At 43.4% G+C, this 72,089-nt stretch overlaps 1 protein-coding gene across 1 annotated transcript; it reads right to left on the reverse strand.

Moving 5' to 3' along the window:
* Positions 1-20,049: 20,049 nt before the first annotated feature.
* LOC125461778 (tumor necrosis factor receptor superfamily member 6-like) lies at positions 20,050-56,231 on the reverse strand. Its single transcript, XM_059652936.1, has 12 exons — positions 55,721-56,231; positions 51,261-51,432; positions 45,505-45,621; positions 39,565-39,670; positions 36,140-36,210; positions 35,413-35,514; positions 33,072-33,094; positions 32,477-32,495; positions 29,910-29,935; positions 28,755-28,973; positions 26,482-26,497; positions 20,050-23,960 (listed from the first exon to the last, which is right to left on the reverse strand). The coding sequence occupies exons 1-12, from the start codon at positions 55,760-55,762 to the stop codon at positions 23,611-23,613; spliced, it is 1,263 nt and encodes a 420-aa protein (XP_059508919.1). The 5' UTR covers positions 55,763-56,231; the 3' UTR covers positions 20,050-23,610.
* Positions 56,232-72,089: the final 15,858 nt, after the last annotated feature.

Consider the following 72,089-nt stretch of genomic DNA (forward strand, 5'->3'; position numbering starts at 1 on the left):
CTACTGCGAACTTCAGTAAGCAGGTTAACTCATGCAAGTTGAGGGTAAATTAATTTTGTAGTGTGATTAGCATCACAGTCACCAGACTACATTGATTTGAATGTTGAAAAACCAGCAGTGGATCCACCCCATTCTGAAGATAATTACTATAAGGGGGACATTGGGGTGGGTGATCTAGAGTGGGGCACATTCCTATGAACTACAGCTTGAGGATTACAACGACACTTCTGGTCTCTATGCCAGAGCAGCTGGAGTGGAAACAGTGCAAAGGGAACAATTAGCTCCAATCCAGAGAATGTCAGCTAATGTTGACCAGATACATCAAGTTAAAGTATCTACTCTATACCTGCAAACAACACCAAGATCAGTGGCATAGTGAACAACAAAGAAGGCTATCTAAGATTACAATGAGATCTTGATCAATTGGGTCAATGAGTTGAAGAGTAGCAGATGGAGTTTAATTTGGATAAATGCGAGGTATTGCATTTTGGCAAAGCAAACAAAGACAGGACTTCTACAACTAAGTAGGGCCTTGGGCAATGTTGTAGAACAGAGAGACCCAGGTGGTTCAGGTACATAATTCTTTGAAGTTTGCATGGCACATAGATAGGGTGGTTAAGAAGGCATTTAGCATGCTTGTCTTCATTGCTCAGGGAGCATAGGGAATATATTTTGAGATTGTGCACGATCTTGGTGAGGCCACTTCTGGAGTACTTTTTCCAGTTCTGGTAGCCATGTTATTGGAAGGATATTATTAAGCTGGGGAGTGTTCAAAAGAGTTTACCAGGATCTTGCTGGGAATGGATAGTTTGAGTTATAAGGAGAGGCTAGATAGGCTAGGATTTTTTTCACTGTAACATAGGAAGTTGAGAGATGACCTTATAGAGGTTTACAAAATAATGACGGGTGAACAGATAAGGTGAATGCACAGATGTCTTTTCCCTACGGTGGGGATTTCAAGGCTAAGGGGCATCTTTTTAAGCTGGGAGGAGAAAGATTTTAAAAAGACATCATGGGCATTTTTTAAAACAAATAGTGGAACGTATGGAATGAATTTCCAGAGGAAGCCGTGGATTGGGTATAGTTACTATGTTTAAAAGATATTTAGATGAGTACATGAATCAGAAGTGTTTTGACAGATATGGGTCAAGTAAAGGCAGACGAGACTAGTTTAGTTTGGGTTTACAGTCGGCATTGCTGGATGGGCCGAAGGGTCTGTTTCCATGCTGTATGAATCTATGACAGGATTATGTGAGGCAATTCCTTCAACTGTCTGTACCATCGGGGATGCAGTATGCTTTTAGCACTGGTTTCTGTTTGTATTTTTTTTCTTGTTTTCTTTCCTCTCTCCGCGAAAAGGTAGGAGAGAGAATGCACCCTTAGGTGCAGAATGGCAAAGTGCAAGAAGGAGATGAGGATAGAACTGGCACTGCCAACCCAAAGCTGCATGTTAGCCTCCTTGCTGCAGATGGCACAACTCTGCATTTGCTGTTCCAAATCTTACAGAGGTGGGGCAATTCCCATCAGGTAGTTGCATGAATTGGTAAGGGGGCACTAGGTGGGCACAGTCTTGCCTGACATATCCCAATCAGTTCACTACCTTCTCTTGCCCTTGTCTTTGTCCAAGAATAAACATAATGGCAGGTTTTCCATCAGGAAACCCATTATCCAGAAATGCATCAGTAGCACTGCTGGTGCCAGGACAGGAAAGCACCCTTCCTGACAAAAATTTATCTCTGCAATATTCTTGGACCTTCCAGCATTCTGAGTGTCTTGGATCACAACATGTATCCAAGCAGTTCTTTTCAGACTTGGATAAATGTAATTAAGAGAAGGCTTGACAACAGCAATTTGCTTAAATATGAATGTTTACTAAGTAATAATAAATGTTTCCAGTGGTAATAATAAATGGGAGATAAAAGAGAAAAAGCAACAAGTCTCACATCTTTCTGCCTGTTGCAGACCCCTCGATCGATGGCAAGTCGGGAGGTTTAGGTTCGTTCCTGGCACCATTCACGATTCTGATCTGAGGAGAAGTCCAACGACTTGGAACAAAACTCTCTCTCTCTCTCTCTCAGAAAATGTAACAAATAGCAAAGCACAGGAAAACATGTTGATTATACTGACTGCGTCACATAGAGGATTGTTCACAGGACCCATTCAAGGTCATGCAGTTGTCAAATTTCATCAACAATTTTAGGACTTCAGCCCATCCTACAAACTGAGATATAGGCCTTCATTCAAATCTGGCCTCTTGGATGTTCCCAATCTTTCTTGCTCTATCTCAGCGGCCATGTTTTCAGCCATTAATGTTCCGAGCCCTAGAATTCTTCCCTTAATCCTAATACCCTCACCATCTCTCTCTCTCTCACTTAAAACATATCTCTTTGGTCAGGTTTTTGGTCACACTGCCTAATTTCTCCTCGATGTGGCCCACATTTACCTTCATAACACCCTTATGAAGGAGCTTAGAGTGTTCTACATTAATTCCGCTGCAAAAGTGGTTGGTGTTGTTAAATGCAAAGACTCAAAATGTTTTGGAAATACAGCAGTTTCGAAATGCTGCTGAAATTCTCACGATCAGGTTCTTTAACTTCAATTCCAGAGACTGTTCAGATTCTAGTGCTCTGCAATCAGACAACAACTGCATTTCATAGAGGAAAGAGTTTTGAAACTGTGCAATACGCAGCTCCCTATATTCACTTGGAACAATTGGGCATATGCCTAATTGCAGTGTCAGCTTTTGAGCACTGGGGGAAGGTGGGAGCCTTCCAAAGGCATTTGCGCAAAATGGTATGTGAATAACATGTGGATGCCATCAAATGGCATTCTGCCTCCTTAACTGAGATACCACTTGGCAGACTGTACACGCTGCTGAGAAGTTTCCAAATTGAGGGGGAGTATAGAAAAATAAAATCTTTGCAGAAAATACAAATGGTAGCCAGAACAGACACTCAATAATGCATAAGAGCTACAATCCACTTTTGAGATGGCTGTGAATTTGTATTTTTATTATTCTTCCTTCTGGGGCTGCAAGCTTCGCTGAGCTAGATCAGCACTTATTGCCCATGCCTAGTTATCCTGAGAAGGTGCTGGTGAGCTTGGACTTCCTGGAGACATTTCCCAGAAGATAGCAGCAGGAGGCAGCAGACAGAGGCCATGCAGTCTGTGCTACCCATGAGTAGGATTGCGTTAGTTGTTGCAAAGTGAGGAGAAAAAGATGCTGTCAAGGGGAGGGCAGCCCAGCAACCGCAGGCATGCACGGTACCATAATGGGCTCTGCCTTTTTTATTTTGTTTGCCTCTAGCCCCGTTCTCGTGCAACTTTACTTCTCTTCCACTAGCGACCATTGGCAGACTTGAACAGTGGTTAGGCTAAGTGTCATTAGCATCGGGTCTCTCTCTCCATGAGGCCAAATGAATTTATTAGTGCCTCATTAACTACCTACCCTGCTCCTTTGGCTCATCTACTGCTAGCCTGTTTCTACCAGTCATCATAGCTGGAAGAATTTGCCATTGTTTGGATACCCCAGATTAAGAACGTCATCCCTGGACCCAACCCTTTAAAAGGCCGTTGTGAACGCAGATGGGTGCTGTCAGTCCTGACTACCTTGCTTGGTTGCAGATATTTGCCCCGGCCATGTGTCTAAGCGAAGGCCTAGTGGTGTGATCGCTCGACTGTTGATCCAGAGCCTCAGCTAATGTTCTAGGGACCTGAGTTTGAATCCCTTCGCGGCAAATGGTGGAATTTGAAATTTAAGAAAATCTGAAATTAAGTGTCCTATGATGACCGTGAAACTATTGCTGATTGTTGGAAAAACCCATCTGGTTCACTAATGTCCTTTAGGGAAGAAAGCTGCCAGCCTTACCCAGTCTGGTCTACACGTGACTCCAGTCTCACAGCAATGTTGTTGACTCATAATCGCCCTCAGGGATGGGCAATAAATGCTGGCCTAGCCAGCGATGCCCTCATCCTGTGAATGAATAAATAAATGCAGAAGAGGGGATATTGGAGGCCCACTTTACAGATTTTGGGGCCTGAATGTCCTGTGAAAAGGGACAGTGCAGAAGGAGATCTATCACTTCCCTAGGACTGGCAGAGGAGATCCTGCCAGCCTGCTGTGAAGTCACCTCCCAGGGCATTGCGGTTTTAGCCAGCTGGAGGAATGACCTGCAGTGTAGGAGAAGGTCAATAACCTACTCTGCAGGGTCGGTGTCTCCCCCTTCTTTCTGGAATTGCACCCACCTCCCACCAAGGCTCATACTCTACCATTTTCACGAGTCCATGCAACCTATTCCCCCTTCATTCCATCCACTCAATTCACCCACATGTCCAGCCCTGCACAGCCTCTACACTGCCTACTCAATCATGCAAGGCACCGCACCATCGTTCCTCTGTCAGCCACTTTCATTCCCCCAACCCCTTCTTTTCTTTACTCCAGCTGAAATAATAGTAAATAATAATAAATGAGACAAGATGGATGCCCAACCAATACTGAGTTCCTCAGCTCTTGGGAGGAGAATGTCCTGACCTAACCACCCCAAGTTGTCTGACCTTTCCCAAACCTATACACCAACGTCAGAGTCAACACAGTGTGGAGCTGGAGGAGCACAGCAGGTCAGGCAGCAATAGAAGAGCAGGAAAGTTGACGTTTTAGGTTGGTACCCTTCTTCAGAACTGGAGAGGGGGAAAGGAGCTGGGAAGTAAATAGAGGAAGGAGCGGTGGGGTGGTAACAGGTGAGTACACGTCAGGGATTGGTCAGTGGGAAGGGAGGGGCGGGTAGGTGGGAAAGATGATGGACAGGTTGTGTCAGGTCAAGGTGACAGGGATGAGAGGGAAGGGTTTTTTTTTAAGATTAGATTAGATTCCCTACAGTGTGGAAACAGGCCTTTGGCCCAACAAGTCCACACCGCCCCTTGAAGCATCCGACCCAGACCCATCCCCCTATAACCCACACACCCGTGAACACTACGGGCAATTTAGCATGGCCGATCCACCGAGACTGCACAAATTTGGACTGTGGGAGGAAGCTGGGGCACCCAGAGGAAACCCACACAGACATGGGGAGAATGTGTAAACTCCACACAGACAGTTACCCCAGGCTGGAATTGAAGCCGGGTCCCTAGCGCTGAGAGGCTGCAGTGCTAACCACTGAGGCACCGTGCTGCCCGGTTGCGTGTAGATGAGGCCAAGGGTGGGGAAATTTTAAAACTGGTGGATTCTACATTTAGACCATCAGGCTGTAGGCTCCCATGGCGGAATATGAAGTGTTTTCATCCAGTTTGCAGGTAGTGTCATTGTGGTACTGGAAGGAGGCCCAGGATGGACATGTCGTCAAGGGAGTAGGAGGGAGATTTAGAATGGTTCATAGCCAAAAGGTGTTGTCAATAATTATGGAGGCCAGGCACCAACTGTCAGACATCTCCTCCTACCACCCTCGATCCGGACCCCACCCCTGACCACAAAACCATCATCTCGCAGACCATCCATAACCTTATCACCTCGGGAGACCTCCCACCCACAGCCTCTAACCTCATTGTTCCCCAACCCCCCACCGCCTGTTTCTATCTCCTTCCAAAATTACACAAACCTGACACTCCCCACCTACATTTGGGGCACCACCTGCACCTTCCACCTCCTCCAAGATTCCAAATTCCTGGCCCCAAAATTTCATCTTCATGATGGATATCCAATCTTGCATTCCCCACGCAGATAGCCTAAATGCCCTACACTTCTCCCTATACTGCAGGCCCAACCAGTCCCTCTCCACCAACACCGTCGTCTGCTAAACCGAACGTGCCCTTACACTAAACAACTTCTCCTTTAACTCTGCCCATTTCCTACAGACTAAGTGGGTGGCCATGGGCATCCACATGGATCCCAGCTATGCCTGCCTCTTTGTAGGATGCATGGAACAGTCCATTTTCCACTACTACACTGGAACTATCCCCCACTTCTTCCTCTGCTACAAGTACATCAACTTTACTAACACCTTTTACCCCAACCTCAAATTCACCTGGACCATCTCCAATACCTCCCTCTCCTTCATGTACCTCTCTGTCTGTAACTGCCTCAATACCGACATCTATTTCAAACCCACCGACTCCCATCATTAACTGGACTACACCTCCTCTCACCCAGACTCCTGCAAAATGTGATCTATTACTCCCAATTCCTGCGCCTCCTCTGCATCTGCTCCCAAGATGGAGCATTCCACTCCCGCACATCTCAGATGTCTTCCTAATTCAAGGACTGTAACTTCTTCTCTTCGGTGATCAAAAATGCCCTCAACCACATCTCTTGCATTTCCCACACTTCTGCCCTCAAACCACCTCCCCCCATCAAAATAAAGTCAGAATCCCCCCTGTCCTCACATACAACTCCCCCCAACCTCCACATCCAGTGCGTCATACTCCACCACGTCGTCCACCTAAAATCCCTGCCTATCCCTTTCTGCCTTTCCTAGGAACCGCCAACTGTGTGACTCCCTCATCTGCTCCACGCTTCTGGCACCTTACCCTGCCCCTACACCTCTCTGCTCACCTCCGTCTGAGGCCCCAAACTTTCCATATCCAACAGGGGTTCACCTGAACATTCTCCAACCTGGTCTACTGTATCCATTGCTCCCGATGTAGCCTCCTCTACATGGTTAAGAACAAACACAGACTCAGGAATCGTTTTGTAAAGCATCTGTGCTCTCTACGCAACAAACAACAACACCTTCCGGTCGCTAAACATTTTAACTTCCCCTCCCACACACTGGGTGACACGTCCACCCTGGGCCTCCTCCAGTGCCACAATGACACCGCCTGCAAACTGGAGGAACAACACCTCATATTCCACCTCACGAGCCTACAGACTGATGGCCTAACTGTGGAATTCATCCGTTTTTAAATCTCCCCTCCACTGGCCTCATCCCATGTCCAACCCTCCATCTCAACCCTGCCTCCTTGACCTGACACAACCTGTCCATAATCCTCTCTGATGAAGGGTCTAGGCCCGAAACGTCAGCTTTTGTGCTCCTGAGATGCTGCTTGGCCTGCTGTGTTCATCCAGCCTCACATTTTATTATCTTGGAATTCTCCAGCATCTGCAGTTCCCATTATCTCTGTCCATAATCTTCCCCACTTATCTGCCCTAACCTTCCCACTGACCAATCCCCACCACCTATCTTCATCAACCTATCACCATCCCACCTACCCTCCCCCAGCCCCATCCCTTCTCCCTCTATTTATTTCCCAACTCCCTTCCCTCTCCCTATTTCTGAAGAAGGATCCCAACCTAAAATGTTAGATTTCTTGCTCCTCTGATGCTGCCTGGCCTGCTGCGCTCCTCCAGTTCCACACCGTGTCCTCTCAGACTCCAGCATTTGCAGTTCTTGGTATCTTCCACCCACATCAGACACTGTCTTTGACTCACTGTGCTGGGAGTGCCCTGTGCCATGAGCTCATTGCGACTGAACATGACTCCCCTCTGGCTTCAACTCATGGTCGCTTAGTTCTACCAGCTGCAATGTGTTTGCCATGTCTGGGACATGCACAGGTGTAACAGCATGGCAATGTATGGCAACATGCCCTGCCCCTGTTTGACGACTCCTACCAATCAATATGGGGATTTACTTTAATCTTATATGTCTAACAGAAACAGGCTGGTTGGGGGAAAGGTTAAAAATATGCAGTTACTTACTTGCCTGGACTGTGTTCTTTTCTGCTGTTTCCAACTTTAACATATAGGAACAAACTCCACTGAGTCTATATCACCTTTCAAAGAAGTCAAGGCTGATTATAGAATCCCTACAGTATGGATGCAGGCCATTTAGCCCATTAAGTTCACATTGACCCTCTGAAGATCATCACACCCCGACCAACCCAATAACCATGCATTTCTCAAGGTTAATCAACCTAGTGTGCACATCCCTGGGCATTATGGGTAATCTAGCATGACCAATCCACCTAGCCTGCACATCTTTGGACAGCCAGAGGAAACCAGAGCACCCGGAGGAAACCCACACAAACCCGGGGAAAATGTCCAAACTGCACACAGACAGTTGCCCGAGGTAGAATCAAACCCAGTTCCCTGGCACTGTGAGGTAGCAGTGTTAACCACTGAGCCACTGTGTGATTCCTACAATCCTCAACTCCACTTTCTTGCCTTTTCCATTAACCCTTGGTTCCCTTCCTGATTAAAAATCTCAGCTTTGAGTATATTTAATGACCCAGCCTCAACACCTTCCAGTAAATAGCCCCACAGATTCACTAACCTCTGAGAAAAGAGATGCCTCCTCATCTCTGTTTTAAGTGGGTGACTCCTTACTGTAAGATCACACTCTCTTGTATTAGATTCACCCACAAGAAGAAACAACCTCTGTGTATCTACCACGTCAAGTCCTTTAAGAATTTTGCACACTTCAATTAAGTTGCCTTTCATTCTTCTGTATTCCAAAGAGTACAGGGCTAATCTACTCCAGCTGTCCTCATACAGCAATCCCTTCATATCTAGGATCTGTTTAGTTAACCATCTCTGGACGTTAGGCCCCTGTTTAAAATAGACAGGAAAGCCTGAACTGAAATTGACTTACAGTTGCAAATCTTTTGATGTAAGTTTAAAGCATTTGTTCATCCACCACTTGTCCTACAAATGTGTTATAACACATTTGAAAAAACTGATAAAAATGATTTGTGAAGGTTCTTACAGTAGTTTGGTACAGTTCTGCCTCTAGGCTGGGTGGTCTGTTCATAAGATCCACCTGCTGTGCAGGTGTGCCGTAATATCCAAACAAGTCAATTAAAAATAATTTTATAAGTTATATAAAGCAACAGACTTTTAAAAAAAGGTTGATCTTTCCCAGCAAGAATATTAACTCAAAAAAACTAAACAATTCCTTTTGGGCTAGAGTCGATGCCACCTGACCCATAGCATGGCCAAACAGGGTTCAGAAGATATTTACAAGGATGTTGCTGATGATGGAAGTTTGAGATATAAGGAAAGGGTGGGATTTATTTCAGTGGAGCATAGGAGGTTGAGAAATGACCTTATAGAAATTTATAAAATAATGAGGAGTATAGATAGGGTTAATGGTAATTGCCTTTGCACTAGGATGAGGGTTTTCAAGCTAGGGGTACATTTTTAGAGGTGAGAGGAGAGACATTTAAAAAAAAAGACATGGGGACAATTATTTTATAGACAGTGGTTTGAGTATGGAATGGACTCCTTGAGGAAGCGGTAGATGCAGGTGCAGTTATAATATTAGAAAGACATTTGGATAAACACATGAATATGAAAAGTTTGGAGGGATATGGGACAGAAGGAGGCAGTTGGGACTAGTTTAGTTTGGGTTTTTGATCGGCATGGATTGGTTGGACCGAAGGGTCTGTTTTTAAGCTGTATGACTATGACTTTAATTCCCCGAGGCTGAGCAAAGAGACCAATGTTTCTTCATTTTTATTTCTCTGTTGACATACAACCTGCAATATGTTCCTGGACTAACTATGTTAAACAGGTCTATTGGGAGCACGTGGGTTATTTCAGTCTCTCCTTACCAGTTTCTGTTGATGCCACTTCAGGGTTAAAATTAATCGCTGCTTCAAGTATAGACTCCAAACTTTTCTCTATGTTGTTACAAAGTAGACATTCCCATCAATTCCCTTTGATCAGAATGATTTTTTTTTATAGATGCTTTATTTTTCCTCAGTTTGGTCAAAATAACATGAGGCCATCTTGTGACTTTGAAATCGCAAACAATAAGCTGGAAATTTCAGCGGAATGACCAAGGGGGTAGGTTTTAAATTAAGGAAAAGAGCGCCACACCCTGTCAGCAGCAAGCATTTTTATTTGAGTTGGCAACAACAGCCACCTGCATTTATATAGTGCCTCATACGGAGGAAACTGTTCCAAAGCATTACAAAAGGACGTCCTCTAACCCTATATAAAAACCCCATATATAAAGTTTAGTCAAAAAAGTTAAGTTTCACAGGGAGAGATGACCATATTTAGGAAGAATATTGTAGAGGCTAAGACTTCAGTACCTGAAATCAAGGCCACTATTGAGGATGCACAGAACCCATGAAGCGTGGGTGATCTGTTAGTTAACCTGGTTAAACTGAATTGGAATGAAAGCAAACTGGTGACATTTTGGATCACGCTAACATCATTGGTGCCCCAAAGGACAATGTGGAATAGACCACTGGGAAGGTTGCAGTGTCATAAATGAGTGCTCTGACAAATTAGTCAGGAGGACCCTACTGCTGAGTGACCTGGTCTGCAGAGTGCATAAAGGTCAGCTGCATAGTCCCTCTATTGTTAATCGATTTGACAGCCTGACAGTGTTAATTTCCGCAGAAAAGTCATTCTAGCTTAAATGTTCACTCATTTCTCGCTATCAAATCTCATCCCTTCAACTGTCCTCCAAAATCTATCTTCTTATAGACCTGCATGATTGAAAATGAACTACCTCTGGACATTCACTCAATATTTCCATATCCTTCTGCAGAAAATACACCAATTCTAAGTTGTCAGCACAATGAACAAGCCTTTCAAGTTACAGTTTTTGTTTTGGAATAGCTAGTAGAGAGTATTCCATCATGTTCAGGGGAAAGTCATAGCTGATTGAGAGAGAGAGACAATGCGAACTCCAGATGAGTTTGATTCAGTTTTTAAGGAGATGGCTAGGTGTGTAGATGATGGTAGTGCAGTGGGTGCAGTCTACGTGGAGTTCAGTAAGACATTTGGCAAGGTCTTGCAAGGAAACCTGGTCAAAAATGTGAGAGTCCATGAGTGCTAATGCAGCTTGGTAAGTTTGATCCAAAAATTGCTAAGTTACAGGAAGCAGAGGGTAATGGTCAAAGGTCATTTTTGTGACTGTAAGCCTGTATCCACTGATGTACCACAGAGTTCGGGGCTGTCTCCTTTGTTATTGTGTACAGTAATGATCCCGACATGAATGTAAGAGATATGAGCTACATGTTTACAGATGACAAGAAAATTGGTGGAGTGGTAAATAGCGAGAGGAATGTCTTAGACTGCAGGATGATACAGATGGGCTGATTAGATGGGCAGAATGATAGCAAGTGGAATTTAATGCCGAAAAATGAGTGATGATGCATTTTAGGAGGACGAGCAAGGCAAGGGCGTACAGGATGAATGGTAGTACCCTAGGAAGTGCTAATTATCAGAGGTATCCTTGAAGGCAACAGGACAACTGGATGAAGTGATTAAGAAGATATATGGGATACTTGCCTCTATTAGTCAAGGCATTAAGTGCAAGAGTAAGGAGATTATAATGGAGCTGCATATATCATTAGTTAAGTATTGTGCAGTTCTGGCTACCAAAATATAAGAGAGACATGATTGCATTAGAGGGGATTGACCAGGATATTGCCTGAGCTGGAGAATTACAGCTTTGAAAGGACCATGATGTGGAGATGCTAATGTTGGACTCGAGTGGACCAAGTCAGAAGTTACACTACACCACATTATAGTCCAACAGATTTATGTGATTTCACAAGCTTTCACCTGACAAAGGAGCAGCGATCCAAAAGCTTGTGATTTCAAATAAACCTGTTGGATTATAACCTGAGATAGCAAGGTGTAGAGCTGGATGAACACAGCATCAAATCACACCAAGCAGCATCAGATGATTAGGATTATAACCTGGTGTTGTGTGGCTTCGAGATTTGAAAGGAGACTAGATAAACTGGGCAGTTTTCCTTAGAGCAGAGAGGCTGTTGTGGGACCTGATTGAGTTGGAGAAAATTATGAGGGGCATAAATAGGACTGATAGGAAGAAAATTTCACTTTAGTAGAAAGATGAATAGCCAACAGATATAGATTTAAGGTAAGAGACAGGATGTCTAGAGGAGATTGAAGGAAGATGGCCAGAATGATAGTAAATGGAATTTAATGTTGAAAAATCGGTGATGAGGTGGGAACTATCAGAACATTTAGGAAGTATTTAGATGATCACTTGAAATGCCACGGCATACAACAATATTGGCCAGGCTCTGGAAAATAAAATTACAGTGGATACAACAGTGATGGGGTTAGTGTTAAGGTTAGAGATATGATTATGGTTTGGGTTGAGATTGTGCTCAGGGTTAGTATTAGAATTTGGGTTAGCGTTGGTGTCAGTGTTAAGGTTAGAGTTAGGTTTAGGGTTAGGGTTATGGTTTGTTTTGAGGTTAGATTTAGTTTTAGAATTAGGGTTGTGGTTGGGATTGGGGTTTGCGATAGTTTTGGGGTTAGGGTTGTCATCAGGGTTTGAACCAGTGCAGATACAATGGTCTGAAGGGCCTGTTTCTATGCTGCACAACTCTATGAGTCTAAATCACAGTCACAGCATTCCAATATCATAGCCAATATGCCATCCACACAATTACAGGCTATTGTTGTGTTTTCAGGGATAAAATTATGGAAGCTTTCGTGTGATTTTATCAAGAAATTTGTGTTTTGTTGCAGGAGGATCTTGGCTTATCATGATGCCAATGTCTGTAAGGAACAATCTGTCAAGTTATACATTATCTGTTCTTTTGTTGACATTCAACAAAAGGCATATTGGTTAAAATTTAATGCTGTGTAATTTAGCAGGTGGGAGAGGGCTCAGTGGGGTCCCTGCCACTCATTACTTCCATAGCAAGAAGGTTCATGGACTATCTTTCCACCCCTCCTAACTGAAGTCCTTAAGTGCATTGTTTATGTCAATTTAAAAGCCTCACCCAGCATCAGTGGTGGACAAGAGGACTCACTGTGTGGGGTTTCATGTAGCTCCTGCATAAGTGGTTGGCTACTGCCAGTACGATCCCTGTCAGAGGCCCAAGATCCAGCTTCTAGTGTAAAGATGGTGGAGGGGATTAAATCAGAGATCACAGAATCCCCAGAGTGGAAACAGGCCATTCAACCCAACAAGTCCACTCCACCCCTCTGAAGATCTTCTCACCCAGAGCCATTCCCCTACCCCTACATTTCCCATGTTTAACCCACCTAACCTAAACACCCATGGGCAGTAGGGGCAATTTAGCATGGCCAATCCACCTAGTCTGCACATCTTTGGACTGTGGGAGGAAACCAGAGCACCTGGAGGAAACCCACGCAGACACGGGGAGAATGTGCTAACTCCACACAGACAGTCGCCCGAGGCTGGAATCGAACCGGTGTCCCTAGTGCTGTGAGGCTGCAGTGCTAACCACTGAGCCACTGTGCTGCCCTATGAAAGGGTAGGGATTACAGTCAAGGAGTTGATAGTTAAGGGCACTCCCCAGAGCTGACGGCACCTGATTGGCAGGAGGGCTCATCCAATTGGATTTTGCCCCTCAGGCTCTTTCATACCAAGTAAGGATTTTTGTTGGCCTGTTAGGTGCCCAAATAACACTTGATCAATCGGCTCAGTTAACTGGGTGGCCAGTGTGGATCGGATTGGTCCCAATAGCACAGGGTTCAATCCATGATCCTGATGAGCTGGACATAGTGTCATAATGAGTGGGACCTGCATTTAGGCAGACTGTTAAAGGAACAATGAAAATGTCAATATCTCCCCACTCTGGAGGGTGACTTTACAGGGAAGGGAAGGGAATTGCACTCGTGGAGTTAAATGTCCTAAAGGTGGTGATGGATTGGGAGCTGCAGACCACCCAACTCACAGGAGGTTTCACATCAAACAGGGGGATTTCGCATCCAGCCATTGGGAAACTCGCACCACCTGTTTCTATCTCCTTCCCAAAATCCACAAACCTGCCTGCCCTGGTCGACCCATTGTCTCAGCCTGTTCCTGCCCCACTGAACTCATCTCCATCTATCTGGACTCCATTTTCTCCCCGTTGGTCCAGGAACTCCCCACCTACGTCCGGGACACCACCAAGCCCTCCACCTCCTCCAGAACTTCCAATTGCCTGGCGCCCAACACCTCATCTTTACCATGGATGTCCAGTCCCTGTACACCTGCATTCCGCTTCTTCCTGTCTGGCAATCCCAACCAGTTCCCGTACACTGACACCCTCATCTACTGAGCTGAACTTGTCCTCACCCTTAATAACTTCTCCTTCAATTCCTCCCACTTCCTACAGACAAAGGGAGTGACCACGGGTACCCGCATGGGCCCAAGCTATGTCTGCCTCTTTGCAGGATACGTGGAACAATCCCTCTTCCAAAGCTACACTGGCCCTATACCCCACCTCTTCCTCCGTTACATCGATGACTGTTTCAGCGCCACCTCGTGCCACCACGAGGAAATTGAACAGTTCATCCACTTCACCAACACCTTCCACCCTAACCTTCACCTGGGCCATCTCTGATACCTTTATCGCCTTCCTGGACCTCTCTGTCTCCATCTCTGGCACCCACCTAGAAATTGATATGCATTTCAAGCCTACCGACTCCCACAGCTACCTAGAATACACCTCCTCCCACCCACCTTCCTGAAAAAAGGCCATCCCCTGTTCCCAATTCCTTCGCCTTCACCGCATCTGCTCCCAAGATGAGGCATTCCACTCCCGTACATCTCACTGTTCAAGTCTCACTCCTCGGACGACATGTCCATCCTGGGCTTCCTGCAGTGCCACAACGACACCACCCGAAGGCTGCAGGAACAGCTACTCATATTTCGTTTGGGTACGCTGCAGCCCAAGGATGTCAATGTGGACTTCACAAGCTTCAAACTCTCCCGGCCCACCGTCAGCATCCCAAAGCCAGCCCAGGTCGTCCATTCTACCATTTGCTACCATTCCTCCCACCTCAAGCCCCACCCCCATCTGTTACCTACTAGCCTCATCCCGCGTCAAAGAACAAAGAAAATTACAGCACAGGAACAGGCCCTTCAGCCCGCCAAGCCTGCGCCGATTGAGATCCTCTGTCTAAATCTGTCACCTATTTTCTAAGGGTCTGTGTCCATTTGCTCCCTGCCCTTCTACATCTTAAAAGGCACTATCGTGTCTGCCTCTACCACCTCTGCTGGCAACGCATTCCAGGTACCCCCACCCTCTGTGTAAAGAACGTTCCACACATATCTCCCATGAACATTCCTCCTCTCACTTTGAACTCATGACCCCTAGTAATTGAGTCCCCCACTCTGGGAAGAAGCTTCTTGCTATCCATCTTGCTATCTTGCTATACCCCTCATGATTTTGTAGACCTCAATCAGGTCCCCCCTCAATCTCCGTCTTTCCAATGAAAATAATCCTAATCTATTCAACCTTTCTTCATAGCTAGCGCCCTCCATACCAGGCAACGTCCTGGTGAACTTCCTCTGCACCCTCTCTAAAGCATCCATTTGGTAATGTGGCAACCAGAACTGTACGCAGTACTCTAAATGTGGCCGAACCAAAGTCTTATACAACTGTAACATGACCTGACAATTCTTTTAAATTAAATTAGATTAGATTAGATTCCCTATAGTGTGGAAACAGGGCCTTCAGCCCTACAAGTCCACACGGCCCCTTGAAGCATTGTACTCAATACCCCGTCCGATGAAGGAAAGCATGCCGTATGCCTCCTTGACCACTCTATAGACCTGCGTTGCCACCTTCAGGGAACAATGCAACCAAACACCCAGATCTCTCTGTACATCAATTTTCCCTAGGACTTTTCCATTTACTGTATAGTTCACCCTTGAATTAGATCTTCCAAAATGCATCACCTCACATTTGCCCGGATTGAACTCCATCTGCCATTTATCTGCCCAACTCTCCAATCTAACCAGATTCTGCTGTAATCTCTGATGGTCCCCTTCACTATCTGCTACTCCACCAAATTTTGTGATCTGCAAATTTGCTAATCAGACCATCTATACCTTCCTCCAAATCATTACGTATATCACAAACAACAGTGGTCCCAGCACAGATCCCTGTGGAACACCACTGATCACAGGTCTCCAATTTGAGAAACCCCGTTCCACTACTACCCCCTGTCTCCTGTTGCCTAGCCAGATTTTTTTATCCATATAGCTTGCACACCCTGGAACCCACGCAACTTCACTTTCTCCATCAGCCTGCCATGGGGAACCTTATCAAATGCCTTACTGACCTTGTGTTTCAAGGACGGCAACTTACTCCCTTCAGTGGTCGAAAACGCCCTTGACAATGTCGCTCGCATTTCCCGCAACTCATCCATCACACCCTCTCCCTGCAATAACAACCGAAACAGAATCCCCCTCATCCTCACATACCACCCCACCAACCTCTGGATCCAACGCATCATCCTCCGACACTTCCACCATCTACACTCCGACCCCCCCACCAAACACATTTTTCTCTCCCCACCCTTATTTGTTTTCCGCAGAGACCACTCTCTCCGTGACTCCCTTGTCCGCTCCACAGTCCCCCCAGCCCCACCACCCCCGGCACTTTTCCCTGCAACCACAGAAAGTGCCACACCTGCCCCTACACCTCCCCCCTCACCCCCATCCCAGGCCCTAAGAAGACCTTCCAAATCAAACTGATGCTCACCTGCACATCTGCTGACGTGGTATACTGTATCCGCCGTGCCCAATTTGGCTTCCTCTACATCAGGGAAACCAAGAGGAGGCTTGGGGACCACTTTGTGGAACACCTACGCTCGGTTTGCAACAAACAACTACACCTCCCAGTCGTGAACTATTTCAGCTTCCCCTCCCACTCCTTGGACAACATGTCCTCCTGCATTGCCACAACGATGCTACCCGAAGGCTGCAGCACCTCATATTTCGTTTGGGAACCCTGCAGCCCAAGGGTGTCAATGTTGACTTCCCCTCCCCCATCAGCATCCCAAAACCAGCCCAGGTCATCCCCACCTCATTAACCATTCCTCCAACCTCAAGCCCCACCACCATTTGCTACCTACTAGCCTCATCCCACCTCCTTGACCTGTCCGTCCTCCCTGGACCTACTATCCCTTCCCTATCTCCCCACCTACACTCACCCTTACTGGCTCCATCCCCGCATCTTTGACCTATCTGTCTCCTCTCCATCTATCTTCTCCTCTATCCATCTTCTACCCACCTCCCCCTCTCTCCCTATTTATTTCAGAATCCCCTTCCCCTCCCCCCATTTCTGAAGAAGGGTCTCGAACCAAAACATCAGCTTTCCTGCTCCTCTGATGCTGCTTGATCTGCTGTGTTCATCCAGGTTCACACATGTTATCTCTGTAATATTAGAGGGCCTAATTAAGTCTGTGTCTAATGCTATATTCTGTTTTTAATAGCCAAAGCATCTTGCCAGGGTGCAGAGGGGCTGTTTACTGAAATTGACATGCAGTAAAGACAGATCAACAAGATTGTGGTTAACCAAGGTGAAAGGCACGTGCTCCCAGGATATTTCCGTCAGCACAAAATCATCTATTTCAGCGGCAAATTGTAACTTTATGAAGTAATCTTTCAGTGCTTTGGTGCACCTGAACTTGCCCACAAGTCAGCTTGCTCTGCACCACGGGGCAAATTCATGCAGCCAGAGACTGGACCTCTGTAAGGAGCTCGGGGAATCAGTGTCTATTTCAGCAACAGCAATAAGGCCACAGGCTGAAGTTGCAACATGCTGCCTCATGGGGCAAAGAGATGGTCAGAGAATTCCAGCTCAAAGGAGGTGATAATCCCAGCACAGGATCTCAGGACCCACCTTCCCAAACATGGGACTGCAATACAGGCCTCAGGGTGCTCAGGCTTTCACATCAGGTCATTGCAACCAGGCCTCACCAGGTAACTACATCATCAATGGCCAACTAGGAGACAACAGATCCGAAATCCATTGCCTCCAATTTCATCCGGAAATGTCTTGGTGCCATCCACATTTTCACTGAATGCCACCACCCAGGTCTCTAATGTTCTGCTTGCCAAGGCCACCTTTACCAGGGAGAGACCATTCCAACCCACAGGGCTGTAGGATTTGCAGAGTAGGCTTGATTTCCACAGGGCCAATTGGGGATCGACTGGACCCACAAGGCTAGCAGGAGCCCTCAAGATCAGCTAAATATCCCCGTGAATCAAAACATCCAAATGATGAGCGACTCTGCAGCTACGGCAAAGTGGGCACCAAGTATCCAGAAAGATGCCTTGTCTTCTTTATTCTCTGGCAGTCCACAAACCCTCCTTGGTTATCTCCATGGAGACAAAGGTAACCCACTTTGGCTGCTGACTGCTGTGGGGATCTATACCCCCGAGGGAGACGAGAGCTGGAACAGAAGTTATATCAACACCGGGCAAGAATAAAACCGGGTTAAAACAATATCAGGCTTCTCAAAATGTGTTTGAACAGATCTGGTGATATTCTTCAGTGTGCTTCATGATGCTGCAGAGATGTGTTGGGAAAGCAGCTTGAAGGTGTAGAACAGGCAATAATCTCTGAGGAAGGAGAGGAGGAAGAGTGGGTCTGATGTACCAATTATTCCTACAGCCACACCGTGTCTGCTAAAAAACCCCACGAGGAGCTGAGTTAAACCTTGTCATTGCAAATTGCTGAATTAATGATTCATTTACTGTTTCATAAGATTTACTTTGATGTGCAGTGCAGCAGTTACAACTGGTTCCTGTCTTCTGAAGAAGAATCAAACCCATAAATCTACAAGGGATCATCGTTAGTGTTCACTTATCCATTCATTGTTTAATAATTTTCAGGGAGTGTATACTCTAAGCCACGGTTTCAAATAGTGTTTATGTCTCCCGCCCTCTGATGTGAATACAATGTGATACAGTAACAGGTTTCTGTAACACAAGGAATAACACCTGGTCTTATTGCAGGTACTTTAGGTGTTGGACAGGTGTAGATAGTTTGGAGAAGTTAGAAGAGAAGGCCCCGAGGAGATCTGATGGAAGTATTCAAAATGACAGGGGATCTTGAAAGGGAGGCACTGTTCCCAGAGGTAGCGGGCTCAAGAATGAGACGGCACAGATTTAAAGTAATTTGCAAAAGAAGCAGTATGAGAAAATAAAATTCTCATTCAGCAAATGCTTAAGGTCTGGAATATGTTACTTGCAGTAATGTGGTGGAGACGTGTTTAATTGAAGTATTGCATTTTACTTGGAATAGAGAAAAAAGGTGTTAGTCTGGAGACTGACAGAATGACACTCAATGAAATGCTAATTTGGAGAAAGGGGCAAACATGATGCGCTGAATCGTCTCCTTCTGCATTCACCTGAGAAATCACAAATGGGGCTGAACGTGGCACAGTCATCAGAAGAAAATCCCCACTTCTGACGGAGGATGGGTCATTGATAAAACAGCTGAAGACCTACAACAATACCATTTGGAATTTAAGGCCGACGTGGTGTAGTGTAGTGACCCTATGCCCCTAGAGCCCAGTGGTTCATGTCCCACTTGCACCAGACTTGTGTCAGACCTAGATATATTGATTAAAATATCTACCTTGAGAAACTGCCACAGTGGGGTCCTGTGCCAGAAATGATTGGTCTCCACCAACCACTGTCATCTTCCTTCGTGCTAGGAATGACTCCAATCAGTGGAGATTATATCCCATTGACGCCTATTAGGCTAGGGGTCCTGGATGCCACACTCAGTTAAATGTCGCCTCAACGTTAAAGGCAATCCCCATCACCTCCCCGTAGTTTTCCCAGAGAAGTGAGTTTAGAGGAATCCACTTTGAGCATCAGATTGCTGTTTAACACCTTTGCTGGTGATCCTGCTCTCAATCATCAGCAAATTGAGAATAGATGGGGCAGTAACAAGTTTAGTTAGATTTGTCTTGCATTTTGTGCACAGGATTTAACTGAGTAATTTTACACAAAGTTGGGCAGACACAATTATACAATGAGGTGGGTTACAGTGTCCAGCCCTGGCAACAGTATACTGAATTACAGCTCAGGACAGGCTACAAAAGGCAGGTGGGGAGAACTTGTGCCAGTGTGACACAGGAAACCACAAATCAATAAGATGTTTTGTACATGATTGATTGGACATTGGGGTGACAGGCAGACTGGCCGGTCTGTTGCGATCCAAGCTGGGATTGATCTATTGGCATAAGACGGTGTTTTCCCGTTGGATTTGAGCTGCTCCTTAACGTCTTTTCGCTGCAGGTCTTCATCACTAGAAGAAAAAGCCAAAGCTGATTCGTGGATTAGGCAGCAGCTGCTTTAAACGTACACACTCATTAAAAAGTTGGAAGATTTATTTATAACTGGGCTGGATGGACCAGTTGTCGATTGACACTGTTAGTTCATTATCTGGGAAAACTAGAATTCACTTTTCAGCAGTCCGGGACAGTACAGTGTCTCAGTGCTACTGCTTCACAGCATCTGGGACTCAGGTTTGATTCCAGCCTTGGGCAACCATCTCTGTGCAGTTTGCATGTTTGCCCTCTAGCTGTGTGCTTCCTCCTCCTGTCTAAAGATGTGCAAGTTAGATGGATTAGCTAAGTTGTCTGCAGCTTTGAGAAATACAGGAATGTCGGGGTGGGGGCATTTGATTCTGGGTGGGATGCTCTTTGGAGGGTCAGTGCAGACTTGATGGACTGAATGGCCTCTTTCCACACTGGCCATCGATGTTTTACTGGTATCACTCTTATTAATCACTTAGGGTGACATAGGATTTTTTTAACTGCAGGCCTGCTTACAGACATTACTTTCTAACTTTGCCTTCTCTCTGGAAAGTTGAATTTTAGTTGTGTATGTATTAGAGCTTACTGTTAGGAAATACTCCACACACAAAAAAAAACACAATAGCAGGAAAATATAAAACTCTCCAATAATAATGCTGTTGAGACTTGTCAGGGGAGTAAGAACTGAACCAGCCGTGAAGTGGATAACGGACAGAAAGGGCTCCCAGTGATGCAGTACCTACCCCCAGACTCTAATTACGAATTGAGCGTTCATAATAAAGGTAGCAGAAAAACTGTTGCAACTAAATTTGTTTTCAATCATTTTGTTTCCTTAATATTAGCATTTATTGAACACATTAGTGAGGAAAGAGACAACAATAGAGTTACGCATTCGTGTTGTTTTCATTAACGTGTAAACTTTTCTTCAGGCTGATGCACCTTTAGTAAGCCCCATAGTTTAGAAAACTGAGCAGATGATTTATGGGCCTGCACACGCCCTTAAAAATTACAGCTCGCTGTCAAGCAGTGGGGCAATGCTGTGTTTCCAGTGCTTGTTTTCCAATATTTTCTAATCAACCTCTTCAGAGATGTTATAACACACCTCTGGGGATGGGGTTCTTGAATCCAGGCCCCCTGACTCACAGGAAGGAAGACTACCACTGCATCACGACAGCCCGAGCACTTAATTTGATGGCTGCACAAAACATATTAATCCACTAATACATCGCGCATACCTCTTTAAAACTTCGGAGTGGTACGTTGAAAAAGTTTGTTGCTTTGCTCTTTGTCTGCAATTCAGAGATTAATCTAGATTTCACTCACAAAAAGAGTCAAGACGAATTTATGTTAAACAGGCACTTGCACGAACAGAGCATTTTCACAGCAGGATGATTGCACATGGAACAATGTAACAAATTTTGTTCTGCAGTTAGTTGTGAAACTGCGGCAACTGGCATCGTTACCCAACTGAAACTGACAGTCACATGTGAAGTTTACAGAATAGCTCAAATACAGTCCCTGATTCTACATCTCTTCTAAGAAACTACTGAAGAACCCACAGGCTGCAGTCAACGATGACTTGCCGCCAGATTTAAACTGCCTTCAGGAAATGGGAAGTTCTCACCATAGAGATTGCAGACCTCTGAGCTAACGTTCTTCAATGTCAGTAGAGAGCGCTGTTGCCTCGTAACTCACTGCAAAAATAACTGCAGTGTACTTAAAGACAGACACTGCCGAGTAATTGGAGACACACGGAGTTTCTTAAAATATCCTTTTGTTCTATGCTCTCCACATTGTTCAATGCTGGTAATAATTGCACTATACAATTGAGCATTTGCACTTTTCAAAAAATATTTGCTTAAATTGTTGAAAGTCATTCTCAATTGGAATACGAATAAAATTCTGTAACAAAGTGCTAAAAATGTTAAAATTTTAGTAATAAAAGTAGGTATCTGAACAATGAAAAATAGGTTGCAATAAAAGAAAGTGTGGCTGAGATTAATCTGCCATATAAGTCTGATGTTTTGTTTTGGCACAAATGCATGAAGATTTTACTAAGTCATGACAAATTCATTGGTTTTAAACTGAGCTAGTAAATAAATGACAAAGCAGTTTGTGGCAAAGTGGTTGACTCTGGATTCAAACTCTCCATCAGGACTTGATGGCAAGGGCTATTATCACCCTGTAAATCCTGCCAATGTGTCCAGTGGTGTACGAATGGGAGCATGTCCATGCTTGGACGTCCTTAATGTAGCCTGATGCTTCTCAGGGTACATGCCTGAGCTGACAACCAACTGTGCGAACCCTAACCCTAACCCAGTCACAGGTGACCTGTTCCAGGAGAAAATTAAATTTGGAAGAGGATGTGAACATGTGTTTCATCTACCATAGGTGTCACTTATTGTAGGAAGAACGAGAGGGTGGATATACCCGTATTGTAAATTATCTTCTGACACATGGGTCCATATTTCTTCCACCCTCAAGCAACCCAGAGTTAATCAAAGAGCCGTAGTGTCTTACAGCACAGAACAGACCCTTCGGTCCAACCAGTCCCTGCCAACAATAATTCCAAACTAAACTAGTCCCAACTGCCTGTTCCTGGCCCATATCCCTCCAAAGTTTTCCTCCTCGTATATACATTAAAATGTCTTCTCAATGCTGCAATTGTACTCACATCCACCACTTCCTCATGATGTTCATTGCACAGACAGGCCAACCTTGGTGTAAAAGATTTGTCTCTTATGTCTTTCTTAAATCTTTCTCTTTTCACCTTAAAAATGTACTGCCTAGTACTTGAAATTCCCTATCTTAGGAAAAAGGCAAGTATCATCAACTCTATCAATACCTTTCATTATTTTATGAATTTCTATCAGGTCACCTCTCAACCTCCTATGCTCCAGTGAAAAAAAGTCCCAGCCTATCCAGCCGTTCGTTAGAAATCTAACCTTCCTATGCAGCAGTGTAAAGTGGATAAAGTGGAGTAGTCAAACTGCTACTTACGGCAGGATATAAAATAGCTCAATACAATGCGGCAAACTCAAGAATCTGATTAGTTCCACCCAAGGTCACAAACATCAGTGTAAAAGATGTCAAATTTGGATTAAAATGCAGACAGGTACAGTTTTGTTGGAATAGGTAAGCTAGATAAATCCATGCTGACTATGGACTAGCAGATTCATTCATATCCAAGTTACTCTATTAAATTAGAAGTGGATGTTTCTCATTCTGTGTCTAATCACTAGCATGATAGACTTAGTGTGAAGACATCTCTTTTGCACATCACATGTAACTCACTCTTCCTATGTTAATACAGTAAACAGAATGAGATTCTATCTGCCTAGCAAATAAAATCGTACCAGGGAGAGATTTTCTGTTTGCTACAACTAAATGATAACTGTAGTTAATTTTAGATCGATCAGTGCAATATCCTCTTTCTTGCCAATCTTTGCTGGAATCCTGATTTTTAATTCATTTATACAGTCACGCCTGGGATAGTTACATCATTTGAGCACAGAACTATGCTAGCCTGAACATGATAACTCGCAAATTGTAACAAATGTTGAAAATCAATGACGACACAGGACCTGAGAGAACCAGTGAACGACCTAAAACATCGAACTGGTCATTCTGCCATTTTCATTCCCATCCAGTGTGTTGGCATCAACTGTAGCCTCATCTTTTGGAATAATTTTTTCCATAATGTTTTCAGCAGTCGTGACATATCCCATTCTCCAGAATGTGTTAATCAATGCAGGGAATGCACCTTTCTTTCCATGAGCCTGGAACCAAGAATACAGTATTTGATAACCCTGTTGCTTTATATCGTCGTGGTAATCAGCTCGAATCTGCTGCACCTTAGGTTCACTGTGCCCTAAGCTTATCCCAAGCTCGTGGTACATTCTCGGTTCAATTTCCATCGCCATCAATTGCAAATGTTCTTCAGTAAGCTCAATGTCTGTTCAAGAAAGAGAAAAGACATCACTCATTGAATGCCAACCCTGAAGAATGGAAGATTGTAAGTCAAAGTCCCCTAGGTAGCGCCTCCTTGATATTCACAACAGCAACTATTCCGTTTGAAGCAAGAAACCACTTTTCTTCCCACACAACCTCCACCTGTGAAGGGCCAAGATTCACGACATACCCTGGTAAAAATAGTGACAGAACTGAAAGAAACAAAAACTGAACAGCCTGGCTGTTTTTTTTCCCTGTAAGGAATGGAAGATTGAGCTAAAAAAGGTTCACTTTAAAGTTATGGGAGGGTTTCTTAAAATAAGTGCAGAAAATATGTTTCCACACGTGGGGGATATTCACCAATAAATCCAATCAGGGATTCATGGGGAACCCTTCTAAGTGGACAGTCAGATGTGGGGATAAGGCGAATGAGATTACAAGTGGTTAAAATAATAGAAGGATATATTAATCAGGAGCAGAACTAGGTGGATGCTGCAAATCTTAAACAAGTGCTGGAGAAACTCAGCGGCACCTGTGAGGAGAGAAACAAAGTTAACATTTCAGGTTACTGACCTTTCATCAGAACAGAGAACATTAAAAGTGTAATATCTTTTGAGCGATATGTGCATGGGACAAGGACAAAAGCAAGGAAGTCAGGTGAGGTGGAGTGACAGGATTAATTCTATAAGTCCAAAAGCAATGGCGATGAGGAAGAGACAAACAAAAGTTGTCCCTAGAAAAAAATGTGCTACTGTCTGAGAGAGTACGGGAAAAAAACAAATTTTAAAAGAAAATGAAACAAGATGAAAAGAAAGTGGGACAGCATCTATAGTCTGAAATTATGCGACGCGATGTTGAATTTGAAGGTGATACTGTACCTAACCGAAAGGTACGGTGCAGTTCCAGCGGAAGCTTTGGGCAGCAATTCACTAAGTCAAGGACAAAACCTTCAGCATGGGAGCAGGGCTTAGAATTTAAATGATGGGCCACCATAAGCCTGGGCCATGTTTACAGACAGATGTGTTCCACAAAGCCCTACCTGCTCTTGATCTACCCAGTGGAGAGGAGACCATATTGTGAGCAGAAAATTCAAGACGGTGAACTGAAACAGGTCTATGTAATTTGCTGCCTCAGCTGGAAGGGGTGTTCCAGAGCAGTTGAATGGTGAGGGGAAAGTGGGGGAGAAAAGGGTAGGTGCTACATCTCCTAAAGCATGAGGAGGCCTGGGTGTTGGGGTGATACAGGAGTAGATCAGAGTGTTGCAGAGGAATAGTACTTTCAGCGTACTAAAATGGGATGCTTCTGTTTGGTGGGGGTTCAATAATAAAGCGTAGGAGGCAGTTCAATGGAGTAAAATTACTAACATGGTGCAGTTGGATTGAATGGTTTGTTTCTGTGCTGTACAATCTACTTCATTAAAAAAAAAAGTCAAATATATCCAGATGTAATGATTATGTGACATTAAGCTTGCCTTGGTCCTGCATGCAAATTAAAAAAATGCACTGATAGTTAAGGGGTTACAGCTCAGAGAATTGTGAGGTCACAGGAAAGAGAAAACTCTGGAATATGTGCACTTGAGCTCTCAATGGAAACTGTGTAAATGGTCGGAACAGGAATCATCACAATCCAATAGAGTTTGTAATAGCAACAGACAATCGGAAAAATCTGCCTAATTATTCCTAATGCAGCACTCTTTACCCAGAACAGACAACCTTAACTTTCAACTTAAAAGCAAGTATCAACCATCTTCACCTCTGCTTGAACCAATCCATCAGCGCAGCTATATATCCTTTAAGAAGATAGTTATCTTCAAAAGGAATTAAATTTTAAGTCACAAATGGTCAGCGTTAACAGCGAGGATGGGCCTACTGGTTCTGACAATTATCCGGAATGCTAAGTGCTCCCTCAAAGTTGTTTTGCGATGCAGACTTTATCAATGCCTCATTGAATCTATCGTGATTGTAACAAGGTCAGCAAGAAGGCCCTCAGACTATGAGTTCCCTGACTGGGGTTGTTAGTCTGGCCCAATCAGGGAGCCCCGGCTGACAAATATAAACAGGAGTGACAGGATTTCTGTTCACTCTGACCACTGACTCGGAGAGAGCTGGATCAGTGTCATTATGTAAATAAAGGGGGGCTTGTTGACGGGATACCAGCCGCTGTGGAGTTATTTCAGAATCCATGTTGCATTAAATCACACAGCTTTAGCAGCAGTATATGATAGAAAACAGCCATTTCCTCTGATTGGCAAGTCAATGACTAATTTAAAATGATCACACAGAGAAGTGAGAACTAGGTGATAAGGAAAGAAAGCAAAGGGGTTCATTTTGGAAATACTCAGCTAGTTACCTATGGACAAAGAAACTGAGTTAATGTTTGATGTTGTAAGCTTCTGTCAGAACCAACTCAGACCTCTTTGAGAAAAGGCTGTGATAACTCTTGCAGAGTGCAGAAAAGATGGACAGGTCTGCTTCCCCCCCGCCGCAAGCAATTTTCATTCCAAACATTTCATCTGATTTTCTTACCTGATAATTTGATGAGCTGCAAAGTGCAAAATAAATTTCTGAATTTTTAAAATGGTTAACAAACTGACTTTGTTTTACTGTTGGAATGAATGTCAAATCCATCACTACAGAAGTTTCAATCATTTCCAGATCCCTACAAGTGCTCAGAGTTTGGATATTTGCCACTTCAGAATTAAAAGGTTGTGAGTAGCTTTGCCAGAGGTTAGAATGTCAAACCTTTACTCTAGGAACATTTGATGGGGTCAGTGTGGATGGAGTGTAACTCTGAGCATAGTCAAAAGCATTTGTAATAGGCAATAGAAAAATGGCAGAGAAGCTAAATGATTACTTTGTGCCAAACTTCACTGAGAAAGTTAATGACAAATTCCACAGAATTAGAGTTCCAAGGTACTGGTGAGAAAGAGGAATTAAAGGACACTTGTATCAGTAAAAAGATTGTGGTTGAGAAATTACAGGGACTGAAAGCTGTTAAGTCCATAGGACTAGAAAGGAGGTAACTATGAAGATGGTTGATGCATCAACAATCAACTTCATAAAATTCTATAGATTCTGGAATGATTCCTGCAGATTGGAAGGTAGGAAATGGCACTGTTGAAGAAATTAGGGCAAGTTGGAAAATCAAGTCTGACGAATGTGTTGGGCATTTTTTGAGGATATAACTAACAGAACTGATAAAGGGGTGTCAGCACCTATTGTATACTTGGATTTTCAGAAGGCTATTGATGACATCTCCCACAGAATGGTGGTTAGCAAAATTAAACTACATGGGATAGGAGGTAATACACTGGCAAGGTTTAAAGAATGGTTAACAGATAGAAAGCAAAGCAGAAATAGACAGGGCATCTTGTGTTGGAGGACTGAGTAGTAGGGTACTCAAACAGGAGCACTTAGACCCCACCTATTCACAATTGAAATATCAGTGATTTGGATATGGAGACCACATGTAATATGTCTAATCTCACAAATGACAGAAAGTAAGGTAGGAATGTCTGCTGTGAGAAAGATGTAATGCAAATTGTGGATTTAGTGAGTGGACAACATGGTAAATGGAATATAACATGGAAACATGTGAAGCTTTCCTCTTTGGTAGGAGAAATAGATGTGCAGAATTATTTCTTAAATAATAATAAATTATGACATGAAGACGTATAAAAAGGACCTAGGTGTCATTGTCAATAAGTCACTGAATGCAGGTGCACAAGCTACTAGTAGGGCTAACAGAACATTCTTCTTATTAGAAGAGGATTTGAATACAGGAGTAGTGAAGACTTGCTTTAATCATACAGAAGCTTGATTAGACTGCACCTGGAATACTGCATGCAATTCCTTATCTGGGGGAAGATATCATTCCCATAGCAACAGTGCAATGGGGCTCACCAGACTTGTTTCCAGGTTGGTGGACTGTCCTATGAAGAAATATCATGCAAACTGGGCCTGTATTCTCCAGAATCTCATAGAATGAGAGATGATTTCATTGAAAACTTCAAAATACTAGAAACAGGGAGAACAATTTTAAAATAAGGGACTAAGTAGCCACTGAGGACTTGGATGAAGAGAATTTATTTTACTTGGACAGTTGTGAATCTTAGGAACTCTGTAACCCAAGGACTGCAGCAGCTGAGTGACTGCGTATGTTTTGAGATTGACGGATTTCTAAATACCAATGGCATAAATGGATATGGAGATAGCATTTTATCGCACAGCAGGCTCGAGTAGCTAAATGGTCTATCCCCACACCTAAGTTCCTAAGTTCTCTGTTTTTCCTCACCATAGATGCTGTCACATCTGCTGAGTATTTCAGAACTTACTGTTCTCATTTCAGATTTTCAGCATTGGCAATATATACATTTAGAATTTATTCTGAATTGTTCCTGCAGATGGTTGGCCAAATGACATTTAAATGTTGTAGACTGCCCACTGCAGTTCCAATGGGTTGTGGCATCATGAAACATTTTTCAATAATGGCACAAATGGAGTAGCACAGGCATAACTGGAACTTACAACACCACCAATTCTGTGTCATTCTGTAGCTCTGCTTAAGTGACTAAAACTGAAAACAACTGACTCAAACCTCTACTGATGCAGCTGCAACTACAGTTGATGAATTCTTCATTAACCTTTCAGCTGTCTGATTAGTTATTCAGTTAGGCATAGACTTTTTCTTTCTAAAGCAACAATTTGCAACATTAAACCTTTTTGTTATACCTTCTCTGGTCCTGGGGAAACAGTTATAGCATCACGTCTGAGCATAAACCATATCAGGAATTCTCAACACCTGAGGTAAATGGACCAACAAAACCAACTAAATGCAGCATCACTGTCACTACATAATGACTGAAAATAATTAATTTCCAATATGACTCGCAATGGCCCATTACAGGCCTACACATCTCTGCATGATCATTTAAAATGCTGTAAAGGATATAACCCAAGAGCCAAACTATGAGAAAACTTTCTGTACAGACCAGTGGATTGCATACAGTACCTGGTACCTGCAAGAAAGAAAAGGAAAATAGTTAGAACATGTGCTATCCTATCAGGCAGAGCTATAACTGGGAACATGGCAAGGTGCTGAAACTTCAAATTAATGCTGTGAAGCTACGCAAGCACAACTGAGATTCAAGATATAAATTCATCACACAAATGGTCACACTTTAGCCATTCACACATGATATTTTGCAGAGTGTAATCAAATATTTAAAAATGTTATAGTCCAACAATAGGAGCAGGAGGGAATTTCCAGCAGTTCCTGTGGTTATAGAATGAGTGCACATCCCTTTACTATTTCCATTCTGCTGGTGCAGGGGAAAAAAAATGCAAATTATAGGAAAGCCCCTCACAGCCAAATTATCTTTAAAAGTTTATTATTTGGGGTATCGTGCATTTTGATAGTATTAATATGAATTATAAGCATTGTTCTATCAGAACCTGTTGACGGCAATATTGATCACACAACATAGTTACAGTTGTGCTTTAAGGGACAATTTTCCAGACTGAGCCATTCCCCAGTGAGGTGCGATACTCATTGGGAGCATTGGTTACGAAATGCTGAGACTGTTGGACTGTAATCCATTTGTTTGAAAGAACTGGACAGGAAGGCCTCAGGCCAGTGAACGTCCTGATTAGAGATCCCTGTCAGCAGCATTCCTCATCAGGAATACTCAACAAAAATACTGCACATTCTTGGGAAGTGGATCTAACTGGGAAGGCCATATTTATTGCACATTCCAAAACGCCCCAAGAAGGTGATGCTGGAACATTGATATTGTATTATCAAACCAAAGCAATATTTGACTGAGAGAAAAAAAAAAGTCTCTCCTTGTTCATCCCTGCCATAAGGCAGATGACCTCTGGTCATTATTGCTTTGACTAGTTGCTAGGTGCTACTCAATGAAAAGCTTTGACAATAGCTACAATTTCTCACTTACCTGTGGTGGTTTAGTCTGTTCTTTACCTGAAACACAAACAAATGTAAGTAAATTTCAAAAGTGTTCTTAAATACATGAATGGAACCTTCAGTTGCAGGTGAGTCACATTGCTTACCATTACATCTCACGTAGTCCCTGCTACTGCACAAAAATGCCTCCTGAAGTTAATGTCCAGTTTTAACCTTACTGGATATACCTCATCTCTACCACTTTTATGAATGAACAAAGTTCTAGAAGGCAATCTCATCAGAATAATCTTTTACCTCTGTCAACTAATTGAGAAATACAGAGGGATTCAGTTTAACCAAATGACCCCAACCACCCCTGCAGAATCCTGGCAGGAACACACTAGCAACCCAATTTTATTTTACATTGACTTCAGTGTGTTACTCCTAGCTGGTGTGTGATACTAGAATCAAAAGGACCATGTCAATAACCCTGTGGTCAAGAATTACTAGAGATCAAGACCCATTATTTCTAGAGTCATCATAAAAGTTAAAGATTTTATTCAAGTATGCAAAACTCCCCAATCTACTGGTCTTTAACACCCAGGTGGACCAAAAGCAAGAACCAGGTTTTTGTCTTTAACTACATTTACAATTAATTACGAGTAATTAGACTCTAGGTTCAATTTTAAAGCATCAACATGTAACCCTACTAATTAAAACTTTAACCTCCTTTTAAACTTACCCTTACACACGCACACTCAAAGAGACAGACAGGAAAATAAACACAGGTGTTACAAACAGAGGGAAAATCTAGGAAAGCTGTTCAATAATTCCTGGCCACAGGGTTATTGACATAGTCCTTATGATTCTTGTGCGAGTTTTGAGAAGAATTGTAGCTCAGGTTGAGGTTCTGGACGTGAGTTTGCTCGCAGAGCTGGAAGGTTAGTTTTCAAATGTTTTGTCACCATTCTAGGTCCTATTTCTCTGAATGTTTTCACTGGTTTGCAAGAGGCACAGGGTGGCTGGTTCATTGATAAAAGGTCTCTGATTTACAAGTTAAAAGTTGCAACATAAAGCAACTGAAGGGAAGATAAACTGGTTTTTTTGGATTTAACTTGGCTTTTACCGCAGGGAACAGAGGGCTCCTGAGCTGGTGGAGACCTGAAGACTTCGCTGTTTCTTGTTCACATCTCCAAGTTGTTCAATTACCTCAGACTCAATCATACAGTTTTTGGCAAGCCTCTGTCATTGATTACTGGCCAATAGTTGTCAGACCAATCAGCTAATTGTACCAACCAAACACCCAACTCTACACAGCCTCTCAGCCCCAGACCATCTGGAAAAACACTTGAACCACAACTCAAAGAAGCAGCCGTGAAAATGGTGGTTCCAAGTGTCAGATCACTTACATTCAATACATGTTGTAATCCTTCACCAATCCTTCGATTTAAAAAAAAGTGTTTTCCTCATTTCAGTCCACAATTAAAGATGCAGAAAAATTAAATGTCACAGCCATTACAAGTGCTCACGAAAAACCAGTGAATGGAAAGGGCTCAAATACTAAACTGTGATGTGATAGAATGTTACAATACTGAGGGCCTTATATTGACTTACTGATTATCAACTTTCAATAGAAACCTGTTACCTAGCTTCTTTTGGGCGAAACGATACCTTGCTTTAAGCATAATATCTCCAAAGGTTTGGATAGCTAACCATTTTATGCCTTTCTACCACTATCGTGACATCAGCAAGTGGGCCAACCCACTCTGGCAAATCTAACATTGGTACTAAGGTAGAGTGCATTCCAATTTGCATCTTAACTTTGGATGTAAATAACAATCAATGAAAGGTTCTGACATGGAGACAAAATCTGTCGTATAGAAAAGTTGCAATCTTGTGTGCATTAGTTGTGATCAGACTATAAATACATCTACATGTGTGCAGAGAGCAGGATAAGAAGCAAAAGTGTATAATAGATATGAGGATATCATAGGCTTTGCCTACTTTAAATAGACTAAAGGGACAGAATGCAGTCATACTGGATTAAATATTGACATCTACATATACTATAACAACATTCTTAATTGTGTGTTAAAGCAGGGAAGGCAGGACAAAATTTCCTAGGGTGGAGTATTTCAAGACTAGGGGGCATATTTTTAAGGTGAGAGGAGAAAGATTTAAATAGACATGAGGGGCTTTTCTTTAAAAAAAAAAGAGTAGTTCACGTGTGAAATGAACTTCCAGAGGAAGTGGTGGACGCAGGTGCAGTTACAATGTTTAAAAGACATTTGGATAAGTACATGGATAGGAAAGGTTTGGAGGGATTTGGGCCAAGCACAGGGAAATGGGGCTATATTAGTTTGGGATTCTGATCAGCATTGACTGATTGGGCCAAAGGGACTGTTTCTATGCTGTATGACTCTATAAAAGAGCGTATGATCCTGTAATAGAATGAACACCCCAAAGATTACTGTCAACAGCAGGAAAACACTTTAGATTGGGCAAAATAAAAAGTGAGATACATTTACGATGGATGCATTTGTGGAGAAAAAAAACGCTCAGCTGATGACAAAGAAGACAACTGCTCAAGTAAGGAAGTCTCAGTCAACAAACAATTACCATTTATCCATTTGCTTGGCTGTGGAGAAAAAACAGAAATCAATTAGCAAACATATCAGACATAGATGAAAAGATATCTACATTTTAATAGAAATGCAAATGAATCACATGATTTCACGGTCAAGTCTTTTCACGTGTTCAAACCATAACCACGGACGCAGAGGTGAAAGACCTTCCAATAAGCCATAACAAATTGGTTTAAAATACTTGGTGTGTCAGGTTTCAAAATTTTTAGTGTGTAATGTGGCAAACAGAATTGAGAGTGATTCTCTGCCCTATGAAAAACCAGTACCTGGATCATACACTGTGTAAAATCAACTGAGCACACTGCAAATTCTGAGCCATACAGATAATTTACTTGCAACTATATATTGCCACATAAGGAAAATCAAAGATTGTGATGTGTAGAAATATTGAGAGTACTGAATTCCATCATTTTTAAATGTACAGAAAGCAATGCAACACTTTATATCTAGAAACAGCTTTCACCTCATTGAAACGTTCCATTTACTGAAATGGAATTCCAAAATACAACATCTATTAAAACATTAATATAATATGTCCATATTAACAAAAAGATGTAATTAGACTTTACCTTACCACCAGACACCTTTTTGCCTGAAATAGGTAAAGATATCTTTTAGCAATGACAGAGGAGTAGATTAGGCACAGAGCTAAAACTAATTTACAGAATTATTGCTGGCTAAATGACAATAACACTAAAGTTATTTATCATGTTTAAAATGATTTTTCAGAAAATGGCTTGGGATATACTACCTCCAAGGGGTCAGTTAGCAGAGTTGTTTAGATGGCTAGCTTGTGATGCAGACTGATGCTAACAGCGCAAGTTCAAATCTCATACTGGTCTGAGGTGAACATGAAGGTCCCACCTTGTCTACCTAGACCCTTACCTGAGGTGTACTGCCCACCAGTTGTCTCTCTCCAACAAGACAGTAACCCATAGGATAACAAGAACTTGACCTTCACTAAGTTTCCAGTTGCATTTCAGATTTGGAAATATAGTTCAACAAGAGAGAGCTAACTGTGACTCTGGAAAGCAATAACATTACTGTGGACACTTCTGCTATGTCCTCTAGAGAGAATTCAAGTCGTCACTGGCATCTCAGAGACTGCTCACTCTTCCTGTGGAAAACGCAAGCTCTTGTCTCACCAAAGCACCTTCCAAACCCACAACCACTTCCATCTAGAAGGACAAGGGCAACAGGTACATGAGAGCACCTCCACCTGCCATTCCTTCAGTGTCGCTGGGTCAAATTCCTGGAATTCCCTCTCTAAAGCCATTGTGAGTTCACCTACGATTTGTGTACTACAGCAGTACAAATGGGGAGCTCACTACCACCTTCTCAAGGGCAACTAGGAATGGGTAATAAATGCTGGCCAGCAGCAAATCCCATGTCCCAGAAGAGAAAAAGCATTAAGCAAGTGGACTAGAAATTACTGGCAGCTTTTTTTTTGATACATACAGAATATTTGCTGTACCCCAACATGCCAATAATGTGGTATCTAAAATGCTGTGAAGAGTTTTTGGCCAGTCATTTATATCATGGATCAAGTGCCAATAAATGTCCTCATGGTCTTTTAGGTGCATTGTAGTTAGTTTGCCCTTAAAGTGTGAAAATAAAGGAAGATTGGCCTTTACACCAAACTTTTCGTGCACTCAGGATATTTCAAAGAGTTTTGCAGCCAATCTTGCAAAGCGGAATCAAGACTGGAATGTAGAAAATGCAGCAATTAACTTGTGCACAGAATGTTGCCACAAACAGAAAAGTGATAACAACAAAATAAACTGTTTTAAAGATTTTGGTTGGGAATAATGAAGGCAAGACCATCAATGACCACCATTATTTGGGGCAATTCAGAAAACAGGTTTTTAGATATGTACGTATACTGTTCATTGCAAACATCCAGAAGCTGCTGTCAGACATAGCCTGCTCCTTCATACAGTTTGTCGCTGCAATCTTCACCAACTAGCTTGAAAAAAAGGATGCCAGTGAACTTGTGAGGTATTGTACTAACTCAACAGGTCCGTGTCAAAAATGGGTGAAAAAGTTAGCACTGCTGTGTTTGGAGTTTAAAACATTTTTCCCCAGAATCTCTCTTTTGTCTCTTTCCTTAATCCCTTCTGCACTTCCCAATTTTTATAGAGCTTTCTATACATTAAGAATTTGTACTTGTGTCATTTTCCTTGTCGGTTTGGACTTGGAATGCCTCAATGAGGTTCTCCAATCCGATCATGTGAAAACTCCAGTCATCTCTATCTGTTGAGACATAATCTAAACCCTCTGCTTCCATTGAAATATCACCCTGAAATAGACATGAAACTGGATAATAACTGCGCTGTAAAGTCCACAGAAACTCTGTGGCCAGCTCGAAGGAAGGTGAACAGTGCACATCATTTCTTTAGTGTAGACAGTTAAAATCTGCGCCTTATTTTGTCAAAAATCACAAGACTAGAGAAAGGTTTAACAGAAATAAAAAGAGAAAACATGGTGCGGAGCTGGATGAACACAGCAGGTCAAGCAGCATCAGAGGAGCAGGAAGGCTGACGTTTCAGGCCTAGACCCTGCTTCAGAAATTACATTTCTGAAAAAGGGTCTAGGCCGAAACGTCAGCTTTCCTGCTCCTCTGATGCTGCTTGGCCTGCTGTGTTCATCCAGCTCCACACCATGTTATCTCAGATTCTCCAGCATCTGCAGTTCCCACTGTCTTTAAAGGTTTAGCAGAAGTCTAAATTTTACAACTAGCACTTTGCAATGGCTTATTAACTGATAAGAGACAGTTCAGAGCAACGGTTAATTCCTTACCAGACGTATCTAAGTCATTTTGTTTGAAACCAAACTGGCCAATATTAGAAAGAATAAAGTTGCCATCATTCCTTTTCAGCGTAAAGCAGTATAAAGTTTCTTTTGACTTACATCGAGGGAGTTTCTTTTTCTTGCACAAAATAATTGCAACAATTACTACAAGTACTAGTGTAATCGGTATCACCACAGCAGCAACAGGGACTGACTGGCCACCTGTAAAACAGACAAATGTAAATGGTTACAATGATTTGAAGGGGGCAGCCACTTGTACCAAGAAGTCACAAAACAGGAGAATCTGTTTCCTTATGGACAATACATGTTGTAGAGGAGCCACACTAGTCAGTGGGACAGCACAGTGGCTCAGTGGTTAGCACCGCAGCTTCACGTCACCAGGGAACCTCAAGTGACTGTCTGTATGGAGTTTGTACATTCTCCCCGTGTCTGTGTGGATTTCTTCCAGGTGCTCTAGTTTCCTCTAAAGATGTGCAGTTTAGGTGGATTAGCCAGGCTAAATTGCCCATAGTGAGCAGGCTAGGTGGATTTGCCAGGCGAAATACAAAGACAGGCTAGGGGTTGGGCCTAGGAGGGATGCTCCTCAGAAGGTTGGTGTGAACTTGATGGGCCAGATGGCCTGCTTCCACACTGTAGGGATTCTACGGTTAGATTGCATTGCATAAACATTATATATTTCTTAACTTTGTCAGGTCATTGCAATTTTGTAACATTGCATCAAGCTGACTGTTTGCCAGTTTAGTGCCTACTACTGCTTCTTCTTTTTGTTTGTTAAATCAGTCCTATGTACAACATGAAAAAGAAAAGAGAATAAAAAGACATGTACCTTTCTTTCTGCAGACTGTGTTCTGTGTTTCTGTACAGGGTTGCTCGACCTCTTCAGTTTCTGCATCGCACCTTTGGTGGGAAATGAAAGATATGAGGAAACAGCTGATTTTAGAAAACAGGAATATATACTACTGGAACGAATGAGCTGGTCATTTCTGAAACTTCAAAAGGCTTTCTCCTTCCTTCCTGGATGCTGCTAGAATCGCTAAATTCAGGTTTCCACCGTCATCCACTATTTCACTTTACCTATTTGAGTAAATTGCTTAAGAGAACCTTCATTAACTGGTTAGTCATCAAAACCTGTGCGCTTTCCGGATATGAGCAGCCAGCTGGTGAAATAATGGGCTGCTTTAAGCTGAAGCTTGAACCCACTGAGTTGGGTTGCAATTGTCAAAACCCTTTGGACTCCAGGTACCTAAACAATCAACCACAGAGTCTATATGTTAGTCAGGCACAGTCCAGGCATATACTCTTCTGCTCAGTGTTTTATTCCAGCTCAAACATCTGCTCCCCATAAACACACACAATTCTCCCACAATTAGTAAAGTCATTATAGTCTGATAGGGCTGAGTGAGATGATGTATGGGGAGTTTAACCTGAGGCTCTCAGGCAGGAAGTGAGGTTGAGAAGACAGGATTTTCATGGTGACCTCAGCCTGTAGAGAACTGATGCTGTTGGCATTATTCTGCACCACAAACCAGCCATCCAGCCAACTCCCAATTATCCCTGAATGAACATATCACCATCGCCTGTTCTCCAGTTGAATTTGGTTTCAGACATTCCCCCAGACCCTATTGATGATGCCACTGAAGGCTCAATGACATGCACTATTCCCCCAGTGCAAGGTTCCTCATGGGGAGGACAATTTCAGAAAAAGATCTCAACAGCGCTGTCACATTCTGAACAGTGTCATCGAAAATCACTCAGACGATGGTGCAAATTCAGTTAGTCACAATGCCAAAACTCAACATTGTCTTCTATTTCTTCAAGAATTCATTACTCTTAATATGTTTAAAAAGATTATAAAATGTAGCTATACAATCTGCATGAGATACTGACAGCTCTGAGCATCACTTCATTGAAGTGTTTGACTATGTAAAAGAACAGAAAAATGGTACCAATGGTGTGACATTCTCCTGAGTCAAAAGGTTGAGTGTTCAATTGACCATTCCAGAGGTTTGACCACTGGATCCAGTTGATATCCCACTGCATTGCTGAGCAAGAGCTGCACCATCTGAGCTGTCATCTGTTGAACGAGACATTAAAACAAAGGTCCAGCCTATCCACTGAGCTGTAGTCAATGAATTGCTTCAGATTGCCTGTGAAGTGCTTTTGAATATGCTGAGATTTGGAAAGGCAACAGAAAAGGTCTATATACAACGCCCTGAGTTTAACACAGTACGGTAATGTCACCGAATCCAGAAGAGCAGGGTGATGCCACTGGACGTGGATTCCAATTCCAAAATAGTAGCTGACGGATATTTAAAAATTCAACAGATCTACACTGGTGACCACGACAACCATTACTGCTTGTTTTAACAACCCAAGTGACTCACTAATGTCACTAAAATAAAGGAAATCTGCTGTCCTTACAGTCTGGCCTACATATAATTCCAATTGCCTCCTAAATGGTTCTCTGAAGTAACTAAACAAGCAACTCAGTTCTGAGAAAGGGTCACCAAACCTGAAACATGAACACTGATTTTTTTCTTCACAGATGCTGCCAGATCTGCTGAGCATTTCCAACAACTTCTGTTTTTGTTCATGATTTACAGCATCCGCAGTTCTTTCGGCTTCTGTTTAACTCTGTTCAAGGAATGGACAATAAATACTGACTTTGCCAGGTTCCATGAAAGAAGAAAATAAAACTAAGTTCTTTCCTTTAAAAATACATAAGAGTTACCAAAGTGAGTTAGTCACAAGACCTGCCTCGATTACGTAATCAATAATTGAAGCTTTCTAGTTTACCCAGTTGATCCCATGCTTCTCTACAGATGTATGTATAAAAATGAGAGAATTACGTGCTAGTGAGTCACACAAATCAGCTTACACTGGGTGTGTGCAATGCCATCTATAGATCTTGATCGAGAATTGCATGCTGAAAATCAAATGACTTCAATCATAGAATCCCTACAGTGTGGAAATAGGCCCTTCAGCCCAACAAGTCCACACAGACCCACCCCCTAATCTACACATCCCTGGACACTATGGGAAATTTAGCATGGCCAATCCACCTAACCTGCACATCTTTCTGAAGAAGGTTCTAGGCCCGAAACATCAGCCTTCCTGCTCCACTGATGCTGCCTGGCCTGCTGTGTTCATCCAGCTCTACAATTCGTTATCTCAGATTCGACAGCATCTGCAGTTCCTACTGTCTCTGCACATCTTTGGATTGTGGGAGGAAACCGGAGCACCCAGAGGAAACCCACGCAGACACAGGGGGAACGCGCAAACCCCACGCTGACAGTCGCCCGAAGCTGGACTCAAACCCGGGTCCTTGGTGCTGTAAGGCTGCAGTGCAAACCACTGAGCCACCATGCCGATTTATTGCCTTACACAGACAGTTACACTTTATACAGGGCAACTTTCATGTCCTGAAGATTCCTCATTGAGCTTAACAGCCAACTATGTAATTACTTCTGATGTTCAGTAAGCACCCACAACAGTCGACAGCCATACTCCAGATAACCAAATACAGCATTAGCAATTGTCCAGCAATAATTGATGATTTAATCTGTTTCTAAAATTGTTAATGCAAGTTTAAACTCCCTTGGTCCTCTTCACAAAAAGCAACTCGCAATGTTTTACATCCAGCATACATCAGACAGCAACTTGCATTTAACATAATAAACTGTTTCAAGCATTGTATTAGCAAGCAAAATTAAGCATCAAATTATATAATGAGCTATTTGCACACGTGATTGGTCAGAGTTCAGGTTGGAAGGAACAATCTAAGGGATGAAAGAACTAGTGAAGAGGAGACAGTATGAATTTCTGATGCTGGAGTCAGAGATAACACAGTGTGGAACTGGATGAACACAGCAGGCCAGGCAGCATCAGAGGAGCAGGAAAGCTGACGTTTCAGGTCAGGACCCTTCTTCAGAAATGAAGAGGAGATGTTTATTAAGGAAATTCCAGAAATTACTGCCTACACAATAAACATTGTCACTAGTGGTGAACCATTGCAAATTGGAGACACACAAAAGACCTTAATTTTTTTCTGTTATTTCAAAATATAGCAATCCTTCACTAAAACACCAGAATGCATGCTCAAATTCTGAAACAGGACTTGATACTGCAAACATCTCAGCCAAGAGGCAGGAGTACTCTCACTGGAACCAAATGGATTGACACTGACGTGCCTTTTTTGATCTAATACCTGACATGCAAATAAAATCAGAGTTTATCATTTTTCTTACTTACTGTGCACACTTGTAGCATTGGTGTTCATCCGTTAAGCTGAAGAAATTTTCCAAGCAAGTGCATATTGTGTCGTGAGTTGTAGTACAATTGGTTTTCATTTTCTTACCTGAAGGGAGTGAAACAGATTTCAGCCTTCATCCAGTCGATGGACCACACAGACTGAGGCCAACATATGGCCTATATTTTGAGAGTCAGCAGTGAAGCAAGAACGCTACCAGAGACCTCGCAGAGAACTGTTCACATGGATCTAGTGATCTCTGTTTGGAGAATTCACTTCTTTCTCAGCAACAGCCAAATCAGGCACCAAATCAGGAGAATGAATTGGTAGCACTGCAACAGCACCATTCACACAGCAAGCAAGAAGTTGAAGGCACTTCAGAGAGTAAAATATAAATGTCACTGTATTAAGATAGAGGCTATCAGATAGATAAATAGATCTTTAAAAAAGGACAAACTAAAGTTTTAAAAATATGTGTACAAATTTATAATAATACAAAAAAAGTAAATAACATTTTTCAGGGCCAGTAAAGATGTTTCACAGTGATTGTCAGGTTAGCTTGTGGTTATAAACTTAGTTACATCTCATTTAATTGATGAAACTCTTCCAGAGTTTTTACTGCATTAGTGAATGATCTTGTCAATCCTTGACTGTGGTGGAGATGTCAGAATGCTTGTCATTGCTTTCATCTTCAGTGGTAATGGAAACACTGATAATCCCATCATCATTACCACTGCAAACTGCACACCAGTGCATCAATTCTCTGCTTGAACATTTGGTCCAAGAGTTTTGGACGAAATATTGGGAGACTGCCAAAGCACATATTATTAAAGGAAGTAATTGCGATGGTTCACTGTTCAGAAGAACTCTTGCAGGGTCAAAGGTGTTTTATTAAAAGCAAAAGACTTTTGATTCTTGGCACAATTAACTCAAAGACATTCCACCACACTTCACTGTAGGTGTATGTGCAACAGACACTATCCCAGAAACTGTAAGAGGATTAATTGTGTCTTGAGGAACCCACTGTTCTATATATTTGATGAGGGCTAGTACCCCTCAAGCTATATATCCACATGCCTCTCTAAAAGAATGAGACACCTACGACCCCATATGGACAATGGCCAATTACCCAACTTTTGAAGGAGGGTCACTGGACTCGAAATATTAACTCAGCTTTCTCTCCACAGATACTTCCATACCTGCTGAGTTTCTACAATAATTTTGTAATGAAAATATTGGAGTGTTGGCTTGGTAACTAAAAGTTAGATGTGGGAATTCGGGTTAAATAAACTAAACTGCGGTCTCATTTGAACAATTTTTTAAAAATGATCCATAATCGATCTTACTTATTAGTCAATATCTTTGAATGTACATTTCAGGTGTATTTTGAAATTTTCAAAGTCCCTGAGATTGTGCTGTGGAACATCTCCACAAAAATGTTCAGTACTCCTTTATAGGAAGTGCTAACCCATTTAAAATAAACACAGTACACATACACACAAGCAGTGGTAACCCACAGTAATTCGTTCAGTGACACTAACTGGCACAAGCAAAACCTTCTGGGGGATTAGGAACAAGAGTCAAAAATCATTATTCTTTTCAGTGCTTATCTTGAGATTTCCTTGAAGATTACCTTTTGGTCAAAAGCATTCTCCTCTTGAGAGAGGGTCAAAAGGAAGCATGGCCCTCTTGTTGCTTCCTGTTGCATCCCTCACTGCTCTTGCAACTCCCTCCTTCTCACCACTTCCCAACTGCAGCCTTTTTCTTCTCCCTACATCCATCTCTTAGCCACCTTCTCCCAAGTGTGCTGCTGCCACCTTCTCCCTCTTTTCCCTGGCCGAGGCCCTCAGCCGTCGAAATTCCCGGACGGAGGGTAAGGAGAGTGTGGGGGAACCTTTCAGAAAATCAGTGGTTAGTGCCAGGAGACGAGCCTCGAGGACCTGAAAGTGGCGCCACCAAAATGTTAAGTGATCTAATGATCTCACACAGGTTGTCAAGGTCAGTGCATTTTATATTAATTTCCTGATTCCACCAAATGTATTACAAGGCTTACTTACTGCTCACTACACAATATTTCAATCACTCGCTTACCAATAACCTCGGTTCCAACCTCAATATCTCAGTTAGTGCACACTGTCAGCGATTCAGCCACGATAGTCACACTTATTGACACACTTCCTACAGGAAGAGAATTACACCAGAAAAGTTGAGAGGTACACCTACATGGCCTTAAGCCAATGGGAGGCCACTTCCGAGGATATGGCACCAACAGGTCTGAATCCATAGAAGAATACAGAAGGCAATTACTAATCCTCCTCAATACCCTAATTCCTTTACATTTGCAAGCTTTATCCACCCTTTCAGCACAGTCCAACGACTGTACTGTTTGCCTTTCAGAAACTCCATAACTTAAAACTCTACTTGCACAGGCAGCAGTTGAAAAGCATCAATAATGATGATGAAAATAACACTGGCACCAGATTTAACAAATGCAACCATCAGCTTGGAAGTTGGCACCGTGTTTAAATTAAAGGGTGGCCACAGAGGCAGGAGCTGCATTTAGTGAGACACAGCGACGTTAGGTCACATGGAACAGGAGCCTGGGACTGTAAGGTGTTAAAGTAAGGTGCCATCTTTTACCATCTTCTACATATGTCCTTTGTTAATAAAGCCCGAGTGCTGATTACCCACAATATCTCACTATGTGCCAACCAGACACAGAATCAGAGGTGGGCAATAAATGCCCTCAGTGATGTCCAGTGACAATGAACCACAAAGTTAGCCCCATGATCTAAACCCAAAAGGTAGGGAACATACTCAAATGAGCTCAGCAGTGGTACAGGGTGGCTAGCAACAGGTTCTGAGACATATCTGTTTGCTTTTTGAGGGAATATACCTTGATTATGCCCAAAACATCTCCATTTCAAAAGTAGATGACTATTTAAAAACCGTTTTGCCTAACTACATTTTGCTCCAAATTATCTGGCCTAGTTTCATTCTTCTCCGTTAAAATCAGCTCTCCCCCAGCTAATTATTCTTAGTCTGGAAGCCCATTTTCTATTGTCATTGTAAGATTTAGGTTGACAATGAGTTCTATCCCCTAAATGTTCTCCCACTGACATTTGAATGGGTGCTGTAGTTATCAGTATGGTACTTGAAGGACGTACAGAAAGGGTCTACTTAAGTTACCTCTATCCTTTCTTCTCCTGTTTCTCTTCTTGATCTTTAGCCACATGCTACATAACTTGCTATCCCCTAAGTAATGGTGAGGTTGTTCAGCAAACTTCCGTAAGTCATGACACACGGTCTGCCAAGTACTATGGGTCTCATGTGACCCTAGTAATGGAGGAGATGTGTGTGTGTGTGCGCGCGCGCACGCGCACGAATGTCTGTGTATTTGTGTCCATTCATTTCTGTATGTGCTTATGTGCCTGTGCACATGCATGAGTCTGTGTGCGTGTATCTGTCTCTACCTCCAGTTCAGACCACAAAAGCCATCAATTTAACTGGGACACCATGACCATCCTAGCGGACACTAACCATAGACACGCACACGAATTTCTAGGGGTCTGCTTCTCCACCCATGATGCAATCAATAAACATGTGGAATTAGATCCTACATACAAACACTTGCAAAAAACAGAAATGGTACAAAACACCTCAACAGACCAGATCATATAAATACTAAGCAGAGTTGAACAACATCACTTCATTGGAGGCAACACTGATGATGTTACCTAGCACAGTGACAAAACATCTGAACTATAACCAGCCAGCTCGGCAAGCAAGTCAACAATCTCATCCACAACCCGAGCTACAAATCTTCACAAGAACCTTAAACTACTATGAAGTTCTGTGTGCTTTCAACATTAGGCTCGCTGAATAAGCAGCAGCATCCTCACGAGCAAGTGGTCTGGCATGCCTCAGCCAACAGTCTGAACTTTATACCAGTTCCATTTTCACAATATTGTTTAGCAACTGCTTCTCAAATTCTACCTTTATGAGTTCCTAAGTAATTTGGTGTTCACTTCCAGTGGAAATTTACAAGCCTCCAGGGTGATGAAATATCAGAGTTGCTCCCACCCTGAGACCTATTCCTTCATTGAAAGCACAGTGGGAAGCAGAAACTAAGTCTTGCTCTTGCTCCATTGGTTCTGAAGTACACCAGTAACTCAATCTCTACATACTAGTGGGCATTTGAAGAAGGAATAGGTTGTGGGGTAGCAGCAACCCTGCAAAATTTTCTCACCCCAGATCTTTCAAAGGTTCACCATAAATAATACGCTGAGCCAGCTTCGAAACCCTTAGTTTCAAAAGTACAAGGCCCAGGCTGCAGTTGTCAATTGATTGCTAGGATTTTACAGTAGAAATAATGGTAAGGAAATACTGTTCACTCTTATTGAAAAGTAAATTGGACAAATTCCAGCAACTTCACCACACGCACAGCCAAATACAGAAACCAGAAAACACTTGTCCAAATTTCCTGCTACTCCCAAAGCTTTGCCGCAGTAGGGACTCAGAATTTTAAGTATACAAAAGGGTATGAAATTGTAAGAAGTACTTACTAAATGCCCACCAACCTCATCTAAAATATTAAGACATACTCATTCTTGTGGAAATAAATTTTCCACGCATTTAGCCGACCAAACAACCTCTCTGCATCTGAAAAGTATCTTCTTTAAAATATGGAGTCTCACTCTTTCAGGCTTTAACTGCAATAGAATTTTTTAAACTTTGCTTTTACTTTCTCTTTCCATCTCTTTAATCCCTCATGCTCAATCTTTCCAATGCTCTCTTTATTTCACTTTCTATAGACTATTAGGCATTTTCTTTCATAGTCGAATTGCTACTCCCTGGTTTAGGCTTTGTGCTAGAACAAAGAACAAAGAACAAAGAAAATTACAGCACAGGAACAGGTCCTTCAGCCCTCCAAGCCTGCACCAACATGCTGCCCGTCACAACTAAACCCCCCCCCCCCCCCCCCTCGCCTTCCAGGGACCATATCCCTCTATTCCCATTCTATTCATATATTTGTCAAGAAACCCATTAAAAGTCACTAAAGTATCAGCTTCCACCACCTACTTATGATAATTCTACCAGTTGATTGTTTCAGGCAATACGCAGCTTCGAATTCTATTCATACAAGTCCCAGATCTGCTATAGTGGCCATTGCACTAAAAGGTTTCTCTCATCACCTGAAGATCTAATGTAAACCTCAAATTGAAGGGCATGTTAACTACAATGCACAACTGTTGCTGTTTGTTCATCATAGGCTGCACAATCCAACTCCAGGCCATAACTGTTCAGGCTTTAATTTTAATAAATTGACATATGGCCATAAAACAATTCACTATTCCCTCAATATCTTGAGTACACTCAAGAAATGGATGAAACTTCTCAGAGCAGAGAAGATAAGGGCGAGATCTAGTAGACATGCTCAAAAACTACAAAAGCTATTTGGGAAGAATAAATAATGAGAAACTGTTTCCACCAGTAAGAATTCAAAGGCGTAACCAATTAGTAAAAGATCTATAAAGGAAGATGAAGATTTGATTTGATTGCCATAAGCTGTTGTGATTTGGAATATGCTACTTGATAGGGTGGTGAAGGCAGATTCAAAGGATGTTACAGGTCGGAAGTTATTTCAATGAGAAATTCCAGAGCGGAAATTGCCCTTTGAGGTGAGGAAGAAAACAACATAACTGTATTAAATATTGGTCAACTAGAAACGGGCTACAAATGTCAGACTTGAAAGCCATTCTGCATCGCAAAGGATGTTTCTTTTTAATTTGGCAGCACAAGCCAAAAAGGCCAAATGAACTTCCGTGCTGTGTGGATCTGGTTGTGTTTTACTGGAATACATTAAGTATTTGGTATACATAGTCTGGAGCAGTTAGTGAACAGTTTCCAGAAGTAGCTTTCTTAAAAAAAAATATACTTACCATCATGCTCTTGGCATTGCGTACATCGCTTACATTTATCCAAGAGATTTTCAGCATCTGTAAATTCACCGTCTTTACACTGCTCACAATTGCAAGAGCAGCTTAACAGATAAGTACCTAAGAGCGAAAATGTGAATGTAAGGACTAGACCAAAATGCAGCATCTAACCAATAATAGAGAAAGGATTTTAAAAGATAGTGCAGTTCAAACCATTTCGAATATATCAAAATACCTAACACTTCAAGAGAATTGAGCCAATTATTGGCGGTAGATTTGAGCTTAATTTGGCTGTGATTACAAAAATAAATCATCCAACTTGCACCTTTCATAGACTATCATATACTGAAATCCCTATGCATGCGTCTATTTTCATCTCCAGAGTGAACTAATCCAATCAGTAAGCTTCACACAAGCAGTCAGAGAGAGCACAACTGATTGAGTGTTTCTAGGATTGTGGACCATAACAGGAATTCAATGCAGAGGTGAACCGATGTTTTCTGCACTTTTTTTTGGTTTATAGTGTATAAGGTATTTTTAAGAGGATAAATTGAGGCCCAGGATTAGGGACAGAAGAGAATGACATCACAGGGAAAACTATAAATTAACTATTTGGTAATGGTCACTAATCTGAATGCCTATTATAAATTGTTTTCAGATTACAAGAAAATAGGAAAAATGTTTCACAGACTAAAAATCTAAAAGACCAGTAAGAAATTTTTAAAAATCAAATTAACAGCTAAGTAAATAAAATAAAGGTGCTGGGCTGGGCAATTTGTTGTACCTGTATGATATGGGAGCTGGTGGACACCATTGTGGTTCACGGTGACCACATCTGTACTAAATGTTGGTTGGTTGAGGAACTCTGAAAGAGGATTGATTAGATGGAGTCTGAACTACACTGCAACACATCAGGGATGGGGGATAATTAACCCAGACACTGTGTTTCAGGAGGCATTCACACCTTTGGGATTAACTCTCTCGAATTTGGTCTGTGAACAGGAACAAGAGGGTGACTACAAGCAAGGTAGGTAGAGAGATTCAGGAAGTACTGTTAACGCAGTGCCAGCCCTTGAGCGCGTCTAACACGTTTGAGTTCTTGTTCCCTGTATGGATGGGAACCGGGGCTGTAGAGAGGACCAGCAAACTGACCGCAGCACCATGGTACAGGGAGCCATTCAACAGGGGGGAGGAAGGAGAATTGTAGTTGGGATCTGGTATCATAGTCAGGTGAATAAACAGGATTGTGCGTCCTCAAGGCTGCATTGTCTGCCTAGTGCTCAGGTTCAGGATGTCTCGTCTGCGCTGCAGAGGTACTTGGATTGGGAAGGGAAAGAGCCTATTGATGTGGTCCACATAGGTACAAATGTTACAAGGGGAGGAATGAGGTTCTGCTGTGGGAATATCAGCAGTTGGGGGTTAAATTAAAATACAGAACCAGAAAGGTCATAACCTCCATTTTACTACCTGAGCCTCAAGCTAATTGGCACAAAGTCACTAAGGTTAAAGAGGTAAATTAATGGCTGAAAGATTTGTTTGGGAGAAACCAGTTCCAATTCATGGGGCATTGGCATAAGTATTAGGAAAGGAAGGCGTTATTCCAATGGGATGGACTCCACATGAATCATACTGGGTCCAGAGTCCTGGTGAACCAGGACTACAAAGAGGTTTAGTGATGATCCCAGAACAAATTACATGGAAAATTAGAAAGTCTAACTTAAAGGAGAAAACAAGCTTGCAGGTTAGTGATTAGGTTGACTGTTACAAGAAAAGAAAAAGGGAGAAACTGTGGGAACATCATATCACACCCAGGAATTGGACAAGAGGAGGAACATTTGTTCAGAGAGCATGTTTCATGGCTTTGTATCTGAATGCACAAAAGGCATTTGGAACAATATTAATGACTTAACAGCGCAAATAGAGACTAATGGTTATGATCCGGTTGCAATTACTGAGACTTGTTTGCAGGGAGCAGGTTTGGGAAGTGAATATCCAAGGGTACTCAGTGTTTCAAAAGGACAGTAAGGAAGGAAAAGGAGGTAGTGTAACTTTGTTAGCAAAGGATGGGATCAGTGCTATAGTAAGAAATGATATCAAAACTGGGGTGGCTCAGTGGTTAGCACAGCTGCCTCACAGTCCCAAGGACCCAGGTTCAATTTCAGTCCCAGGTCTGTGTGGAATTTGTATATTCTTCCCATTTCTGTGTGGGTTTCCTCCCACAGTCCAAAGATGTGCAGATGAGGTGGATTGGCCATGCTAAATTGCCCCTAGTGTCTAGGGTGGGAATTGCAGGGATAGGGTAAGGGTGGGTCTGGGTCTTTTTTTGCTCTTTGGAGGGTTGAAGAAGACTCAATGGGCTGAAATGCCTGCTTACACACTGAAGCAATTCTGTGACTCTATCAAGATGTAGAATCAGCCTGGGTAGAAATAAGAAATAGTAAAGGAAAAGAAGTCCCTAACAGGAGTAACCTATATGTCTCAAAATAGTAGGTCGACAGTGAGCATACGGTAAGCTCCCAGGAAATACTGGGAGCGTAGAGGAAAGGCATAACAATAATCATGGCTGGATTAATCAGATTGGCAAAGGCAGCTTCGAAGAAAAATTCACTGAATGCATTAGGGATTGGTTTTTCGAGTAATATGCTGTGGAGTCAAACAGGCAATTCTGAATGTGGTATTATGTATTGAGGTGGAATTAATTAACGGAGCCATTCAAGAGACAGGAGGAAGGAGAAATGCAGTTGTAATCAGGTGGAAAATGTTCAGCTAGGGAAGAATGATCATAGCATGCTAGAATTTTAAACTCAGTTCAAGGATAAGCAAAAGAAGTCCCACACCAGCATTATGGGTTTAAACTAATGTTATTATACAGGTAAGGAAACACATCTGGCCTCAATGCGCTGGACAGAAAGATTAAAAGGTAGGATAGTTGATGAGCAGTGACAATTTTTTTTTTAGGAGATATTCAATCTCTCCCAACTAAAATATATTTCCGGAAGGAAGACCCTAAGGGGATTAAAAATAAAATCCATGGCTAAGCAAGGAAGTTATAGATAACATAAGAACAAAAACTAAGTCACACCATAACTGCAAAGGTAAGTGACAAGCTGGAGGACTGGCAAAATTAACGATCAACATAGGTTACTAAAATAATAAGAGCAATGGCAAATTATGAAACAAAACTAGCACGAACTATAAAAACCTTTAATAAAAACTTCTGCAAATATATAAAAGGGAAGTGTAATTAAAGTCAATGTTGGCCCTGTGGAACATGAGACTGAGGAGTTAGTAGTGGGGACACTGAAATAGCAGAGTCACTAAATCAGTATATAGCTTCAGTATTCAAGGTAATGGCACTGAATTACCTATTACTATTGGGATGGTACTAGAGATTATAACAAGGGACGAATTAAGGACAATCATCATCACCAGAAAAAAAGTACTAAGCAAACTATTGGGGCTGAAGGCAGAAAATCCCCAGGCCTTGATGACCGATATCTTTGGGGTATTAAAGGAAATTGCAGCAGAGATAGCGGATCCATTGGTTATAATATTCCAAATTCCCTGGAAGCGAGAAAAGGTTTCAGTGGATTGAAAAATGCTACTTTTGCATTATTCAAAAAGGAAGGGAGGGATGCAGAGGTAGGAAACTATAGTCCAGATAGAACATAGAACATAGAACATTACAGCACAGTACAGGCCCTTCGGCCCTCAATGTTGTGCCGACCTGTGAAACCAATCTGAAGCCCATCTAACCTACACTACTCCATTATCATCCGTATGCTTATCCAATGACCATTTAAACATCCTTAAAGTTGGGAAACTCTACTCCATGGAAAGGGTCCCTTAGAAACACATGTCCAGCAGAACACTCAGGCTTACTCTCCACTGCACAAGCTATCAGCACCCAGCAGCTAGAACAAGGTGGGGAGGGGGCTTGAGGCACCTCACCCTCCCTCCAGTTGCCCCTCAGAGCCAGGATGATGCCATCCTGCACCCACAGGGAGCATGAGTGTCAGCTGGGCACCCCTGAAGTTTCACTTCAGGATCACCCCAGAGATGTTCAGCCTTTCCCCCTCCCCTCACTCTGCCTCCAGAAGGTTTAGGCTAAGGGAGGTCCTGGGTCTGTGCAGGAAACTCTCAGCAGTCTGTGCCTCCATAGGATTCCCCCACACAGCAATCTGATCATCAGTCTGCCTCCAACTCCACTGGGCACATCAGGGACATAGTGGCAAAAAATGAAAATGTTTTGAGGGAACATAATAGGAAGAGTTATCAATACAGTCTGCACTTACATAAAAGCCCAGCACATCAGTGCAAAAGGTAAAGCTGAAGCTTTCACAGCAATCTTCAGGCAGATGTGCCGAATGGATGATCCATGTCGGGCTCTTCTAGTGGTCCCCAGCAGTACAGGTGCCAGTCGTCAGCCAATTCAATTCACTCCATCTGATATCAAGAAATGGTTGGAAGCACTAGATACTTTAAAGGCTATGGGCCCTGACAACATTCCAGCAATAGGACTTAAGACTTGTGCTCCACAACTTGCTGCTCCCCTAGCCAATCTGATCCCGTAAAGTTACAACACTGGTGTATCCCTGACAATGTGGAAAATTGCCCACATTGTCAGATAGTTTAACATAGGTCATTGAGAAATGTTAGAATCCATTATTAAGGAAGTAACAAGAGGATAACTAGAAAGTCAAAACACAATCCAACAGAGTCAGCATAATTTTATGAAGGAAAAATCATGTTTGATTTGCTAGAGCTTTTTAAAGATGTAACGAGCAAAGTGTAGATTATAGCATATCTAGACTTCCAGAAAGCCTTTAAAAGAGGCCAAACAAAAGGCTAATACAGAGAGTTAACATGGCATGAGGGTAATACATCTGCTTGGATAGTGGGGAAAAAGAACCGCAGACACTAAAAATCTGATACAAAAACAGAACTTGCTGGAAAATCTCAGCAGGTCTGGCAGCAGCGTGGAGAGAAATCAGAGTTAACGTATCTGGTTCAAGGACCCTTCTTCAGAACAGGTCGGATAGTACTTGGATAGTGGGTTGGCTAATATAGAGTGATGATGTCTTTGTAGGATTATTGCTTGTTAATCTATAGACCCAGGTAATGGTCAGGTGACCTGGGGTTCAAACCTCACCACAGTAGGTAGTGGAATTTGAATTCAATACAAATCTAGAATTAAGCGATGACTGTGAACCATTGTTGAGAAAAACCCATCTGGTACACTAATGCCCTTTAGGGAAGGAATCTGCCATCCTTACCCGGTCCAGTCTGCATGTGCTGCAGGGGCCCACTATGTTGAACCACCTTCACCCCACCCCCCCCAATGGCTTAAATTAAAATGTTTATCTTTGTGTTTAAATTCAATTGCGTCAGACCTTGACTATCGTCTAAGCCGCTAATGTCCCTTCCTTAGATTCTATCATTTTACGCAAACCTCTCCTCTTCTCCCTTCCGCACCTGCTTTGTCCTTCTCAATCATAGCCGTGCCATTACTTCTCAAATATCTCATCTCCTGAAAGGCCCTACCTAAATCCCACATCTTTCAACAAGCCAATGAATCTTTCAGTGTCTTGGTACCATTTTTGTGTGACTGCACTTCAGTGAAAGCATTCCAGTTATGCAGGTTTTTCTTGTTATTAAAAAGGTAGCTCCCAGTTTCCAATATGTGCTGTTTAAAAGCAGTTTGCAGATATGGCTGCAATGCAGTGCAGCATACATATTCAGAGTTAACATTCACTTACCTGGCTTACACTTCTGGCAACTTGATGTCAGAAAATCTGGACAATTATCATTCCTTCGGAAACGTTGTTTCACAGGCCATCTCTGTACAGAACCTGAAATATTGGCATTTGATAAACTACTCTGAACAGCATTCCTTTCCTCAGAGGTAGGCTGACGGGCATCTATTACAATCTGCAAAATGGAGCAACAATGTAGGACATCTATTAAGTTTCCCAAAGAAAATTATTTTACAAAAGAAAAAAAGTAAGATTCTAGCTAAATTATGAAACATAATCCATGTAAGATATTAAAAATTAATGAGCTAAAAACTTCAAGAATGAAATTTAGCATGCAAAAATCTATTCTTATTAGTGAGTAATAGTTATGACAAGACATGGAGGTGATGGTGCAGTGTTGTCATAGGGCTCATAACCAGAGACCCTGGTGATGTTCTGGGTACCCAGGTTCAAATCCCACCAAAACAGCTGATGAACTCAATAAAAATCTGGAATTAAGAGTCTAAACGATGATGCTGAAACCACTGGCCTAAAAACCCAAATGGGTCACCGAAGTTTTTTTTTTAGGGAAGGAACTCTGCTGTTCTTATCTGGTCTGGCCTGTATGTGACAGAAGAACCGCGAGGAAGTCTGAAAAAATAAGAATGCAACCAGATAGACTGGACATCAATGAAGGCATCAGCAAAATCAACCTTGCAGCGTGCCCTTTAGCTGGCGGCTGATCACATCTGAAGGCTTGTGCCAAAGTTGGAAGAGCTGCCTCGTACACCAGACAAGCAACAGTCTAACACAGAATTATTCTAATACCTTAGAAACAGTATCCCAAACAACACCACCACCATTTCTGGTTTTCTCCTGTCCCACCAGAAGGATAGGCTCATCAGACGTGGAAGAACAACAGTGCACAGTCAGGGGAGAGCTGCCCTGCAAATCCTCAACGTTGACTCTGGACCCCACAAAGTCTCATGATATTGAATCAAAGATGTACAAGAAAACCTCCTCCTGATTACTACAATTCTAACCTCCACTCCACCATACTCCACACCTGACGAATCATTCATCATCACTTGGGAACAGCAGTATGGGTAATAAGGGCAGGAACCTTCAACAGCAGTACTACTGATTGAGCTAGTCAACTCCTAAAGGACATAGATGCTAGACGGGATCTGTGGCAGGTGGTGAGGGAGCCAATAAGATGGAAAAACATAACAGAATTCGTAAGAGTGATCACTGCACAGTGCTTGTGAAGTCCCACCTTCAAACTGAGAATAACCTCTATCATACTGTGTGGCACAATCACCTTACTAAATGGGTCAGACTTTGAACAGATCTAGCAACTCAAAACTGGGCATCCATGAGGTACGGTGGGTCATCAGCAATAGCAGAACTGTATTCAATTCATAGAGTCAAAGAGATACACGGCATAGAAACAGACCCTTCGGTCCAACTCGGCCATGCCAACCAGGTATCCTATATAAATCTAGTCCCATTTGCCAGCAATTGGCCCTGATCCCTCTAAACCCTTCCTATTCATGTTCCTCACAATAGGTTGTGTAGTAGGTTGGCTAATGTGAGGAGATGATGTTTTATTTGGATTATTGCCTGTTAATCCAGAAACCCAAATAACATTCAAGTGGCCTAGGGTTCAAATCTCACCACAGCAGATAGTGAAATTAGAATTCGATATAAATCTAGAATTAAGCGATGACTGTGAACCATTGTTGGGAAAAACCCATCTGGTACACTAATGCCCTTTAGGGAAGGAAGCTGCCATCCTTACCTGGTCCAGTCTGCAAGTGCTGCAGAGCCACAATGCGTTGACTTCCTCCCTCAATGGCTTAAATTAAAATGTTTATCTTTGTGTTTAAATTCAACTGCATCAGACCTTGACTATCCTCCAAACCCACTGAGGAGTGTGTCTGCTCTCTTTGAAAAGGCCACCTCATTGCTGATGCCTACTTTCGCTGCTCCTGTCTTGGAAGCAGTGGATGCCAAGCTTAGGATCTGCATAACAAGGTCATTTCTACTGTTAATACAGTGGGGAAGTCAGAAATTATACAGAGCAGGTAATGTATTCAACCCCTGAAAATTCAGCCACTGCTATTCTCACTTTTTCATTACCCAAATAAACCGTACCGTTAGCCTTACGATTAAAATACGACAGCTGAGCAGAATTTGTCATTATTTTAATATTTGTTACCAATTATTAACTTGCAAGAAAAAGTCTTTGCTTCTGTCTACTATTTAACCTGGTGTGTGTGTGTGTGTGTGTGTGGTTTTGTGCTTGATGGATGATCAGAGGAGTGGGTTTGGCCTTTTAACCCATAAAGCTTTTCTAACCATAAATCTCATTACACTAAACTGTCAGTCTTTCACATGATCGGTCGTTAAGGCATCACCCTGTTGATTGCTAGTACAAGAGAAACAACTCTTAATCTTCTGGGAAATGCACTTACATAGAACATAGAACAATACCACACAGTACAGGCCTTTCAGCCCACAATGTTGTGCCGAACTTTTACCCTAATTCTAAGGTCTATCAAACCTCCTCCTCTAGCTTATGCTATCATCCACATGTCTATCTAATACTGTTCTTAAAGAGTTTTCTTTGCAACTTAAGTTTAAAGTGACAAACTGATACATTACAGCATTTATTACTTAATATAGTTATGTATATCACTAAAATTTTCCTTCATATTTTTATTGTTTCAAAAAACATCTTTTGCAGAGTTTATTAGCTTCCGACTAACACTTGGTACAGGAAGCAACAAGCATTCAAATAAACAAGTGTAAATATATAGTATTGTTCCAAATTAGGGAGCAGTAGTGATATTACTGGGCTAGTAGCACACAGGCCCAAACTAACACACCGGAAACAAGTGTTCAAGTCCCTCTGCAGGTGTGGGGGAGGGGTGAAATTTTAATGAGTTAATCAGAATGAAACACTAACCACATTAATAATGGTCATGTAATTACCAGCTTGTTGCAAAAACCCACTTAGATCTGTGCTATCCTTGAGGAGGGGTAATGTACTCCTTACCCCATCTACTCTATGCAAAATTCCAAACCACAACAACATGACTCACACCTGACCCCTGAAATGGCACAAGAAGTGGCACAGTTCTACCAAAGTGCTACAGAAAAAAAATACCATGGATGTGTCTACACCCTGAAGATATCAACAGTGCAAAACACAGTTCACTGCCTCAAATTTATGCAATAAATAGTGGCCATGACAGTGCTGCTCACAATGCAAGAACTTATAAATATTGCATATAAAATGTGGTTCGCCTGTGAGAGGAGGTTGTTCAGAAGAGGTTCACTAGATTGATTCCCGAGATGAGGGTTTTGACTTTTGAAGAGAGAGTTTGAGCAGTTTAATCTTGTGTTTTAGAACATAGAACAGTACAGGCCCTTCAGCCCACAATGTTGTGCTGAACTTTTACCCTAAACCTAAGGTCTATGTAACCTCCACCCCGACCTTATACTATCATCCATATGCCTCTGTGGAGTTTAGATGAATATGAGGATATCTGATTGAGGTATATAAGATATGGAAGGGAATTCAGTGCAGTGGTAGTGTGGGGACAATTTTTTAAAAAGGAAAAGAACTGAAGGGAACTGGCAAAGAAGACATAGCATAGATACTTACAATGTGGTGCTCCTAGAATGAGACTTAGGTTAGTTTTAGGATAAGGGGTAGCAGATCTCAAAAACAGATGAAGAATTTTCTCACAAATGAGCATGACTCTGTGGAAGTCAAGGTCCGAGAGTGTGATGGGCACTGGGACACCGAGTAATTTAAACTGGAGACAGGCAGATTTTTAATTAGTAACGGCTTGAAGGATTATGGAGAGCGGCAGGAAACCAGGTGAGTCCAATATGACATCAGCTATGATTGTGTGGAATGAGAAAACGGGCTTGAGAAGCAGGATTGCCTGCTCCTGCTCTGAATTTTTACGTTCGAAACAAAGCAAAACAAAACAAACACCAAAATTATTTACTAACAGCACTAAAAAAAACAGAAGGAATCAAAAATATATCACTTTTTCCTCTAATGCTGTAGTCATGTGCTCTTTAAAGTGTCAGGAGAGGGGGTTGTGGCCCAACTATGGAACTGGACGATCTGTACACAGAAGAGACGCTTTTTTTTACTTCCTACAGTGTGGTGTGAACTGGCACTTCTTGGGTTGGTGCGGGGGGTTGCTGAATGCAAAAAGTGCAGTCAGTTTTGATTTCCATGAGTGTCGAGTCTGGGTGTTTTACAGGACTCGACAAATCTAAAGCAACATGATAGCTAACGCTCCTCCTGTCCATATGTTAAAGGCGATCCACTTAAGGGAGGTAACAGACAGGCTGCCGGCTGGCAACACAGCTCCTTGTGTAACCCTACAGCCTGGCCGTGCTTTCAAACCTGCACCTTGCTTTCTACCTCTTCGCTGTCACGGTTCGAATTCACTCACCAGGAAAGACAACACCAGCAACATCGGGCACGTTCGCTTCATTTTCTCGCTCGCTGACGCGCAGAGACCGAGCCCCGACTGCTGTTTGCTTCTGCCGCTGTTGCCTGAACAATGAAAGTGAAACAAAATGGGAAACTGCCCTCCCACTGCTCAGAAGAGCTCTTCTTCTGAATCAGCGTTTCCAAACGGGCTTCCTTAATTCACGCAGCGTTTTGTTTTCCTTTTAAACATAATATCATTCGCCAGTGCTTCATGACGTTCTACTTTGTATTAAACCTGTGTTTTTAAATATTTTTTAATAGGTCAAGTTTAACTGTTACAGAATCAGCAAGTTACGAGCAGTTCACGCCCCCTTTCAGAGACCCTGTGGTTCCAGTAATTTTGCAGAACAGCCCAATGACATTCAGCGCCGTGGAGGATCATCTTAAAATTTTCCAAAACACTGAGGAATTCAGACCCACATTCTTCAATGCTTTCTCATAGACCGTTTCACCATCCCAGGCAATTACCCATTTTACTCCCTGTATGATAGGTATATCCCTCGCTCAGATAAGGGAATCCACCTTTCAACTTAGGGCCTACTAAAACAACTTTACACCTGTTCTCGGATCCTGTTGTGATGAAGCCCAACATACCATTCCTATTTTTCCTAGCCAACCTCTGGAGTAGATGGGACATGAACCTGTGCCTTACTGCCCATGGGTAAGTGAATTATCTTCACAGGAGCTGGTATCCCATCACCATGTCACCCCTTATTTACAAATGAACTATCCCTGGCTTTAGAGATAACAAGGCGTAGAGCTGCGCGAACACAGCAGGCTAAGCAGCATCAGAGGAGCAGGAAGGCTTATGTTTTGGGCATTCCTGAAGAAGGGTCTAGGCCCGAAACGTCAGCCTTTCTGCGCCTCTAATGCTGCTTAGCCTGCTGTGTTCATCCAGTTCTACACCTTGTTATCACAGATTCTCCAGCATCTGCAGTTCCTACTGTCACTGACTTTAGTACTGTCTCTTCGGCCAGCCGTCAGTGTCACTATCTCTGACAGTTCCCCTTAATTTTTGTTTATTTTTCCTTTCTAGGCTCTGACCAACCAGTTTAAAGCCAGTCCCCAAACTGAGGAGAGCTGAATTTCCTGTTTTTCTTTCTCTTTTAATTCCTCCACATCACTCGTGACTGTGTGTGTGTATGTGTGTAGTGACTCAGTAAAAAGGTACCATTGTGCAAGAACTTCATATTTCCCACCATCAGGAAAGCCCATGTGGCCATTGAATCATTAACAAGCAAAGCCTGACAAGTGCAAAGCTTACATGAAGAATGTGAAGGAGGAGGGCAGGGATTAAATTAAAATAGGGAAGGTATAAAGCATTCCAACTCTGCATCCACTCCCCACCCCCCGCAGCTCGCTGCAGTTCCCACCTCTCCCTAAAGGCATCAACAGCACTGATGGACACGGCAGGCTCCCTCTCCAATGACACTTGGGCTCGAACGTAACTGAAAAACAGGGGCAGGAAGTCGGCAGCAATGAACCCCCACCCCGGCCCACTGCCTGAAAACCTGTTTATTGCCAGCCTGGCCAGGGTCAGGAGCAGACCCATGAGGAGATCCTCCAATTTGCCCACACCCCTCCACACTGGGAGCCCACAGGTCAGGAGCGTGGGGCTGAAGTGCAATCAAAAACATCATAAAAGGTTTTTCAGATAACATAAAGGGAGTGCAGATGCCAATGATGAATATACACATCGTCCATGGACTCCACTGTGCTGCAAAATAAGCAGTTGTTCTGGGAGTCTGTGAAACACCACTACCTGCAATTGTAAGGGACTGCTGTGTGCAACGTCCTTACACCTCACTTTGTATCTGTCAGTGCGGGCTGCCTGATTAACAGCCCCAATCAAGGAGCTCATATTCTTTGAGGCCCAGCTGGCTGACCTCATTGCAATCACTACATTAGGGACACTAGCACTGCACCACAAGAGGTCCCTCCCCCAACATACCAGTAGCCTTCATAATTATTTGTTGAACCCGCGTGCCACATTTAGTTAGATAAGAACACCCAGGTTCCTTTGGACACTGCACTTCCCAACCTCTCCCCATTTAATAAAATATTCTGCCTTTCTGCACCAATGCGAGTAACCACATTTATTCACATTGTATTCCATCTGCCACATTCTAAACCATTCACTTAACCTGTCAAGGTCCTGTTGAAGCCTCCTCATAACTTGCATTTCCAATCCGATTTATGTTGTCAGCAAATTTGGAAATATCACAATTGATCTCCATTTTCAGATACCTTCCCAGATCCAACAGAGGAGGTGGGTCTTTCAGTTCAGAGGCCACCACGGTACTACAAGAGCCATTGGTCTCCACATTCAAACATTAGGCCACTTTTGGAATACTGTGTTCAGTTCTAGTCTCCCTGCTGTATGAAAGATGTTGTGAAACTCAAAAGGGTTCAATGAAGATTTGCAAGGATGTCGCCAGGGTTGGAGGGTATGAGCCATAGGGAGAGGCTGAATGGGCTGGGGCAATTTTCCCTCGAGCATCGGAGACTGAGTGGTGACCTTATAGAGGTTTATAACATCATGAGGGACATGGACAGGGTGAATAGCCAAGGTCTTTTCGCCAGTGTAGGAGAGTCCAAAACTAGAGGCCATAGTTTTAAGGTGAATGAGGAAACATTTAAAAGGCACCTAAGGGGCAGCTTTTGCACACAGAGGGCAGTGGGTGTATGGAATGAACTAACAGAGGAAGTTATGGAGGCTGGTACAGTTACGACACTTAAAAGGCAGCTGGAAGGGTACATGGATAGGAAGGGTTGAGAGGGATATGGGCCAAAAGGTGGCAAAGTGACTAGATTAATTCAGGATATCTGGTCAACATGGACAAGTCGGACCAAAGGGCCTATTTCTCTGCTCTAGACCTCTATGATGCTAATTTTTATATCAACTTCTTCAGAGATGTTATTGTGCAATACTGGAGTAGGTGGGACTTAAACTCAGGCCCCCTGGCTCAGAAGTAAGGAGTATATCAGCACTTGGGTATAGTAGAATTTGTAAGGACAGTTCAGGAGGTTCTATTGACACAGCATGTAAACAGAGCCACCAGGGAAAGGGTTATACTGGATCTGGTTTTTGGAAAAGAGCCTGGCCAGATGAGTGAGTGAAATTTTAGTGGAGGAGCATTTTGGGAGTAGTGACTATAATGCCATGAGCTTTAAGGTACTCATAGATAGGGATAACAGCAGTCTGTGAGTAAAGGTGTTAAAATGGGAAAAGGCGAACTACAGCAATATTAGACAGGAACTGGAGAATGTTGATTGGGGTGGCTGTTTGAGCATAAATCCACATCGGACATGTGGGAGTGTTGCAAATGAAAGTAGATACAAATTCAGAAGCTGCACGTTCCTGTGAGACTGAAGAATAGGTATGGCAAGTTATGTGAACCTTGGATGACCAGAGATGTTATGACATTGGAGAAAAAGAAAAAGGAAGCATACATAAGGCCTAGGTGGAGGGAACTGATGAAGCCCTTGAAGTATGTAAGGAAAGTAGGAAATAAGGAATTAGAAGGCTAAAAGGAGTCATGAAATTCATTAGCAAACATGATTAAGGAGAATCCCAAGGCTTTATAAAAGTAAGAGAGCATCCAGGGAAAACATTGGCCCACTCAAGGACAAAGGAGGGAATCTTTGTGTGGAGCCCGAAGACGTAGGTGAGGTCCTAAATGAATACTTTGTGTCTGTATTCATCGAAGAGGAGGAATTGGTACAAGATGATCTCAGGGAAGGGCGTGTCAAATTTCTAAGCCAAGTTGCTATTAAAAAGGAAGAGGTGTTGTACCTACGTCCGTGACACCACCCACGCCCTCCACCTCCTCCAGGACTTCCAATTCCCTGGCCCCCAACACCTCATATTCACCATGGACGTCCAGTCCCTATACACCTGCTTTCCGCATGGAGATGGCCTCAAGGCCCTCCGCTTCTTCCTGTCCTGCAGGCCCGAACAGTCCCCCTCCACCGACACTCTCGTCCGCCTAGCTGAACTCGTCCTCACCCTCAACAACATCTCTTTTGACTCCTCCCACTTCCTACAGACTAAGGGGGTGGCCATGGGCACGCGCATGGGCCCCAGCTATGCCTGCCTCTTTGTAGGTTACGTGGAACAGTCCCTCTTCCGCACCTACACAGACCCCAAACCCCACCTCTTCCTCCGGTACATTGATGACTGTATCGGCGCCACCTCTTGCTCCCCAGAGGAGCTCGAACAGTTCATCCACTTCACCAACACCTTCCACCCCAACCTTCAGTTCACCTGGGCCATCTCCAACACATCCCTCACCTTCCTGGGCCTCTCAGTCTCCATCTTAGGCAACCAGCTTGTAACTGATGTCCATTTCAAGCCCACCGACTCCCAAAGCTACCTAGAATACACCTCCTCCCACCCACCCTCCTGCAAAAATTCCATCCCCTATTCCCAATTCCTCCGCCTCCGCCGCATCTGCTCCCACGATAAGACATTCCACTCCCGCACATCCCAGATGTCCAAGTTCTTTAAGGACCGCAACTTTCTTCCCACAGTGATCGAGAACGCCCTTGACCGCGTCTCCCGTATTTCCCGCAACACATCCCTCACACCCCGCACCCGCCACAACCGCCCTAAGAGGATCCCCCTCGTTCTCACACACCACCCTACCAACCTCCGGATACAACGCATCATCCTCCGACACTTTCGCCATTTACAATCCGACCCCACCACCCAAGACATTTTTCCATCCCCACCCCTGTCTGCTTTCCGGAGAGACCACTCTCTCCGTGACTCCCTTGTTCGCTCCACACTGCCCTCCAACCCCACCACACCCGGCACCTTCCCCTGCAACCGCAGGAAATGCTACACTTGCCCCCACACCTCCTCCCTCACCCCTATCCCAGGCCCCAAGGTGACATTCCACATTAAGCAGAGGTTCACCTGCACATCTGCCAATGTGGTATACTGCATCCACTGTACCCGGTGCGGCTTCCTCTACATTGGGGAAACCAAGCGGAGGATTGGGGACCGCTTTGCAGAACACCTCCGCTCAGTTCGCAACAAACAACTGCACCTCCCAGTCGCAAACCATTTCCACTCCCCCTCCCATTCTCTAGATGACATGTCCATCATGGGCCGCCTGCACTGCCACAATGATGCCACCTGAAGGTTGCAGGAACAGCAACTCATATTCCGCCTGGGAACCCTGCAGCCTAATGGTATCAATGTGGACTTCACCAGTTTCAAAATCTCCCCTTCCCCTACTGCATCCCTAAACCAGCCCAGTTCGTCCCCTCCCCCCACTGCACCACACAACCAGCCCAGCTCTTCCCCCCCACCCACTGCATCCCAAAACCAGTCCAACCTGTCTCTGCCTCCCTAACCGGTTCTTCCTCTCACCCATCCCTTCCTCCCACCCCAAGCCGCACCCCCATCTACCTACTAACCTCATCCCACCTCCTTGACCTGTCCGTCTTCCCTGGACTGACCTATCCCCTCCCTACCTCCCCACCTATACTCTCCTCTCCACCTATCTTCTTTTCTCTCCATCTTCGGTCCGCCTCCCCCTCTCTCCCTATTTATTCCAGTTCCCTCCCCCCATCCCCCTCTCTGATGAAGGGTCTAGGCCCGAAACGTCAGCTTTTGTGCTCCTGAGATGCTGCTGGGCCTGCTGTGTTCATCCAGCCTCACATTTCATTATCTTGTTTCGGAATATCATGGGTGGAAATATAGGCAAAAATACACAAGACCTATGGATCAGAGTCTAAGCCAAAAAAGGGGTGGATTGATGTGATGTTCATGCAGTATCTTTTGGATGTTAGCATTTATATTATTTTGGTGTTCACCTCAGTGACCCTCAATTTTGGTAGCTAGACTCTTAGGCCTAGGCCTTGGTTTAAAGTGGCCTTTCTGCTTTGTTCAGCTAAGTTGACTAGATGGCTGGTTCATGATGCAGAGTGGCAATAACAATGTGAGTTCAATTCCCCCATTGGCTGAGATTAATATGAACCTTGCCACTTGCCTGAATTGTGGTGACCCTTAGGTTAAACTACCACCAATCATCTCTCTCCAGTCGTCCTCTGGAACTACGGCAAGTTTATCTTTACCTAATCGTGTATTCTAACATTTTCGCTACTGTTGACATCAACCAAACAGATATATATCTCTTTACTCTTCCTATTCTCTTATAAAATAATGGGGTTGTATTTCCTACTTTCTAGAATGCATGACCCTTTGTAGAACCATAGAATTTCAAAAAATTACAACCAATTAATCCATCTCTGTATCCACCTTCCCCAACACTAGGAAATTTATCAACTCACAATCCAGTTAACTTTTCAAGTACTGCTGCTTTACTAATGGTCATTTTGTTTAGTTTCTCTGTTTCACAGGTCCCTTGGTCATCTCATATTTTTAGGAGATCTTCTATATTTTCTTCCTTGGAATCAGATGCAAAGTAATGATTTAGTTTGTCCATTATTTTCCTGTTCCCCACTATAACTCATGTCCCAATTTATATTTGGCCCACATTTGTCCTAGCTAATCTTTTCCTTTTCACATACCTAAAGAAAAGTTTACAGTCTACCTTTATGTTCTTCATTCGTTTGTATCTATATGTTCTTTTTATTTTCTGAATTAGTTTCTTTGTCCGCTTTTTGCTGCATTCTAAATTGTTCCCAATCCTCAGGCTTACCCTTTTTCAGGAAGCCATATAAGCCATTCCTTTGGTATCATGCAATCTTTAATCTATTTGATTTACAATGGTCAAATTTTCGTTTCTCATTGGATGTTTAGTTTTTTTTAAATACTCGCTAGTCTACCATCCAGTAATTGTAATTATTGTAATTGCCAAATTCACCATCGCCAACTTACCCTTCATACAGCCATAATGTATTTTCTTTAGATATAAGTCTGTAGTTTCTGAATTAATGCAAATTTGATCATATTGTCATTTTTCCCAAAGGTTTCTTTACAACAAGCTTATTAATTTGTTCTTTGTCATCACACAACATTAAATGCAATTAGCCTGACCCCTAATAGGCTGATCAACATATTGCTCCAGAAACCAATTTCACATACACTCCAGAAATTCATCTTCCACTGTGTCAGCATTGATTTGACTGACATAGTTGACATGTGAATCCAAGTAGTCCATTATTCCTATATCACCCACATTGCATTACTCTAATGCCTAGATTTATACTGTGCCCAATATTATCGATACAGTTTGCTGACCTATAAATAACTTGCATCAATGTTTGCAGACCTTTGTCATTTATTAACTCCACCCAAACCGATTCTAAATCATGATCTTTGGAACAAAGGTTCTTTCTCACTAACGTACTGTTCTCACACCCCTTCATTACAAGTGCCATTCCACCAACTCTTCCCTTTTACCTAGCTGTTCTAAAGACCAAATATCCTTGGATATGCAAATCCTAATCTTGGTCATCCTATGGTCACAATTTCTTAACGGTAATTAAATCATGCTTAATTTCTGTACTTAAAAAATCTTTTTTTGATAATGCTGCTTGCATTCAAATCGGGAGACTATAATTTTGTTTTTTTTAACATTAATCTCTATTCTCACTCTATTTGATTATTGTGGATGTTTCATCTTCGATTTATGCTTTCTAATTTTTTACTTCCTTTATGAGTTCTTGCTTCTCACTAATTCACTGCCAAGTTCACACCCCTGCCAATCTGGCTAACCTCTCGACAATAGCACTAATGAATCTCCCTTTTAGAATATTTGACCCAGTCCTTCCAGGATGTAGTTTTTTCATCTTGTACAAAAATCAGCAGTCCAGCCAACTGAGCTAAGAAACCCCATCACCTGAGATAGTAAAGTAGATGAAACCATTGCGGGATCATAGAGTCATACTGCTCACGAACATGTCCTTTAGTACAACGAGTCCATGCCGACTGTAATCCCAGACTAAACTAGGCCCACATGCTAATAGGAACTGCAGATGCTGGAGAATCCAAGATAACAAAACGTGAAGCTGGATGAACACAGCAGGCCAAGCAGCATCTCAGGAGCACAAAAGCTGATTTCGGGCCTAGACCCTTCATCAGAGAGGGGGATGGGGAAAGGGAACTGGAATAAATAGGGAGAGAGGGGGAGGTGGACCGAAGATGGAGAGAAAACAATATAGGTGGAGAGGAGAGTATAGGTGAGGAGGTAGGGAGGGGATAGGTCAGTCCAGGGAAGATGGACAATTCAAGGAGGAGGCATGAGGTGGTAGGTAGGAAATGGAGGTGTGGCTTGAGGTGGGAGGAAGGGATGGGTGAGAGGAAGAACAGGTAAGGGAAGCAGAGACAGGCTGGGCTGGTTTTGTGATGCAGTGGGGAGGGCAGAGCTGGGCTGGTTTTGTGATGCAGTAGGGGAAGGGGAGATTTTGAAGCTTGTGAAGTCCACATTGATACCATTGGGCTGCAGGGTTCCCAAGCGGAATATGAGTTGCTGCTCCTGCAACCTTCGGGTGGCATCATTGTGGCACGGCAGGAGGCCCATGATGGACATGTCGTCTGAGGAATGGGAGGGGGAGTTGAAATGGTTCGCGACTGAGAGGTGCAGTTGTTTTTTGTGAACCGAGCAGAGGTGTTCTGCAAAGCGGTCCCCAAGCCTCCGCTTGGTTTCCCCAATGTAGGAGAAGCCACATCGGGTGCAATGGATACAATATACCACATTGGCAGATGTGCAGGTGAACATCTACTTGATATGGAAGGCCATGTTGGGGCTTGGGATAGGGTGAGGGAGGAGGTGTGGTAGCAAGTGTAGCACTTCCTGCGGTTGCAGGAAGGTGTTGGGGTTGGAGGGGAGTGTGGAGCGGACAAGGGAGTCGCGGAGAGAGTGGTCTCTCCGGAAGGCAGACAAGGGTGGGGATGGAAAAATAGCTTGGGTGGTGGGGTCGGATTGTAGATGGCAGAAGTGTCGGAGGATGATACGTTGTATGCGAAGGTTGGTGGGGTGGTATTTGAGAACGAGGGGGCTCCTCTGGGGGCGGTTGTGCCGGGGGCGGGGTGTAAGGGATGTGTTGCGGGAAATGCGGGAGACGCGGTCAAGGGCGTTCTCGACCACTGCGGGCGAAAGTTGCAGTCCTTGAAGAACGTGGACATCTGGGATGTGCGGGAGTGGAATGCCTCATCCTGGGAGCAGATGTGGCGGAGGCGGAGGAATTGGGAATAGGGGATGGAATTTTTGCAGGAGGGTGGGTGGGAGGAGGTGTATTCGAAGTAGCTGTGGGAGTCAGTGGGCTTGAAATGGACATCAGTTTCTAGCTGGTTGCCTGAGATGGAGACTGAGAGGTCCAGGAAGGTAAGGGATGTGTTGGAGATGGCCCAGGTGAACTTGAGGTTGGGGCGGAAGGTGTTGGTGAAGTGGATGAACTGTTCGAGCTCCTCTGGGGTGCAAAAGGCAGCACCGATACAGTCATCAATGTACCGGAGGAAGAGGTGGGGTTTGGGGCCTGTGTAGGTGCGGAAGAGGGACCGTTCCACGTAACCTACAAAGAGGCAGGCATAGCTTGGGCCCATGCAGGTACCCATGGCCACCCCCTTTGTCTGTAGGAAGTGGGAGGAATCAAAAGAGAAGTTGTTGAGGGTGAGGACAAGTTCGCCTAGGCGGATGAGGGTGTCAGTGGAGGGGGATTGGTTGGACCTGCGGGACAGGAAGAAGCGGAGGGCCTTGAGGCCATCTGCATGAGGAATACAGGTGTATAGGGACTGGATGTCCATGGTGAAAATAAGGTGTTGGGAGCCAGGGAATTGGAAGTCCTGGAGGAGGTGGAGGGCGTGGGAGGTGTTATGGACGTAGGTGGGGAGTTCCTGGACCAAACGGGAGAAAATGGAGTCCAGATAGATGGAGATGAGTTCGGTGGGGCAGGAATAGGCTGAGACAATGGGTTGACCAGAGCAGTCAGGTTTGTGGATTTTGGCAAGGAGATAGAAACGGGCCGTGCGGGGTTGGGGAACAATGAGATTGGAGGCTGTGGGTGGGAGGTCCCCTGAGGTGATGAGGTCATGGATGGTGTTGGAGATGATGGTTTGGTGCTTGACCGCATCTCCCGCATTTCCTGCAACACATCCCTCACACCCCACCCCCGCCACAACCGCCCCCTGAGGAACCCCCTCGTTCTCACATACTACCCCACCAACCTTCGGATACAGCGTATCATCCTCCGACACTTCCGCCATCTACAATCCGAGCCCACCACCCAAGCTATTTTTCCATCCCCACCCTTGTCTGCCTTCCGGAGAGACCACTCTCTCCGCGACTCCCTTGTCCGCTCCACACTCCCCTCCAACCCCACCACACCCGGCACCTTCCCCGCATCCGCAGGAAGTGCTACACTTGCTCCCACACCTCCTCCCTCACCCTATCCCAAGCCCCAAGATGACCTTCCATATCAAGTAGATGTTCACCTGCACATCTGCCAATGTGGTATATTGTATCCATTGCACCCGGTGTGGCTTCCTCTACATTGGGGAAACCAAGCGGAGGCTTGGGGACCGCTTTGCAGAACACCTCTGCTCGGTTCGCAATAAACAACTGCACCTCCCAGTCGCAAACCATTTCCACTCCCCCTCCCATTTTTTAGATGACATGTCCATCATGGGCCTCCTGCAGTGCCACAATGATACCACCTGAAGGTTGCAGGAACAGCAACTCATATTCCGCTTGGGAACCCTGCAGCCCAATGGTATCAATGTGGACTTCACAAGCTTCAAAATCTCCCCTTCCCCCACCGCATCCCAAAACCAGCCCAGTTCTTCCCCTCCCCCCACTGTATCCCAAAACCAGCCCAGCCTGTCTCTGTTTCCCTAACCTGTTCTTCCTCTCACCCATCCCTTCCTCCCACCTCAAGCCGCACCTCCATTTCCTACCTACCACCTCATCCCGCCTCCTTGATCTGTTCATCTCCCTGGACTGACCTATCCCCTCCCTACCTCCTCACCTATACTCTCCTCTCTACCTATCTTGTTTTCTCTCCATCTTCGGTTCGCCTCCCCCTCTCTCCCTATTTATTCCAGGACCCTCACCCCATTCCCCTCTCTGATGAAGGGTCTAGGCCTGAAACATCAGCTTTTGTGCTCCTGAGATGCTGCTTGCCTGCCGTGTTCATCCAGCTCCACACTTTGTTATCTTAGTTCCACATGCTAATGCTTGGACTGTATCCCTCCAAGCCTTTCTTATTCATGTACTTATCGAAATGCCTTTTAAACATTTTAACTGTACCCACATCCACCATTTCCTCAAGAAGCTCATTCCACGCATGAACCACTTTCTGTGTAAAAAACTTGCAACTCACATCCTTTTTAAATCACTCCTCACCTTAAACATCTGTCTTGAAACCCCCGCCACAGGGAAAAAACACCTGCCATTCATGTTTATTTATGCCCATGATTTTATAAACCTCTATAACGGCACCCCTCAACCTCCTACCCTCCAGTGAATGAAAACCCAGCCTGTTCAGCCTCTCCTTATAACTGAACTGTTTTATTCCCGGCAACATCCATGCAAAATGTTTCTGAACAGTTTCCAGCTTGATAATATCCTTCCTGTAACAGGGCAACCACAACTGGACGCAGTACTCCAGAGGAGGTTTCACCCATATCCACTCTCACCAATTCCCCCACAACTCTGATTTGGAGATTTATTTTGATGGCCATGAGTTCCCAGGCAGCTGGATAGCCCTAGCCTGCTTTCTCATGTTCTTTGCATTGATAAAGCTGGCTATTTGTAGAGGTGTTGAGGAGAATGGATGGAGACGGTCTCTATCAGTAAATAATTTATGGCAATGAGATTGGGTAGATAAAGTAGCTCAGAGGTCCTGTTTATTTTTTCATATTTCTCTCGTATCAAAAACCTCCATCATTGCTGATGACATCAGTTCACATGATTGGCTTTCACTGCTGTGCTGGTGTTAGGAATCATTGATGAATGCCCAAAAGGGGGATGTGGACCTGGAATATTATTGCAGTACAACCAAACAGGCTGCCGGTTGGCATTGTATTCATTGCTTCTGGTTCATTTTCTGTTAAGCAAATGATGGGGATCAAGCAAATCTTTGACAATAAATGGTCACACAATGCAATTTAGATCTTCACAAATTCTTCTTTATACAAGGGACTGTTTCAGCAGAAGTGAAAACGGTTGCAAAACAGTCAAAAAATAGTTATAAAGGTGCAGAATAAATACCAGATATATTAATGTAAATAGCAACGTCAACTTTTAATTAAAGCATTCATTTCAAAACAGCAGTAACCACAGAGCAATTATGCGAAACTTTCTTCAATAAATGTCAACCATAAGACTTGAAGATTACCGAGGAGGTGGAACAGCGAATAAGAAAGGTATAACGTATCGTTCATTCTATAATATTGAGGGAAAATGAAGACAGCAACTTGAAGTTTGATTAGTGAGTTGGTGTGATGGTACATTTCAGCCTCAGTTTGTAACTTGTCAAAACATACTGCCCTAAGAATCTTTGAAGCCACTTCACTCTCAAACCCCACCAACAAATTACAGAGGCATATTATTAACAAGGACATAATATACAAAGACAAGCAACATTAATTTTTGAGGAAGATTTAAGAACTTTTCTTTCACTTGTTTATGAGATGTGGGCATCTCTGGCTAGGTCCGCATTTATTGGCCGTCAGTAATTTAGAACACAACTTCAAGTTGCTGTACAGCACAGTCCAGGGCCTTCGGCCCACGATGTTGTGCTGACCTATTATCCTACTAAGGTCAAACTACCCTGCATATCCTACATTTTACCATCCTCCATGTGCCTATCCAAGAGTCGCTTAAAAGTCTCTAAAGTATCAGACTCCACTACCACTGCCGGCTGCTCATTCCACACACCCACCACTCTCTGTGTAATTGCCCTGGAGAAGTGGGTGGTGAACTGTCTTCTTGAACTGTGATGTGGAGGTGCTGGTATCAGACTGTGATGGACAAAATCAGAAGTCACAGGACACCAAGTTGTAGTCCAACAGGTGTATTTGAAATCAGACAACCTTTCGGAGTTCTGCCGTTCTGTCACCTGATGAAGGAGCAGCACTTCAGAAGCTCGTGATGTCAAATAAACCTGTTGGATTATAACCTGGTGTCCAGTGACTTCTGTTCTTGAACCATTGCATTGGCATATTCACACTACACCATCAATAGACAAGTTGATCTTGGCTTCTTGAAACCTTCTACCTAGGTAACTGCAATGATCCAGCAGCAGCAGGACAACAAGTCTGCACAGAGTTCAGTGTGGTTACAATTCATAACATTCAAGCTGCAACCAACTTGAAGTAACAGATCACATATCATGCAATTGAATCACTAAACAATTTCAAAACCTGTAGCAGACCAATCATCAGTTTTAAGGGGTGGTGCAGTATTGCATCTTGACGCAACCAAACTTACTAATCCTTCAGTGAAGTATGGCATCAATATCCAGGGTTAACTTTGAGCAAAACTGAATGGGTTGAAGCGAAATGCTATAATTCAGAAGGTTGACCACTGGTCAACAAAGATATTCGTCTTCATCAAAAAGTTGATATTCTAGACCAAGAAGCTGAAAATATTCTCACGTTTGATCTTGAGAACTTATTACACTTTGGCCAGAGCCATTGTGAACTGTTGTAATTGGCAAATGCTCAAAATGAACAACTATAAAAGCGGCAAAGTATCATTATACAGGATGGCTTGACAATACTAAAGGTGGACCTGAGAAGACTCATTCCTTTTGACCACACCAAGTTGAACTCGGCGTGTATTGCAATAAGTCATTTTCATGGGCAAATGTGTCCTATATAGCAGAAGCACTGAGGCCTCTGGGCTGCTGCAGCAGAGAAAAGATTGTGGCTGCAGCTGTTGCCTGTGGCTGCATCCTTGTGGGCCCTTCAATCAGGCTGCTTCAACAGCAGCTGAAGACAATGTGGATTCAGGCCCTGGATTCCAAAGGCCTGGGTTTCCTTGAGGCTTCTACAGCATCTTCCCGGTGGCATGGTTGGTCTAGTCCAGCCTGGGAGTCCTTTGGGCAGCTTTGGTGACTGGTTTGGTCAGCATCGGCCTGGGCCTCCCAGTCTGGCTTCAGTCAGTCTGTGGTGCCAAGGGCACTTTCTTCAGCAGTGCAGTGGCTCCAGCCCTGGATTCCAAGGGTGGCAAGGTGGCAGCGGAGGAGGGAGTTGTGAAATAGACTAAGTGCACAATGTCTTAAGTTCTCTTTTTTCATTTCTTTTTTTCTTCTTTTTTAATTATATTATCGTGGAAGGACTATTATTTAGAACTTTTGATTTTTCTAATTTCTTACCATGACTTTGTGCTTTCAAAGTTCTATAATGCTGGACTTTTAATTTATTTATTTTTCTAGTGTTTGTCCTAAGAATTTGTTCTCAAGAATCTGTACCTAGGTGTCTTGGCATCTAAGATGATGCCGTAAGTGATAACTTGTAACCTTTCCACTCTACTCGTGATAATAAAGCCAATGCAATTCAATTCAAAGATAATAAAATGTGAGGCTGGATGAACACAGCAGGCCAAGCAGCATCTCAGGAGCACAAAAGCTGATGTTTCGGGCCTGGACCCTTCATCAGAGAGGGGGATGGGGAGAGGGAACTGGAATAAATAGGGAGAGAGGGGAGGGCGGAACGAAGATGGAGAGTAAAGAAGATAGGTGGAGAGAGTATAGGTGAGGAGGTAGGGAGGGGATAGGTCAGTCCAGGGAAGACGGACAGGTCAAGGAGGTGGGATGAGGTTAGTAGGTAGATGGGGGTGTGGCTTGGGGTGGGAGGAAGGGATGGGTGAGAGGAAGAACCGGTTAGGGAGGCAGAGACAGGTTGGACTGGTTTTGGGATGCAGTGGGTGGGGGGGAAGAGCTGGGCTGGTTGTGTGGTGCAGTGGGGGGAGGGGACGAACTGGGCTGGTTTAGGGATGCAGTAGGGGAAGGGGAGATTTTGAAACTGGTGAAGTCCACATTGATACCATCATCCCCCTCTCCCCATCCCTCTCTCTGATGAAGGGTCCAGGCCCGAAACGTCAGCTTTTGTGCTCCTGAGATGCTGCTTGGCCTGCTGTGTTCATCCAGCCTCACATTTTATTATCTTGGAATTCTCCAGCATCTGCAGTTCCCATTATCTCTGATGCAATTCAATTCAGTTCAGTTCAAGATATTATGTCCATATTACACCAGGAACCCATGGATATTGAACATATACAACAGCTAACACATGAATCTGAGCACTGGCCAAGGATAAGTCAGGATATTCAACTTGCGAAGGTGCCAAAAATATCAAACCCAACAGCCGGGAGGGAGTCTCAACATCCACATGATGTTTGATTCAACTGGCAACAGACCAATTGCAGTCCACGGAGAAGATTACATCCTTATGATGCATCACTTTTCTAAATTTCCCATTGTTCAACAACTTGACTGTCATTGACAGTTTGTTCAGTATTCCAGATCAGATCGTGTCGACCGTGGACCCCAGTGTATTGCTAAATCGTTTCAAGGCGTAAACAGCCACAATCAAGTGAATGCCTAGAGGATTCTGGAGGCAGTAGGAAGACACTTAAGAGGGAAATCAGGAGGTGGAGAAAAGGAACATATGGTATCTTTGGAAAATAACATTAAGGAGAATCCAAAGAGATTCTCCAAAATACATTAAGGAAAAAGAAAAACACTAAGGAGAGAATCAGGCTGGGGCTATTTTCTCTGCAGGGTTGGAGGCTGAGGGTGTCCTTATAGATGTTTATAAAATCATGAAGGGCATGGATAGGGTGAACAGCCAAGACATTTTTTTCCACGGTAGGGGAGTCCAAAGAAGGTATAGGTTTAAGGTGAGGCAGGGGAAGATTTAAAAGAGACCTGAGGGGCAACTTTTTTGAGCAGAGGGTGGTGCACATATAGAATGAGCTGCCAGAGCACGTGGTGGTGGTGAGTACATTTAAAAGGCACAGCACATGAATAGGAAGGGCTTGGGGGATTATAGGCTGAATGTTGGCCAAGGGGACAAGGTCAGTTTAGAATACCTGCTATGCATGGACGAGTTCAGCCATGCTGAATGACTCTATGACATATCTTCTAAGTGAGGAGGGACCCATTTCACATCATGCCCTCACTGGCATCACTCAATCAGTACTGCAGAACTTTCAATGGCATCTTACATATTATCAAATGGAAGCATGTCAAAAGGCAACAAGGTAAAACTTCGACATTGCATCTCACATGACCTGTCTGCTCTTCCATATTCAAGATATGTTGAATTAGGACTTAAAATAGATCTACTTTTTGTTTTGAAAAGATCTTGAGATGAAAACCAAGCCCACTGATATTTTCGAATTTGT

The sequence above is a fragment of the Stegostoma tigrinum genome, chromosome 20 (genome assembly GCF_030684315.1).
Source record: "Stegostoma tigrinum isolate sSteTig4 chromosome 20, sSteTig4.hap1, whole genome shotgun sequence".
NCBI lineage: Eukaryota > Metazoa > Chordata > Chondrichthyes > Orectolobiformes > Stegostomatidae > Stegostoma > Stegostoma tigrinum.

Excerpts from the sequence above, each read along its gene's own strand:
- LOC125461778 (XM_059652936.1), bottom strand. The coding sequence starts at position 55,762 with ATGAAGCGAACGTGCCCGATGTTGCTGGTGTTGTCTTTCCTG. Across the intron at positions 39,671-45,504 it reads GCAATGCCAAGAGCATGATG|GTAAGAAAATGAAAACCAAT; the intron begins GTAAGTATATTT and ends CACTCCCTTCAG. Across the intron at positions 35,515-36,139 it reads CACAGTCTGCAGAAAGAAAG|GTGGCCAGTCAGTCCCTGTT; the intron begins GTACATGTCTTT and ends TCTGTTTTACAG.